We start from the raw sequence: 72,089 nt of genomic DNA on the forward strand, positions 1-72,089 counted from the left end.
TCCTAAATGGTAAAAAATATGGCGTCCTTCCGACCACAGAAAATTAGAGTAATAATGTAATTTAGTGAAGTGACACAAGAAGCAAATAAATGAACAATACTAATAACCCACAGATCAGAGAGAGAGAGTAAAATTCATTTTATATTCAAATATTATTGAAATTATTTCAAAACCTGATAGTAAATTGAATATTTTTGATAAGAATTAGCAGAGGTACAGAATTATGAAAAAAAAAATAAACAATCGAGCATCTTCATAAAAGGCAAAATTATTTTATATTAAATGGGATAGCGTTTAAAATTTTCAGGGTGAAATTGATATTCAGAAATATTAATAATATAAAATAAAACCTTTACAATAAACACTACTATAAAGGATTGACATTTGTAATATTTTGTAAACATTTTTTTTTTTCGCTTAACATAAAAAATCTAAACAATATTTAACAAGTCAATCTTATGGCCGATCAGTTTTTCAACAATAGGTAGGCTGTTGGTTTAGGGAATCAATTTTTTTAATTTTTTTTTTGCTTGTGTATTAAGTGTAGTCCTATAGTCTTGTGTTAACGCATTAGTGTACGCGTCTGTCCTATATTTAAGTTTACTTGTATACCTATATGTGGAGACTTTTAATTGGTCTTAATGTCTATTTGTATATTTAAATCCATGTTATTTAGCTGCAAGTTTTCCTGTAAAATAAATAAATAAATAAACTTAATAATAAATCGCTTTACGGTAACATTGTTTTATAACTTATTAACAAATTGTAGCCTATTTTATCGTTCATTTCGTTCATTCATTTATACTAATTCGCCTCTAAAAATATAATCACCACATCCCTATTTGCCTTATAAAAAAAAGATGTTGAAATGACATAATTGACAAATTAAAAAATTTTAATAAACAAGTAAACACGTTTGTTTTTGTATAGTTTTAAAATCTCAAACACGATATTAAATATAGTAAAAATGGCAAGTGGACTAACAAGTGACTTAAATGAAACTGACCACAATAAACAATTTGGAACGACATATCAGACGCAAGCACTTGGTCACGTTCAGAGTATAAGAAGGTAAAAAATCCTATCATGAATTAGAGGAAAGAATTATTAATATAACAAACACATACTTTGACGTCTAATACAACAGCAGTAACATAGAAGCTGTTAGAAGAGCAGGGAGAAAAGGTAAGAAATTAGACCCGTCATTATTACATTCAGTACAATCGGCCAAAACCTAAAAATTCTCAAAACCGGGAAATATTTACAAAACACAAATTATAATATAAAAGAAGATTTTAAACTGGAGTCGGGGTCACCAATTTGGGGGGTGAAAGGAACGGGATATTGAGTTCCTCGTCCGCCATAGCAAAGGGAGGATCCTCCAACCAAACTGGTGTTTTTTTTTTTTTTATCCCTACGCCTCCGAGTTTTATGTTTCGGAGTCCTTATTTACAATAGGTATAATTTACATCTAGGTCTCATTTATCATACTTCTATCAGTTTCTTCTTTTATCCATCCGCATTCATTCATAACCAAACGGGTGTTGTGTCTGGTGGGCTACTGCCCCGATGGTTGTTGTCGGATTCTTATATATATATACTTAATCGCTCTGATAACTTTGATATTGCGATGTAGGATACGTCAGTTTTCTCTAGTTTGTATGTCACGAGATAGATGCCGCAACAAGCTATAATCCCAACTGTAAGTAGAAAGAGAATGAGGAAAAACAGCTTTCATTAAATATAATAAACTGATCGTATTAGACAACAATAAGAACACTTCTCGCCGATATACAAATAAGAGACCCGTGTCAGAATTTCCAGACAAACAACCAAAAAAAAAACAACCATGAAAGAAAAATAAACCTAACAATATTAAGGAGTTATTCTTACAAAACCAAAATTTATTTTTCCACCGATAAACGACAACAAAGAACAAAACAACAAAATACAATATAGCCACCACAGACGGACCCTCTTCATCTCTATCTCCCAGTATAGCCGGTCACCGTGGTCTCGAAAGTTCGACCATGACCCTCCAAAGAAATACAGACGCAATAACAAATGTATACATATCTGCTCTTATAATGTTAGAACTTTATCTTTTACAGAAAAACTCTTTGAATTTAAAGCAGTGCTATATAGGACAAACATAAGATTTACATGGTGTGGAATTCCTAGTAAAAAATAACACAAAGAAAAAATTATAATTGTCACAGCCATATCAGAAAGAGTTTCGCTTGCTAGAGCTTAGAGCTTTTGTGTTCGATTCTCGTTCGGAGTGGATATTTATGTTTATACAAATATTTATTTCCGGTCTGGTTGTTAGTCCTTGTGGGTCTCCTCATCGTGCCTCGGAGAGCACGTTAAGCCGTCGGTCCCGGTTATTATCATGTACACCTGATAACAATCGTTACTCATACCAGGGAATATATCCGCCAACCCGCATTGGAGCAGCGTGGTGGATTAAGCTTTGATCCTTCTCCTACATGGGGAAAGAGGCCTATGCCCAGTAGTGGGATATTACAGGCTGAAGCGTAATATAATTATTACTGACAATAATATTGGTGTACTTGGGCATCTTCCCAATAGCGATAGATTTTTCCAAAAAAAAATTAAAGTGCAATAATTATTTCTAATGGTCTAAAATAATTAGGATTCGACAATTTGTATCAACAATACATGCACTATTTACCTCGATTCGCATAAGATATGTTGACCAAAAAGAATATCTTATAATAATAACCAACATTCTCATATAAGTATTTTAACGTAGTTTCCAACGATTAACCTTATGTTATCACGTTGTGATTGTGACTGGGTTATTAAACACATTAAATCAATATCTACTCGAATGTTGTAAATACAAATGTAATTCTATACGTCTGTTTACTTTTTTAATGAAGAAGACTTTTAAAGAAAAAAAAAGATGTTAAGATGAAATCTTTGATCACTATTTTTAAAGCAGTCGAATTTTATTCTAGTTTTCTGCAAGGATAGTAGATAACTATTTGATCTATACAGTAGACGACATCTTATATGATGATGTGCTTTAGGTGCAATGAGAACCAAATAAATAGTTGAAGTTTTGGGACACTCGATGTACTTAAGTGATAATAGTTGCACATTTGGAGAGAGAAAAGAGAAAATTAACTCGACCTAAAGGACAATAAACAAATATTCGTTCACATACAAGAAACATACTTCGAGCATAATTTAATTCGTGTAATTGTATAGACGTAAATATATGGTATATCTTCTATAATATAAAAATGAGTCGCTGAATGTGTTGCTAAGCGCAAAACTCGCGAACGGTTGGACCGATTTCGCTAATTCTTTTTTAAAAATATTCCTTGAAGTACGAGGATGGTTCTTACGGAGAGAAAAATTCTAAAAAAAATTTAAATTTCCTGAAAAAGTCTAAAAACAACACTTTTCTATACTCCCATACAAAAGATTTGTGATAATACTTAAAAGTCAATTTGAACTTTAATAATAAAAATAAAAAATAAAAAGAGCCTTTATTCAGACTTGGTTTACACAATAACTCTTAAATAATATACTATAACATAATAATAAACTTAAACCGTATTTCTACTGAACATATATAGATAACTTTAACACTTAATATTATAACATTTCTTGAGTTTTAATTTTCGTTAATTTTTGCCTCGACAACCTTGTCTGTTTGCCTATTTTAGGCAAAGGCCTCCTCGAATTGCCTCCACATCTGTCTGTCACGAGCTTATCTTGTCCATGTGTTACCTGCCACAGCTTTGATTTCATCGACCCATCTTTGGAAAGGTCTACCCCTCTTTCTTTTCATGTAACCTGTATACCAGTTCATTAGTGTTTTGCTCCATTTTTCATGGCCTCTGACAGTGTGCCCAGCCCACTTCCATTTGAGTTTCTTGGTGATGACAGTAACATTATTGGTTTTTGTATAATTCTTTATTGTTGTGGTTCTTATTTTGTCTGACAACTTTTTCCCCATCATGCTTCTATTCATGGCATTCTGGCAAGTTTCCAACTTTTTAGTTTGAGCTTTAGTCAGAGACCAAGTTTGGCAACCGTATGTAAGTATTGGTACAATGCAGGTGTTAAATAGTTTTCTCTTTATGGCCATGCTTATTTCTTCATTTTTAAATATTTCCCTTAGGCTCCAGAATCTCTTCCAAGCATTCCCTATGCGTTTTTCCACTTCTTTCGATGTCAGGTCTTTTAAGGAAATAATACCAACTACCAACTTTAATACCATACGATAAAGTTTGTGTTAGGCGATACGAAGTTCGCCGGGTAGGCTAGTATATTATATATATATATATATATATATATATATATATATATATATATATATATATATATATATATAGTAAATAAAGATTGAGAGATATATGTTTAAGTATAACTTTCGACACTAGACTGCCTGACTTTAAATAATATTTCTATAAATCATTTTGGTAGCGCCAGATATTAGCTGGTAAAATTAAATCTTTTTTATTTACCAAATTTAACCGAATATTTTTTATTTTGTGCTACATACAAAGTCTGGCCACAAACACTATTACAATTAAAAATAAACAAAATATTACATTTTAATTTGGAAACAATCATTTTTATATGGTTGTTCATTGTGTTTTCTCATTTTCACGTCAATACATTGTAAAATATTTCGTTATATTAAAATGAAGTGGGATGATAAAGAGAACCTAATCGCTGTTATTGCATTACACAAAGTAGGTATGAATACAAATACAATTTTTAAAAATAAATTTGGTATTAGTCAAATATTTGTGTACCGGGCTATTAATGGTGGTACATAGAAACCTCTCCTGTTTATGACAGAAAAAGATCTGGCCGTCCACGTAGTGCTCATACGAAAAAGGCTATCAAAGCAGTAAAGGAAATTCGAAGAAATCCAAAAAAAATATTATCTCGGGAGATGAAGATAGCACCTAGAACCATGTCGCGTATTTTAAAAGATGATTGAGGACTTACAACATATAAGAGACGCACTGGTCATTTTTAACCGACTTCCAAAAAAGGAGGAGGTTCTCAATTCGACTGTATTTTTTTTTTTTTTTTTTTTTTTTATGTATGTTACATCAGAACTTTTGACCGGGTAGACCGATTTCGACAAATTTTGTTTTAATCGAAAGGTTTTGTGTGCCAATTGGTCCCATTTAAATTTATTTGAGAACTAACAACTACTTTTCGAGTTATATCTAATAATCCGTTTTTACTTGACGCTTTTTTCGTCGACCTACGTTGTATTATACCGCATAACTTTCTACTGGATGTACCGATTTTGACAATTCTTTTTTTGTTGGAAAGGGGATATCCCTAGTTTGGTACCAAGATAAGGAAACCAGGATCTGATGATGGGATCCCAGAGAAATCGAGGGAAACTCTCGAAAATCCGCAATAACTTTTTACTGGGTATACTGATTTTGATAATTCTTTTTTTGTTGGAAAGGGGATATCCCTAGTTTGGTACCATGATAAGGAAACCAGGATCTGATGATGGGATCCCAGAGAAATCGAGGGAACTTCTTGAAAATCCGCAATAACTTTTTACTGGGTGTACCGATTTTAATAATTTTTAATTTAATTGAAAGCTGATGTTTGTCATGTGGTCACATATAAATTTTATTGAGATCTGAAAACTACTTTTTGAGTAATCTTTGATAACGCGCAGTTACTTGAGTATTTTTTCGTTGATCTACGTTGTATTACTCGTCGATGTAATTGAAGTCGGTTTTTTTTCGTTTGCGAGCAAACACAATTATTTAACTGATAATTTAAAACAGGTAAAATCAAAACAACTACTTAAGCGGTTCGCAAAGGGAGGTCACAGGAAAATTTTGTTTACGGATTAGAACATTTTTACAATTTAATATAATATTTTGACAAACAAAATGACCGTATTTATGCTCAAAGCTGTAAGAAGGCTTCCCAGTTAGTCAACAGAGTACAACGTGGGCATTATCCGACTTCATTGGTGGTTGGTGGGGTGTTAGCTATGAAAGAGTGACTGAGCCACATTTTTGTGATAAAGGTATCAAAAAATGTGTATCAAGATATTAAAAACATATGTATTAACAAACCATATTCAATAACCGACAATTGTCCTTTCAGCAAGACTCGGCGCCGCCCGGGTCATAAAGCTCGATCCAACCAGTCTTAGTTAGTAAACAACATTCTGGACTTCATCAGAGCTGATGACTGGCCGTCATCTGATCCCGATCCGCTGGATTATGATTTATGGTCAATTTTAAAGACTATCGCTGGCTATAAATGCCATGATAATTTGAAGTGCCTAAAACAATCCATACGGTTGAATGATCTCTTCGAAAAGGCTTTATATATTTTTAATGGCTTTATATTAATGCATTAAAATAACAACTGTAACCTAACTGTAAACTGTAGTATAAAATGTTACATGCAATAGAAAAAAAAAATTCTTAGTAACAATATTCAGGGCACGACTATGTATATTATTTTGGACTGCCTTTTAATTCGCTCTCAGTATGGTTACTGTACTTGTTGAAATCATCAACCATTTGTCTGGGCATAACATAATTACTAACTCAAGTTGTAGTACTGTATCTTTTGACATATTTATTGACCTTACTTTAACATCAACATCTTTGCATGGTTTCAAAGAGACTTACTTTAAGCGATAGGAGTACATATATTTCAGAATATCTCAGGATAGTTGTGTCACTGTATCACTGCGACAGTCTAGATTTTAGCTATCCCTTCTCTCCCCGTGGGTGTCGTAAAAGTTCTGCTACCACCTTGGAACTATTACTACTACCTACTTGTTAAGAATTAATTAGGTTTTTAAAATATAATAAGGTTACGGGGGCTGCTACCCAACTTACTACTACTAAAGATCTGTCAGTCCAGTAGTGGACTGCAATAGACTGAAATGACTAACTGAAAAAATCTCTTTTGATCATTTTATGTTAGGTCTAAATCTCAATAATTATATTTAAACTATTCACATTTACGGCAAAGCCACTACACACTAATATTAACGTCATTGTTTTAATCTATATTATAAAGTATGTAATAAATAATAAAATAGATACAGTCGTGGAAATTATAAACATATGCATAGACTAGACTAAAATAAAACCGTGGGGCACGTCAATTGTCTACAATCGTTGATTAAAATGTTTGTTTTGTAATGTTACACTATAATTAGGCAGTTGTTCAACCGACAACGATGGACGTGTGATAAGTAGGGCTAGAATGTGGAAACAAGCTAGCAAGCTCGATTATAAGCGAGTTTTAGGGTTTCATAGTGGTGAGCGAGTAGTACTTTTATCATACGTTTTGTCGATTAAAGACAAACTACGAGCAGTGAAACGATTCCTCGCCAGCCAGCAGTGTGAATGTCCAACGATAAACTAGTTGAAACATCTCTTTTATTTACATGGAGTGTATAACTATTGGAATTTCCATGAGCAAGAAAATAGTAAGTAATTTCCTCACCGTCTGCGGGCCAACTGCCTATTTTAACGACGAATTAAACGATTCTTCTATTGCACATTAAGTCGATAATTTGTAGACAATTGACGTGCCCCACGGTTTTATTTTAGTCTAGTCTATGCATATGTTTATAATTCCCACGACTGTATCTATTTTATTATTTTTTGGTTTTTAGTACATTTATCTTAAACATTGCAATGTATGTTTAACATAAAACCGTTTAACTTAAAAAGTTTTTTTACCTATTTTTATTTTCTAGTTTTTAGTTTTTATTTCGCATTCTGTTTAATTCATTTAGTGCTTCATTATTGCAAGGCCCATCTTAAATATTCAGGTTGTATAGTGCACTGTATTCTTCTTGTCAAGCCCTTTTATTTGATACCCATATTGGTGGGATTGATAAAAAAATGTTATCAGACATTTGGTAGCGGCGGCCAGCTTAGATTTCAATTTTGCATAGTAAATTGTATTCTACTTGTTGAGACCTTTCATTTGATACCCATGTTGATGGGATTGATAAAACCTAAGTTATCCGCCATTTTGTAGAGGCCGCCATCTTGGATTTTAATTTTATATAGTACATTGATTATACTGGTTGAGCACTTTCATTTGATACCCATATTGATGGGATCGATAAAACCTACGTTATCCGCCATTTTGTAGCGGCCGCCATCTTGTATTTCAATTTTTTATAGTATATTGTATTCTGCTTGTTGAGCCCTTTCATTTGATACCCATATTGATGGGATTAATAAAACATAAATTATCCGCCATTTTGTAGCGGCGGCCATCTTGAATTTATAATGATAATGAATAAACATAATTGTATTGTCACCAAAATTCAAAGTGTATACAAAATTTCAGATTAATCGGTTGACAGGAAGAGGGTGAAATTTGAATTACTAAATTTGACCCAAGAATAAATAATAAAAAATAATAAAACAAACGGGGTGAGCTAAATAAAACCGTTTAAAAATAAGAATAAAATTTATCAAAATGTATCTATAATAATATGACCTTTTGCGATAAAGTACGTAAAATACGCATCTCATAAAGATAAAGACGGAAAATTGTTGTTTATATGAACTCGAGTCACAAATCTATTACATTACAGTTACATTTAGACTGGATACCGCCCGTATTTGATTTATTTTATTTATTTATTATATTTACATAAATCTTACAAAGTATTTGTGAATAGTTTAATTATTCTTTTACATTAAGGTAGGTCATTTTTTTTTTTGCATTATTTCATTAAAATGTTATTCAGACACACCTGAATCAATTTGTATCAGCGTCATCATCATTGTCAACCGATTAACTCGTCCACATCTGCAGGCCTAGCATGCACGCCACGACAAAATTTTGTCTACCCCTTTTCTCGTATTATCTCTCTATGTCTACAGTAGCTAACATGCGTGCATGTGATACTCTTCTCGTTACGTCAATAGAAGAGATAATCATTAAATTTTAGTGATCTGTGATATTTATCTCTACGGAAGCTAACATGACATCATAATTTTGTCGAATTTTGCCGTTTTAGGAAGAGAAACTTCTCGTCTTCAATATTATCGACGAGAAAGACGATAAATAGAAAATAAATAAAACCGGGTGCCTATTTTTTGTATACCATGGCGTTTCCCTATTATAATTATATAATTTCGGTAATTTCTTCTTATTCTAAATAATAATAATAATAATACTTTATTTCAGACCAAAGTATAAGTCCATATTGGGTTAGTACAACAAGACAAGACAACATTCAGAATAAAAAACAAAACAAAATTATATTTAAAAAATCAATAAGTAAAAATAAAATTAAATAGAATAAAAGTAAAATCAATAATAAAAAAAAAATTCAAAAATTCAAAAAATTAAAAAAAAAAAAAACACTGCGTGATAGAATTACAATTATCTAATGTGCGACAAGATATAAAGCACAACACGAGCATATTGTTTTACATATATAATTAAATTCATTTACTTACGCCGTTTTATTTTCCATATTAGATTTTTTAAATTAGATATACACTTTTTATCTTAGCCAAAAGGCCGAGAACATTGTTAAATAAAACATGTGTCACTCGTTTGAAATTATACAAACGTTGGCTCATCCCGGTTTGGCACGATTGGTCAATAACCTTGTAAATTCAACTTTACGACATAAGAAATAAGAATGATATTCAGTTGTGATTATGGTTGATAATGTTTCTCTACTCGACAAGGCGAAGTCTTCGGAAGAGAATTTTGTCTCTCGTAGTGCGCATGTTAGGGTAATCGAGAAAATACTCGATGTAGACATTATCTCTCTCTCTCGTCAAGAGATATCTCGTTGTATGCATGCTAGGCCGGCTGGATATAGGTTTTCTGCAAGGTGCTGCCAGCGACCCATTTGATGTCAACTGTCCAGCTAGTGGGCTGTCTTTCAACGCTGTGCTTACCGGTGCGAGGCCGCCATTCTAACACCTCGGCACCTCAATTAACGTTTATAAAGTTATTTAAAATACACAGTTGTCTTTTTGATTACTTTTTTTAACTGATCTAAATGTGATGCTAAATTAAAATTTATTTTATTAATCTGAAATACTTTTCATTATTTTCAGGTAAAATACAAATAAGATGGTAAAAACAATCGTACTTTTGTTCATCTGTTTCGTCTTTGCAGTTGTTGCCAATGCAAAACCCTTAAGGTTTGTAAATAATTTAAGGTTTGTAATAAATACCTAAACCCTTAAGTAATTAAAAATCTTTATCTTTGTTTTAAGTTTATATTGATGCAATACACTCAACAACACTTTGTACGTTTTTGTTATATTGTAAATCATTTAACCTTAGGACAGAAGTTTGCGTGCCATACAACTTACATGCTCTGTTATAATTTTGATTGTTGGGCTATTTTCGGTTACATAGTCTAGCGGTTATTTCACCAATATAAAAAAAGAAGGAGGTTATCAATACGATTTTTTGTGCTAATATAAAGTTTGATTTTTTTTTCGTCTACCTACATTGTCTTACTTGTCGATGTCAATTGAAGTCAGTGTTTTTTTCATTAGCAAGAAAACACATTTTAATATTATATTTAATTAATTTCAGTGATCACGAGTCGTCACAGCCAGTGAAAAACAATGTCATTGTTGAGGTACGTATTGTGATAACTTGTTGAGTTAAATTCACCCGTTTATACATCTTGTAGTTGCTTGTAGCAGCAATATTTGTGTTCAATAGAATAACGTCTAATCGCAGCATGGAAATTATACTTTCTTTAATACCGCGTATATTAAAATTAATTGTTAGATTTATTATAATATGGCATTCATAAAGTCCTCTTTTTTATTTAGTCCTACTTTGTAAATTGGTTCTTACCTATACCATTAAAATCTATATTATGCTGCCTCAGTTTACGCTTAGTCTAATTAATCTTTCTGATTTTAATACTTTACAAGTGAAAGAAAAGGAAAAAATACTCATATAATGATAAAACATATTTTTAAATAAAATTGTCAGCAGAATACTTAAAGTTTTACTAGCATAAATCCTTCAGTATCGTCCAGAGAAAATATCGTATGTTATAAGAATACTTGTTTATGTCTTACAGGACAAACCACGACTTAAAAGGCATCTGGAAGGACTATTTAAATCAATAGGAAGCATGGTCACAGGCATTATAGTAAGAAGCTTTTTTTCTTTATTTTTTAATAGATTAGTAAGCATTACGATAAATCATCATAATACATATTGATAGTCCATTTATTGGTAAAAAAACATTAATCATATATTTCTCGTAGACTGCATAGCGCCTACTTCAACTAACTACGTAACTGAAGTAACACCTCGTGTGAAGTAGGACCTCCCGTGACCATGATTGCTGTAAAGTATCCGAAACGTCGCTGCTGCCGTGCTGTGTGGCTACGGCACTAAAGAATTTAGCCACCCCCTCTCTTCCCGTGGGTGTCGTAAGAGGCGACTAAGGGATAACAAGGTTCCATAACCATCTTGGAAATTAAGAAGCCGACCGATGGCGGGGTAACCATCCAACTGCTGGCTTTGAAATACACAGGCCGAAGACGGGCAGCAGCGTCTTTGGTGCGACAAAGCCAGTACTGCGGTCACCAACCCGCCTGCCCAGCGTGGTGACTATGGGCAAAACACATGAGTTCACGTTATTTTTGACGTAAACTTGTGGAGGCCTATGTCCAGCAGTGGACTGTATAGGCTGTAATGATGATCCGAAACGTCGGTCATTTAAAAAACTTAATAAACCGCGATATAAGCCGAAAAAGTTGTTTCATTATAATGAATGAAATTTGCGGAAACGTTAGAAATCAATAAGTGACAAATGGTTAATTTTCTTTAAATTGCAATCGGGATCATTAATGGAGTAATTACTGAGAGTGCTCGGCTATTATTCATACCTGTACAATTACTGATTAACTAGCCTTTACTGATTTGCATCACATCAGCCTGTCGCAGTCCACTACTGGACATAGGCCTCCACAAGTTCGAGCCAAAAATGGCGTGAACTCTTGTGTTTTGCCCATAGTCACCACGCTGGGCAGGCAGGCGGGTTGCTGACCGCAGGGTTGGCTTTGTCCCACCGAAGACGCTGCTGCCCATCTTTGGCCTGTGTATTTCAAAGCCAGCAGTTGGATGGTTATCCCGCCATCGGTCGGCTTTTTAAGTTCCAAGGTGGTAGTGGAACTGTGTTATCCCTTAGTCGCCTCTCACGACACCCACGGGAAGAGAGGGGGTGGCTATATTCTTTAATGCCGTAACCGCACAGCTTTACTGATTAATAGTACTGATTAATAAGCCTTTTAGTTAACTGTACTTTCTGCTTGGTTAGCTAATATTTCACATTTTCTACTGTTCTATAGTTGCTAGGTTATTTTTCGACCGATTACTTAATTAGATACTTAAAATTAAATTCTTTTTGGTATTTTTTACAATTTCAGCACGAAGCTGCCGTGCACAGGCGAGACAGACCACGACAACAAGTGAACATTATTGGCAACGGATACGGCAACAAAAACTATGTGACTTACAATTACACTTAAATCATATTTATAACTTTATATCGTATTTCATTAATCAATAGTATTACAGATAAATCGTATATTATGATGTAATTTATTATACTTAGTACATTTCTATTTTATTTTGTATGATAATAAATATTTATGACAAAACTTTGTTTAATTTTTAAAACGGAATAAAAAAATTAATTAGAAAATGGAATTACGAGTTCATTAATTTTTTTTAAGCTTAACTTCTTTAGGCGCATGAGGGTAAATTTTTTACGGGTTTAATGGCAACGTTTTGGTGAAACGGCAACGTTTTTGACGATGGCACTGGAATGGAAACCTAAAGCTTAAGATTTGTATAAATATAAACGAGACTTAGTTTTCCAAAAAAGTTTCACTACTGACATGTGTACTTTGTACGCACGCACTTTTTTACATAGATTGTATGCTTTAGCATCTACCTGTTACTTATTACATTTTACCAACTAAATTTTAAGTTGTTTAAAATAAATAATATAATACAAACTATCGTTAACGGTTGCAATACAACATACTGAAAAATATATAATTAGAATAATCTAGAAATCTTATTCCCGTCACTGGAGCCACTTCGTTCAACCATGAACTAAGAAGAGCGAGAGTAGGAAGTGTTTTTATTCACTTTTTAATATTTTTTACGATAAAAATACCACCGTGATTTCTGAATCGCTATTGAACGATGACGTCGCCTCTCCATGAATTTTTTCTCTCGCAATATCGCTATTCTATTTTCTTTATCTTGAGCGTATGTACGATAAAAACATACGTATAACAAAAAATAATAATGAACATACAATATCAGACTATTATTAGCATTGGAACCACTTTTACTAGCCGGTTCCCACACAAACACATTATATTTTATATTATTATATTTTATATTATACATTATATTTTATATATTTTATATTATTTATATTATTTACTTACTCGAAAACGGTAAAAGTTAAACAAAAAGCTCAAATTAAAATTTGTAGAGATAAACATTTTACATAAAAAAGGTTCTATGAATTTATTCTTCTCCGGTCAAAATTAACAAAGTTATCAAAGGTTTTAAGTTTCAGGGATAACATTAAATTTTAAAAAATCAAATGTAGTAGAAAAATAAGCTAATTATATTTTTTTAACTCGCGCCAAATGGTCCGCAACACAAAAAATTGCTGGACATATTATATAATTCGAATAGGGGGGCGCTGAAAGGGTATTGTTAAGCTTGCTACGTCACTAAGGAGGCACAAAATTATTTATCGATATTATTAACGTAAGCCCATATTTCCATGTTCAGGTATAAATATATGATTTACAATGTGTGGACGTTTACTTTTCGTTTAATACATATTTTTATCGAATGCTTGTCACCTATATACACGCCAGTGATACAAACTATCATCAGAGGTTGGGGATATCTTATATAATACATATTTTATTTTCTTTTCTGTAACACAAAAGTACAAGTATTGAACAATAAATAAAAATGTGTACGATGAGTACGTACGTGATATTTATAATATTTACATAGTCAATGATGCACTTAGAACAAATACAGAAAGAAAAGAATGAAAAATATGTTGCATATTTTGGTGTTATATCGAGTTTTAAATTATTATATATGTTTAGGTTTATATAAATTAAAAATACATATATTATAAGATAAAAGAAAATAGTTATAAACTATTAACTGGTAATGAGACAGGTGATTGTCATTAAATGACTCGTTAGATTTCTAAACATTTTTGAATATATCGTTAGATTTCGTTAAATTTAAAATTTGGAAAACCTTGGATTGAATCTTAGACCTTCTTATCTGTTACAATTTCAATATAGTTTACGAACCGTCCTCGTATTTTGAATGCTAACTGCCTCCTCATTAGTATTTTTTTTTTGCATTACTTCAGGCTTTTCTCGAAACTGTCTTCTATAAGTTCAATATGAAGCCTCAGCCGCTCCTCTACGCATTCGTTCGCGCGCTTTCGCACGGCGGGCGAGGGCTGCCCTCCCTCCGCGCCTCCGCGGTACAAAAAAAAACACTCTAGAGGTAGGACAGACCAAGACCACGTGGACAGTGGGGTGCTCCGATTCGGTTTTGGGTATTTTTCGAATTTCTAAACCTATATTCTAGCATGCAATGTTACTAATTTTATTAGAATATTATGTCTGACGCGTTATTTTGTTTAAAAGTGTCGATTTGTCACACAATGCAAACAGTACGAGCTCAAAGGTATTATAATAGCTTTAAATTCTTCTTCTAACCTCAAAACTTTAACCATGGATATCTCCATAACCATGGGGTTTTGAGGTGTGACAGTGTTACCTTGTATAGATTCCCCTACATCCTCCACCCTCCACACCCAAAAACCCATAATTCGGTTTTTCTAATTCGGTTTTACCTAGTCTAGATCTTAGCCAATACTTTTAAAATCCCATGTAGAAGACTCAACAACGAGTTTTTTCTATACGTTTCAAGTTCCGTTTCAACGAAGCAAAGTCGCGCAAACTGTATTTAGTATCTAATAAAAGTAAAGTGAGTAGCAGCTACAATAAATTATGCGATGTTTATACGAATTATATAAAGAAGTACATGTAGGAATATATGGCTTGTGGGATAAATAAAATATTCAACTCACTTGGTATCTCGTATATTAACTCCACCACAAGATATAAACAATAAAGAAGGAAGGAGAGAGAGCCACTAGCACAAATACAGTGTACAGTCTACTATAAATAAAAAAGGTGAAAACGAAACAATACAATTATCTTTCTTACGAATCTAAAACATTTTTTTCTAGTTGCTAAAAGAATGACATAAACATCTTGTTACCATGGTTACGTACGTTACGTATACACAGAATATATATAAGTAAAAATAAAGATATGTGCCCACATACATATATAAAAAAATTGCAAATGCAATCGTATATTTTAATTAAGCTAGCGACCCACACTAATATTGATAAGGAAATTCGAGTGATAAGTGTTTAGAGGGGCCGTTTAAGCCGGAGTTTGCGCGTTTTATTTCACACTAGCTGTGCCCGCGACTTCATTCGCGTGGATTTTAACAAAAAAGCTATTGTTCAGTTCGCCGAGTTATTAAGTAAATAAATTTATAAGATAAAAGTAGCCTAAGTTACTCCTTGCTACATCAGGTATCTTCCAGTGAATTTCCTGTCAAAATCGGTCCAGCCGTTTCAGAAATTAGCTGGAACAAACAAACAGACAGACATAGGCAAAAACTGTAAAAAATGTTATTTTGGTATATCTACCGTGTATACATCCATATGCATTTACTATTAAGAGGTTATTTTAATATTACAAACAGACACTCCAATTGTATTTATTCGTATAGATTAATTATGGTCTAAATGATGTAGTGTAAAAGACGAAGTTTAATAAAAGTGTTTATTTTGATATAAAACTCAGTTTGTTACTACCAAATATGCATTAGAAATGTATATAAAATAATATCAGTTTCAGCATAATGTACCAGTAAAATGTATATCAGTTTTTTTTTTGTATTTGTGGTTCACTGTTTTGTCGATAATGGTTTACTAATAAAAGATATATGCTGTCGCGGACTTTTTTGTAGGACTAATTAAGATAAACATTTCTCCCATACATTATATACATGGAAACTCCACAGTTTTTGCAGCGTACGCTAAAATAGCTCGCAGATAGCAAATTTTTTTCCGACTTACTTGACAATTACCGTTATATTTTGGAAAATTCACACACTATCTCAAAAAATTATAGCCTATATGTTATTTTAATGTATAAGCTATATTACTGTAAACTTTCATTAAAATCTACTTGGTAGTTCTTGTGTGAAAGAGGAACAAACATCCATACATCCATACATCTATAGATCCATACATACAAACTTTCGCGTTTGTAATATTAGTAGGATAATATTCGTAGGATAATAAAAGAAAAGAAAAGAAAAGAAAGGGCTGGAGGCACGCGGTCGGTCGTCGAGTATTTTTGTCGAAAGTAAATAAAAGTTACCCGCAAAATGGTATGAAAGACCACGGACCTTTTTACATTATAATGGTTTTGTTTAAATGTCATCTGACAGCAAAAATGACAAAATGCTAAATTTAAACTAGCATTGCTGAAATCCAAGCAGTTTGACAATAAAAGGTTCAAAGGTTTCTGTACTTTCCCTTTTTAAGTTATTTGAACTTGATACAAATTGTGATGTATGTTATTACGATGAAACCAAAAATATCAAAATATTATGAAACAAATCTTAAAAACTGATTAAGCGATAATGAATCGCCCAGTAAACATAGTGTGCTAAACGGAGTAAAAAGTGTCCAATATTTTGGCTTGTAGTATGAACTCAAATCATGCCTAGCTTCATTTTATTTAGTCATTTTAGCGTAACACAGCCTCAATTTTTGAACCAGACATACAAAACAATATATTTTGGTTTTCAGTGTAGATTACAAAGTATTCTCCAGAAAGACTAAATATGTAAAAATATTTGAATTGTTACAATTTTTTTTTTAATGTACATAAAAATCGCTGTCATATTTAAAATATGTCACGGTAACGGTGGGGCGGAGGGAGCTAAGAATCACCGGTTTACGGGAGGCTGCTATCCTACTTTACAAAGGTCTTTGTCCAGTATTGGACAACAATAGACTCAAATAACTGACTGAAAAAATCTTTAATACAGAAAAATTTAAATACAGAAAATGAACAAAGTTTGGCTGCTTCTTCTGAAGTTTGTTTGCAATTAGCCGAAGCTAAAAAACCATTCATGAAGTTTTTATAAAACAACGCGCAGTTCCCATTGCTCATCGCTTCGTGCAGCCGAAATATGCAGACAGATTTGAATCTATAGCATTATCTCGCCAAACAATTGCACGACGATTTGACTGATGATATGGGCAAATATGTTTCGAAAAAAATATGTGATTATATTATAAAATGTCAATATTATTCATTATATTTTGATGAAAGCAGCGACCAGACAGATATCGGTCAATTAATAATTTTTATTCGCTGCATTTCAAAAGATTTTTTGATTGAATTAACGATGAACCAATAAACGTATAAAGAAATGATTACCTTGTATATTTTTTTTTTACTAGAAAATTGAAAATATTTTTTTCTGCAGCCCTCCAGCTTTTCTAGTAACTTCAATTAGCCCGCGAAGATATGTTGTTTGGTCAGCCCTGTTATAAAGTATGAAATAAAAAATAAGAATAAAATTTATAAAAATGTATCTATAATAATATGACCTTTTGCGATAAAGTACGTAAAATACGCATCTCATAAAGATAAAGACGGAAAATTGTTGTTTATATGAACTCGAGTCACAATTTTATTACATTACCGTTACATTTAGTCTGAATACCGCCCGTATTTGATTTGTTTTATTTATTATATTTACATAAATATTACAAAGTATTTGTAAATAGTTAAATAATTCTTTTTCAACTGAGGTAAGTCTTTATTTTTGTTTTTTTTTTTTTGCATTATTTCCTTAAAATGTTATTCAGACACACCTGAATCAATTTGTATCAGCGTCATCATCATTGTCAACCGATGGTCCACTCGTCTACTTCTGGACATAGGTTTCTTGCAAGGTGAAACGACCTTTCGCGATCTAGCGCCGCTTACAACCAACAGCTGCCAGCGACCTGTTTGATGTCAACTGTCCGCCTAGTGGGCTGTCTTCCAACGCTGCGCTTACCGATGCGAGGCCACCATGTAATACCTCGGGACCCCAATAACGTGTATTTGGCTACATAAAATACATTGTCGTGTTTTTGATTCCTTTTTTAGCTGATACACTCTGTACTTTAAAAAGCGGGAAAAGTAAATCTCATCGAAATATAACAATTTGTAGTCTGTAAATATCCTTCATCCTGTTCATTTCGTAAAGGCTTTTGTATCGTATATAAAGAGAAGAATGTGAGCAAATCACTTCTCTTCTTTTGCCGCATTTTACTTAATAATGTACTAAGACTGACCGACTCTATCGGGTATTGGTAATGACAACTGGAACCGACGACTTTAGATGCCATTCGAATCACTGTGTGAAAACGATGGTCTTATTATCATGGAACTGTTGCGCTTACATGTAAGTTTTGACAGAATGTGACAAATATACAAAATATATTTGTTCTGACAATTTAAGTTTGCGTGTACTTTTTACATAAGGAAATATCCGCGGCTACAAAACATCGAACATTTTCCGACATTATATAACCATGAACTTTGATGTTGACAAACATATTTTTGTCAGTTATTGCCTTAAAAGATGTTCTTTATTCCTCTGGAAAGTTAAAAAGTTACTAACTCGTTGACCCACCCTCGTACTAAAATATGTTAAATGTGTCAAAATAATTTAGACATCGATATGTCTAAATTACAATTTATTTTATTAATCTGAAATACTTTTCATTATTTTCAGGTAAAATACAAATAAGATGGTAAAAACTACCGTACTTTTGTTCATCTGTTTCGTCTTTGCAGTTGTTGCCAATGCAAAACCCTTAAGGTTTGTAAATAATTTAAGGTTTGTAATAAATACCTAAACCCTTAAGTAATTAAAAATCTTTATTATTGAACTGGTGCTGAATCATACCCTATGTTTGCTAAATGTTTCTTATCTTTGTTTTAAGTTCATATTGTTGCAACACACTTAAGAAAACTTTGTACAGTTTGGTTATATTGTAAATCATTTAATCTTATGTCAGAAATTTGCGTGCCATACGACTTACATGTTCTGTTATGATTTTGATTGCTGGGCTATTTTCGGTTACATAGTCTGGCGCTTATTTAACCAATTTAAAAAAGGAGAAGTTATCAATTCGACTGTATTTTTGTGTTAATAATTTTTTATTTATTTCTGCCACCTACATTGTATTACTTGTCGGTGTCAATTGAAGTCGGTGTTTTCTTCGTTTGCAAGAAAACACATTTTAATATTATATTTTATTAATTTCAGTGATCACGAATCGTCACAGCCAGTGAAAAACAATGTCATTGTTGAGGTACGTATTGTGATAAGTTGTTGAGTTAAATCAACCCTTGTAGTATACATCTTGTAGTTGCTTGTAGCAGCAATATTTGTATTCAATAGAATAACATCTAATCGCAACATGGAAATTACAATTTCTTTATTAATACCGAGCCACAAAACCACGTATATTAAGATTAATTGTAGATTTATTATAGTATGGCATTCATAAAGTCCTCTTTTTTATTTATTCCTACTTTGTAAATTGGTTCTTACCTATACCATTGAAATATATATTATGCTGTCTCAGTTTACGCTTAGTCTAATTAATCTTTCTGATTTTAATACTTTACAAGTGAAAGAAAAGGAAAAAATACTCATATAATGATAAAACATATTTTTAAATAAAATTGTCAGCAGAATACTTGAAGTTTTACTAGCATAAATCCTTCATTATCGTCCAGAAAAAATATCGTATGTTATATGAATACTTGTTTATGTCTTACAGGACAAACCACGACTTAAAAGGCATCTGGAAGGACTATTTGAATCAATAGGAAGCATGGTCACAGGCATTATAGTAAGAAACTTCTTTTCTATATTTTTTATTAGAGTAAGCATGATGACAATACAGTGTTAGGCATATGAATATCCCATTTATAAGTAAAAAAACGTGATTTTTTTGTAGTCGTATAGCGCCTACTTCAAATAATTACGCAACGGAAGTAACGCTATTTATAAAAATAAACTTTTTCTTTACTTTTTTTCTTTATTAATCTTTTCTGAGCAAAACTTTCTTCTCCACTTTCATGAATAGATTAGTTGCTCGACTAGTCTCAGGACGAATACTTTTAATAGCTTTTTTAACTTAATTTATTACTGCTTAATATTCTGGATATATAATAGATTAAATTGTTTGTCTTATTGCTGAAATTGTGTCAACACTTTTTGTTACACTAATTGCTTGACTAGAGTCGATCTATTTTCTAGACTAGTTACTGACCTAGCGGTTTCATTAACTACTTGATACTGGACTTATTTTTAATGTAATCGCTGAACTAGTTTATAAATTAATTATAAGACTATACATTTAACTCATCAAGTGACAAATTGTTAATTTTCTTTAAATTACAGTCGAATCATTAATGGAGTAATTACTGAGAGTTATTGCTCGGCTATTATTAATAACCGTACAAATCGATTAATAAGGTTTTTAGGTAACTGTACTTTCTGCTTGGTTAGCTAAGTCCACATTTTCTACAGTTCTATAGTTAATAGATTATTTTTCGACCTATTACTTAATTACATACTTAATATTAAATTCTGTTTGGTATTTTTTAAAATTTCAGCACGAAGCCGCCGTACACAGGCGCGACAGACCACGACAACAACTGAACTTTATGGGCAACGGAAACGGCAACACAAACTATGTGACTTACAATATACCTCGTAAATAAATCATTTTTATAATTTTGTACAGTAGAGCATTAAACAATAATATTACTTATAAATCATGTATTATTATGTAATTAATTGTACTTAGTACATTTACATTTTATTTTGTATGATTATAAATATTTACTAGCTGCGCCCGCGGCTTCGCCCGCGTTGAAATGTGTGTGTCACAAAGTTTTACCGGCAAACTTCCAGTGAAAATCTCATCAAAATCGGCTTAGCCGTTCCGTAAACTTTCCTCTTGAACCGCATGAAAATCCGTTCAGTAGATTTTGAGGGAATCGATCACATACACTTTTGGGGACTTTGTTTTATAATACACTAACTGTTGCCCATGACTACGTCAGCGTGGTTATGAAGATATGCATTACTATTAAGATGTTTAACGCAAATTATTTTTTTATTTATGTCACTTGAAATGCTTATCACACTGAGTGACTTTTTAAAAGGCACAATCTAGTATAATTTAATAGTTGTATTTATAAAACCTCTCTATACACCACATTCTTAGTTTTACCTTCAGGTTGCAATATAAATAACCTATCAGGCAAACTAATAGCTGCTGTATATGTTTCATACAAACTATCAACCACAATTAAACCCCCTTAGCCGTGGAATATAGCAAAATCCGTTCTTAGCAGACGTTTTGAATATCATATCAAAAATTGAACGCTCCAGCGGGGTTCGAACCCGTCGAGACGTCTACTAACTATAATCTACCTCCCTGCCAAATTTCATCTTTGTCCATCCTGGATGGATGGACCCTCCAGCGGTTTTTGAGTTCTCGTGATGAGTGAGTCAGTGACCTTTCTCTTATATACATATATATATATATATATATATATATATATATATATATATTACGATGCATTATTTGGATACTTCCTTACCATCTATAGAGCATACATTTTAAATTTCAAGTCTCTTCTATGTCTACATCCTATAAGGAACCTACCAGCCAAATGTCAAGTTTATAGCTTTTATAGTTTCAGAGATTTCGTGATGAGTGAGTCAGCCTACCATCCCCCGTTTTAACTCCAAAAGGGTGTTGATTTCTAAAACTACATTATTTGGACACCTTCTCACCATGTATAAGCATACATTTTAAATTTCAAGTATCTTAATTCAAAAACCGTTAATAGTATTATTCGTAAAATCCGTTCCTAGCGGATGTCTACGTTTTAAAAGAAGCCTACCTGCCAAATTTCAAGTTTGTAGGTTACCTTTCGCTTTTATATATTATAAAGATAGATATAGATTACAATACATTTTTAATTTTTTAAACGAAATTAAAAAAGTTAATGAGAAAATAGAATAACAAGTTCTTAAAGATTTTTTTTTTAAATAAAGATAATTTGTGTTATATTATTTATTTAAGTTTTTTTTTTTAGTATTGCAGCGTTAAAGATAATTTGTGTTATATTATTTAACGCTGCAATACTACGTACTGAAAAATGTATAATTAGAAAAATCTAGAAATCTCATTCCCGCCTCACTGGAGCCACTTCGTTCAACCATGAACTAAGAGCTAGAATAAGCGAGTAAAAAGTGTTTTAATTCACTTTTTACTATTTTTTACGATGAAAATACCACCTTAACAGGAATCGCTATTGAACTATGACGTCGCCTCTTCATGAATTTTTTCTCTCGCAATATCACAATTCTATTTTATTTATCTTTGAGTATATAAAAAGATATGTATTACAAAAAAAAATAATGAACATACAATAGCCACCGCTCTAAAAAGTTCTATGATTAAAACTGTTATTTTCATTCCCAAAACGTACAATCATGATTAAACTTAGCTTAATTATTTTGAGCATAAACCTTCAAAAGATTTGCTCGTTATGGTTTTATAATTCTAGGTTAACTGTTGTCGAGCGTCACGCCATACGAAGGATCGAAATAAACAATACTACTAACAAGATTGACTTTTATGGCTTCGTTATGATATTATCGACATAGAAGTAAAATATTTTATAATACTTCTGCTGCATGGATTTTTACAGTCGCTGTTTGTTTATCGCTTATGTGATACAGGCATGTTGCTTGGAGCAATAATTATTTTATATGCCAGACTATATAGTCCAGTCCAATAAATTTTTAAATCACAATTTCGGCACTCAAATTTGCATTTTCCATATAATGTTGTTTGTAAAACAATGTGTAAAGGTTTTCGTGTGGTCAAACCCCGGCAAGGGTTCAAAAAAAAATTAAAAAGTGTTTTTTCGCCATTAATCGGAAACGGTTAAAGTGAAACAAAAAAGTTCAAATAAAAATTTGTAGAGCTAAACATTTTACATAGAAAGGTTCTATACATTTTTCTTCTCCGGTCAAAATTAACACAGCAATGAAAGGTTTTAAGTTTCAGGGATAACAGTTAATTTTAAAACATTTAAGGTAGTAGTAAAATAAACGAACTTTTTTAAATGCTTAAAAAGTTTATTTAAGTTATAAAAAAGCTTAATATCCTGCGCTGCATCACAATAATTTGATTGTTAATTTTACCACTAAAGCAATGATTGATTTTACATGATGCTCGTATTATAGTGGATAACATGTGCCCGGAGCGGAAATTTTACTTGTGATCATCAGCGTCAAAAGAACATTTATATATGTGCAATTTATATGGAAACTTGACTGTTACCTAAAACATAAATATAAAACCTTCTTTAGAAACAAACAATCATGTGTGGGAGTGTGTGTGTTTATGTTAAATATATGTATTTATCATTCGCACCACTACAATAATTATTGCCAACTGGTCTAATATAGTAACAAACAAATACATTCCTCTGCTTTATCGTCTGTACAAGTGTGAGATGATTTGCGCTATCCACAGTTGAACAACGGCTTTCATTGAGAGCTGAACACATGCGTAGTCAGCCGTTATCCCTCTGCATTATTAACCGTCCGCTATTGACGTGAACGAGTCTAAATAGAGATTCCAAAACAATTTTTTTTTTGTTGACTCTTTATGTTGATTTGTGTGATACATTGGAAAAGTTATAAAATGCATTGAGTTTTGATAGTTTAATAGATTTAAGACATTTTCTTAATTTGAATAAATCGTATAGTATGTAAATTAAAAAAAATGTTACAAATTATTTTATACATTTGCTTAGATTAAAATAAATTCAAGGCGCTATCTTTATGAAACTATGATTGGTGAAAGAACTCCCGTGTAACCTTTAATTTTTTGGTTTCAGTTTTCCAACGTCACAATTTGCAAGTGTTGATTCTTAATAAATCTTTCTTTAAGCTCTACTCCTAAATTTATAATATCATAAAAAAATTCTCGACGCAGAGACTGAGATATTAATATTTAATACAACCATAATCAATATTTATTTCATTTTATTGAACCTTGTGCTTAACATTTAGAGGAGATAATTATAAGTAAATCTTAAAGGCATGAACTTTAAAATACCGTAACTACAATGAGAGTCATTAAAAATTTTCTTTGTATAAATAAAGTGCGGTGCTTTGATACAAAGTTGTATTATTGTTATTATAGAGTATTTAATTCTTTTTTATATTTTATTTAATAAATTTACTAATGAGTATTATGTTATGATATGGTAATGTTATATTATATTATTTGTTTTATTTATTTATTTATTTTTTGTACACCTACACACTAAACTTTCTTGCACATACCAAGGTTGGCTAGTATAAAATGTATTAACGTTAAACCCGCCTTTTGTACACACTTGTATTAGTGTATTTATTGTACAATGAAGAATTTAAATAAATAAATAAATAAATAAATTATCTATTTAGCCGACTTCCAAAAAAGGAGAAGGTTCTCAATCCGATTGTAATTTTTTTATTGTATATTACCTCAGCACTTATGACTGGGTGGACCGATTTGATGATTTTTGTTTTAATCGAAAGGTCATGTAGTTCTATCTAAAATTAATTTAGATCTAATAAGCATTTTTCGAGTTATATCTAATAATGCGTAATTTACTTGACTTTTTTTCGTTGCCTGCGTTGTATTATACCTCATAACTTTTTACTAGTTTAGCTGATTTTGATGATTCTTATTTTTAACAAAAGTTGATGCTTGTCGTGTAGTCCCATTTAATTGATTTTTGAGTAATCTTTGATAACGCGCATTTACTTTATTACTTTTTCGTATACTTACGTTGTATTACTCGTCGATGTAATTGAAGTCAGTTTTTTTCTCGTTTGCGAGCAAACAAGAAAAAAAAATTACAAAAAAAATATTATGGATAAATAAATAAAATTTAAAATTTTGAAATTGTGCTTTAATTAATGAGGTGAAACAAATAATAAAATATATGAAATTATATGAATAAGTTACGAGCATTTATTAAAATCTGTAAATAACTTTTATGATTTTTAACATCACACATTTTCTTTTTGTTATAAAATGACTCATAAGCTCGCTAAATAGAGTTCTATCAACTGTTTATGGAACTCAATATTCATAGTACATAAACAGTTCTAATGTCAACGCGAGACATTTCAAATAAGGAATATGTTCGACAGCGCTGTCACGTTCAGGTGGCGTGCACGAGCGCAATTTGCTTCGTCGCACCGCCTACTGTAATAACGACTTCCGTACCCCGGTGTGGCGCCTCCTCAAATTGGTCGCTTATCACCGATCTTCGCTACAGAGCTGCATACTTAAATGTCGCCTTGACTCTGCTATATGTTTATAAAAAAAAATTCTGTGCCTACTGTGGCAAGTGATACAAATCGAAAATCATCATTGTATTCGTAAACTAAAATTGTTAGATTCAATTATAGTATGTTCTTTTTGTAGAGTAAAACATTCTTCTTCAATATTCAATTAAGTTTTTTAGTAAATATTTAATTTTAAATATAAATTACGAAAAAAAAAATTCAGAAAGTCTTTTGGTCAGACAAATATCTATATTCAGAATTTTTTCAACAGAGCAATATCAATTTGTAAAAAAAAATATTTCCGTAACTACAGCAAATAGACGAACGTGAATAAGACCAAATAATTCGTTTACGTGTTTACATCACAAAAAGGGCTATAACTCGACTTATATCACTCTATCTATTATTTATCGATATTTATTAACGTAAATTTTACACATTCAACGGCCATTTTCTCCAGTGCTGAGGTTCCGGAAACACACACGATACAAAAGCACAAACCCCCAGAAACGACAAACATCTATATGGCCAATACAAATGTCTGTCGTGAGCTGGCATCGAACCCGCGACCGCCAGCGCTACAACTAGTGCTGTGACCGCTGCGCCAACGCGTCGTCAAAACTTTTTTTTACATATATATTTTGATTTACAATGTGTGGACGTTTGCTTTTCGTTTAGTACATATTTTGTAATACAAACTATGAGTATTATCAGAGGTTGGGGATATCTTATATAATACATATGTTATGCTCTTTTCTGGAACACAAAGGCACAAGAATCGAACAATAAATAAAAATTTGTACGTGATTTATTAATATTTACATAGTTAATGATGCACTTAGAACAAATACAGAAAGCACAGGTTTCTATAAATTAAAAAAAATATATATAAACTATACCATTAAAGAAAATAGTTATAAAACATTAACTGGTATACTTGTGGTATGATGATGATGACGATGATGATGAGACTTGTGGCTGTCAGTAAATAATCAGCAAGATACTTTTATCTTCTAAATTTTTAAAACAAAGCTTCTATAACGTACTGTGTATAAACTAACTAAAAGTAAATAAACTAAAATCAAATAAGTTTACAGCTAAACATTTTTCGAAAGAAAACTATCCCAATTTCAATACACATAAAACAGAATCACTAATATATGAATATGCTTAACTACTTAATTAAATTAAAAATATGGTTTAACCTAATCTACACGTAACAATGTGGTAGTTATTAAATTGAGAAACTTTATTGCACTAAAAAAAATATACAGAAAATTACACGTAAAGTTGATGGCAAAGGTGGACTTATTCCTAGAAGAGATCTCTTCCAGTCAACCAATGGTCATGAGAGAGAGTGTCATATAGCGGGGAACACAGTGCAAGAATTAATAACGTAATAGCTAAAGAACTGTAATATATTATATACTTACAAGTATAAATATATACACTTACATAGACACATATAACTATACATATCATACATATACATATAAACAGATTTCAAATACAAAACTAAATAAAGTTTTTATGGATGTAATTAATATGTAGAAAAAAACTTTGCCATATGTATTGTTACGGGTAATGCGGCTCGCATGGCTCTATACAACATTTTTCTATACAGTACGCAACTTTGAACACAACACAAGTGCATTCATTATGTACGCTTCTGTGTATTTTTTGTATCTGTACACACCTGTCTGTCAACCCTTTACGGTTCTCTGATAAAGTTAAAAAAACATCTCATTTAAAAAATAAAACCTTTTTGTGGACAAAAATTTTCGCGAAATTCGAAAAAGTACGCATAAATGTCACCAATAACATTATTCACATTTCAGAGAGCCGATTATAACCCTCTTTGTTTTTTATGTTTTACTCTCTTTATTTTTCAAAAAATTATAATTATGTAATACATTTTCTTATAGACCTAGAATGTATCTATGTACCAAGTAACAACTGTTTTTTTCCTGATTCCTTTCTGGGAAATATTCATTCCAATACGATTCAGTTCGTAAAATCTCACTGCGGCATAGGCGTCTTTCTCCATGTAAGGGAAGGATTGGATTTTTTTTTTGTATCGCAGGGGAACCCATTCACGTTTGATATCCAGAATGCCCGGGTAGGCATTCCTAGACCGTATGTCGGCTTCAGCACTTGGGGGTGCAATACCGACCAAAACCCCTGCGGGAGCCATCAGCCGCTTTAATTGGAGGGTCGCGGATCTGCAGGCAACAGGATCCCTCCAGCGACAGGCTGGCCTCGGCGAAAAGGCCAGATTTCTCCTCCAAATTATCCTGTCTGGCTCACCTCTGAACAATCCCGACGACGCCGTGTCTAGCAGGACCGGGTTCCCATCCCGGCCCGACTCGGGCACAGGGGCGTTACTGAAGGCGCATTAAGTAGCGCCTCCTACACACCACTACACAAGATCACTTGTTTACATAAAAAATCATTGAATAATCAAAGTCAAACCTACTTACAATCTATATAAAAACAATCCAAAAGTGGTTTTAAGCCTACTTGAGTAAATAAATTTTAGATGTTTGACCTTAATTTACTAGAACGTCATTCATATAATAATTATGTTTGCAGGCAAACGAATAAAAACCGACTTCAATTATATCGACAAGTAATACAACGTAGGTAGACGAAAAATTAGTCAAGTAAATAGGCATTATCAATGATTACTCGAAAAGTTGCAATCAGATCTCGATGAAATTTAAATGTGACCACATGATAAACATCGGCTTTTGATTAAATTAAAAATCATCAAAATCGGTAAAAACCCAGTAAAAAGTTATGCGGATTTTCGAGTTTCTCTCGATTTCTCTGAGATCCCATCATCAAATCCTAGTTTCCTTATTAAGGTACAACACCAGGAATATCTCCTTTCCAACAAAAAAAGAATTATCAAAATCGGTTCATAAACGACGAAGTTATCCCCAAACATACATAATATATATATATATATATATATATATATATATATATACGGTCGAATTGAGTAACCTCCTCCTTTTTTGAAGTCGGTTAAAAAATACAAAAAAAATGTTTATTAATGTTATGCTTAATTAGTTTTGTAGCCAATCAAAGAAGAATATTTTAAAGCTTAATGAAACTAAACATCACTTAAATATCCTATATCCTATTAGTCAGTACAAATATGTTAAAAAGATATTTACTAACCATCCAGCGGAGTATGTTTGAACTGAGTAGCAAATAAGAACCTCAGGGATTACTTTTCTCGCGAAAGCGAGAAATAAATTCCGGATCCACTGAAATAATACCACAGAAAGCAATAAACCAGTAAGTTAGAATATACTCCAACGTAATAGAGATGTTCCAAAGTTTGCACTCGATGCTATAAACCGCTTGCGTTCCTAAATATTTCAAACCCATATCGAAGAAATGTATTAAAATTGATACAACCTTTGCCGTACTTACTGTTACCGTTATAAATACAGCACTACGTATTATATGGCTGTATGAAAATTTAATTGCAAAATTTACACACATTTTATTCTGAATATTTATTGTTAATATTTACAGAAGTACACTATTTATACTAATTACATCATAGAAGAGGAAGGGATTTTTTTTAAAACGCTACTTTTCTTCTGGTTTGAAACCGTATTTTCGGAACACACATAAGTTTCAAAGCATTTAGGTTTTATAAGGGTTATCCTCGCCATCGTAGGTGGCAAATAAACCTTATTAATATATGTCTAATACCTATTACACAAAATAAAAAAATAGAACTAAAAATGGCTACAACAACTCTACTACTTTTCACAACTGATTTTTGGATTTAAAATTATATGTTAGCGAATAAAGTATCCAATAGATATAATTTTATCTTAAATTTTTACTAAAATTTCATACGAAGTGATTTTTAATTTGACATTATACATAGTACAACGCGATACGACAACCAACAACTTTGAGTATTTTACATAAACCGGGTCAGCGATAAAATGTTTTAAAATTTTCATAGCTACATTTTTTTCAAGTTTAGCTTTGAAAAATGGAGAAGCTATCTTTCTGGTACAGTTTGTGTACTTTGTGTAATAATTGTGCCTAAATATGTATTACAATCGCCAATGATTTTACTACAAAATAATATTGACTACCCCTTGGCGCAGCTTGTAGTAACCATGATTTCTACGGGGGGGTCTGGTTACAATATTTATAGTATGTATTATTTGTATCTATGTTTATCAAATACTTTCGTTCTCAGGCGGATAGTCTCATTTCTAGTCCTATCTTTGAGAGAAACCCCAACCATAGCCCGTTCCATTGCACGTTGAGCGACTTTAAGCTTGTGGACCAGTCCCTTCGTTAGTGTCCACGTCTCGGCTCCGTCCGTATGTTAACACAGGCAGGACGCATTGCTCGCAGACTTTAGTCTACAAGCATTGCGGAATCTTCGAAGTGAAGACTCGACGAAGCCTGCCAAACGCCGCCCAGCCCAACCGAATCCTCCTGTCGGCCTCCTTCTCGAAGTTGTTGCGGCCTAGTTGGATAGTATGGCCTAGGTAAATATAATCCTGAACAACTTTGAGAAGGGTATACCATCGACCGATACCGGTCTCGGTATGACTTGATTGTTGAACATAACTTTTGTTTTGTCCAAGTTCATACAGAGACCGACACGTTGGTAGGACTCGTTTAGGCCAGCCAGCACGTGGCTTAACTCATCCAACGTCTCCGCAAAGATGACATAGCCCACAGAATTAGCAAGTTGAAGTGGCAGTGGGCTGGTCATCTGTGTCGCAGGACTGATGGCCGTTGGAGTAGAAGGGTCCTGGAGTGGAGACCGCGTCTTGGCAAACAAAGTGTGGGACGTCTTCCGGCCCGTTGGACCGACGATCTACGTAAGATTGTCGGTGTAGCCTGGATGAGGATTGCGGAAAACCGGGATATCTGGCGCGAACTTGGGGAGGCCTATGTCCAGCAGTGGACTGCCATAGGCTGAAGTGATGATGAAATGATTATCAAAAACAAAAGTAACTCTAGATCAAGCGGCTGCTACCTACAACACAGCATTAACTTACTTCAGGAATAGACGGCCATGTGTGAATATTATAAATATTTATTTATTATTATTATTTATATTGAAATTAACATATAAGTAGACGGTATTTAGCTAGTATGAGAAATGTGAGCTGCACTGATCGTACTTTTGACCAAATGCGTGCACTCCATAATATAGGAGAATCATTAAAGTCCACAACGGTGCTTTACTCCAGGTCCGTAAATAAATTTCTAAATTAACAAGTGCTTTGAGGTGTCTATAATAATAACAAGAATCAACTTATTACGAAAATATGAAATCCGACGTCACACTTACCTCAATTGCGAGGTAACGTGACTTAAACCTTCAATTAACAAGTTGGTGAAGTATTAGTCGCATATCTAGCTACTGTAACAGCCACGGCTCACGTCACATCACGGCAGATGGTTATTGTAGTGTAGTCGTTTGTGGTTGTGTTGTGTATTTTTTCAGTCTCTCAAAACATGATTTTTAGTCAATTGGTGGCTGTTGAAAGAGTATAATTTCATATATTAATTTGCACAGTATTTTCAAAACTATGTCACGGAATAACTTTTGGATTTACATAGCCAAGTTATAAAATGAGAATTCAAATATGCATTATTAGGAAAACTCAAAAAATACTCGTTCATCACTCATCATTATCATCACTTCAGCCATTCGCAATCCAAATCCACTGCTGGACAAGGGTCTCCCCAAGTTCGCGTCAAACATCTCGGTTTCCCGCAATCCTCATCCAGCCACCACTAGATAGATATATATGGGTACTACTCGTAGATCTCTTTAAATTTAAATCTACATGACAAGCACTTCCTCATATATTTGTTATACTAAATTACGGACGGACTTACTAAGATCGCTTCTATAAGTAAAAGCATGATAGTTCAGACAAATAGACAAAATCAACAGCTATGTTAGTTAAAAACATAAAATTTATACTTTTAGTCGAATAATCTTTTCTTAGTTAATGTAATCAAAAACAACCATATTAAAACGTTTAATGATTATCATAAATATACAATTCAGTTAAAACTAATAATCAGAGAATAAGCAGACTTGACAGTTTTTAACTTAAAATCAAGTAACTAATTTTTGTAATAATTAACTAATTGATTTGAGTTTATTATTAAGAAGTATTTGTGACTTATTAGCGTCAAATAATACTTGGTATATCATAGTAAATGATAAGAAACTATTAGTTCTTAATTCCTAATCAACAAATTACACCCATGTAATAAAAAGTCTTTATAAATATTTTAACATGAATTGTTAAACGTTTGATTGAATCTTAGACCTCCTATCTGTTACAATAGACTTGCTAAATTGCGAAGCAAAATTTGAATATAGTTTCCGAACCCTTCTCATATTTGAATGCTAACGCTTCGTAACGTAAGCCGTCATCAGTATTTTTCTTGCATTATTTTAGGAATTTCTCGAAACTATCGTCTGTAAGCTATATTAAGATAGCCATATTAAATACTAGCTGTGCCGGCGAATTCGTCCGCGCGGAATTGTGAACAGCATTTTTTTGATATGTCTTTTGGTTTATATTGGATTATAAACACACATAGACAACGTCGTTTGGGTATTTACATCTTCAACGTGATTCTGTAAATTAGCATAACTTTTTTATTTATGAAACGTTTTACCTGAAACAAACACTAAATGTTATGAGAAGCTTACTACAACATATTAGTGAAAACCACATCTAAATCGGATAAGCCGTTACTGACAATGAGATTAGTGTGTGTACAAACGCACATAAAAACAAACAAAAATTCTAACAATCATTGTTTTGGGTGCTATTTGCGTTGATAAAAGTCCAAATAATATTTTTTCTCATATATCTTCCATATACATACATTTTTATTATATATGTATTAATTTATGATGATAAAGTAAACATTGTAAGTAATATTTTAAAAATCCCATGTAGAAGACCCAACAACGAGTTTTTTCTATACGTTTCAGATTCCATTTTAATGAAGCAAAGTCGCGCAAACTGTATTTAGTATCTAATAAAAGCAAAGTGAGTAGCAGCTACAATAAATGATGCGATGTTTATACGAGTTGAAAGAAGTATATAAAGAAATTTCAAATAGCAATCGTATATTTTAATTAAGCTAGCGACCCACGCTAATATTGATAAGGTAATTCGAGCGATAAGTGTATAAAGGGGCCGGTTAAGCCGGAGTTTGCGCGTTTTATTTCACATAATAACATATTAGGAAAGGGCTGGAGGCACGCGGTCGGTCGTCGAGTATTTTTGTCGAAAGTAAATAAAAGTTACCCGCAAAATGGTATGAAAGACCACGAAACTTTTTACATTATAATGGTTTTGTTTAAATGCCATCTGACAGCAAAAATGACAAAATACTAAATTTAAACTAGCATCGCTGAAATCCAAGCAAAGTTTGATAATAAAAGGTTCAAAGGTTTCTGTACTTTCCTTTTTTAAGTTATTTGAACTTGATACAAGTTGTGTCTGCTATTACGCTTAAAACAAAAATACCAAAATATTATAAAACAAATCTAAAAAAAACTGATTACGCGATAATGAATCGCAGCCAAGTACACGTACTCGTTCTAGCTTTCGTGGTTGTTTAATTAAACGAATCGTTTAATTCCCATTGAACAGATAGTGAGATTTTCCCTCGAGAAATACCCCAAATGAAAACTAAATATCTAAAAATAAGTAGCTCAAACATTGTTTTATCTGTTAATTACGTAATATTCATATTCGCACACAAATTAATTGTTCACTTTCTAACCACAGTTTCTATCTCCTGCTCGTGTCCTATACCCAAACTTGTCTAGAAGAAATCGCTATGTAATTTTGAGGTTGTTTCTTTTAATGTGCACAATAAAGAGTATTATTATTATGTAGTATATACAATAATATTCATGAATCGTATGGTGCAATCTGGTACAAAAAAAATATTTATAAAATAAACCTTTGTTAATTATAGTTAAAAATGAATAAACAAAATTAAAACAAAGATAATTATTATTCATTTATCTGTGAGGCGTTTACGAATTTCTCGAATGTGAGTTAAATTTTTACTCTATGTACCTATGGGTTTAAAATTGTAACACTCAAGTCAATATTGAACTGCGTAGCAAACTTTTCTCAGTAACGACTACGCCTACAATCCGAACGTTTCGCTTGGTATCTTTTTTTCTTAAACAAACAAACATCCCAACTGGAGTTCCGGAGATGAGCCCGCTTCAGTGTTATTTAAACGAGAAGTTAACATTAATACCCCAAACATCTGAAACAACTTAATTTGCATGTCGGTAAATACCACGAAAATAAACACAAGTAATTGTTTCATAAACAATTCACAAACAACACAGGGATTTATGATATCAAATTATTATGGCAATCTGAACTGGTAATTTAAATCAATCTGAAAGTATTCATCAATAAAGATTCGATGACCAATAAATAATAATTTTAAAATACCGCACACAATTATAAAGCGACAGTAATGAAAATGAAAAATTCGAACCAGAAATCCGTTCACGATACATAGCTTCATTAAATAAACATTTCTGCGATGCAATATCGTAAAAGAATCTGATACCGTAATAATGGAGCACTAATATTGTCCGCAATAAACCCAGTGTAACATGCTAAGTCGTCCAATAATAATAGGACGATTGCATGTGAAGGGGGAACGGTTGCGCTCAGGTATTGAGCACTCGATGCTCACAGGGAAGTCTGTGGGCAGAACCCTTGTATCATCCACGGCTGGACGGCCCCGGTAATGAGGGCGAGTTGCGTAATTTATGCGCAGGCTATGAATCTGCGCCCTACAGTAAGTGTTTGAACTTTTTACGCGTGTTAAACTTACCTACGTACACCTTACTAAGCTCGTATTCACTGTAGATATGAATACATACAAAAAAGAAAGAACGCTTAAAAAGTTTTTATGGTACAGTAATACGTATGATTTATTTTTGGTGATATTATACGTGCGTTATAATACAAAATTATTACGTGTCAAGTTTTAGTGTAACTCGTCTTCGTTTAAGTTTTAGTATTTAGTTTTGTAGATCAAGCGGATTCCCTCGGGAAGACAATAATATCGTTATAAAACATGTAATTTTAATAATTAAATGATTTATAGGATTCTTTTAATTTAATTTTTTTATTACATAGGAGCTTAAGACTTTTAGTCCTTAAGTTTTTGTAAATATGTACAATATATTAAAATTATGAAAAAAATATGATTAAGGAAATAAAAATATTTTGTTTAAAAATTTTCAATCACAGTTATAAAATATTTTTTTTTTTAATAAAAGTAGCTAAGTAGTTACTTCTTACTACATCAGCTATCAGCCAGTGAAAGTCCCGTCAAACCCGGTCCAGCCATTTCAGAGATTAGCCGGAACAAACAGACACAGACAGACCGACAAAAATTGTAAAAACGTCTCTGATATTTTTCTACTAATGTAGCTAACAATTATCACTATCAAACCGTCAAAAGCTCAGTCATTAAGATATATGCGAAACTTACAAAGCTTTAATGATTCCGACCCGCAACCCGACACCTGCGGCGAGATGTTATCTCTGTGAACTATGAGCCATGGCGAACGTTAGCATATCATTTCTGACCCTAACTATTCCGGCATATGAGTAGACATACTTTTATTTGTTTTCCTAAGTTAACTTGGAAAAAATAAATAGAATTCAAAATCAAAATTAAAAACAGCTTTATTCAAATAGGCTCCAAGAGCACTTTCGAAACGTCATTTTACAAATTAAAACTTTAAAAATAAATTATTATATTTGTAGAAGTAAATCTACCACCGATTTGGAATGTAGATTCTGCAGAGAAGAATCGGTAAGAAATTCCACAGTTACTCTTTTGAAAAATAATATATAAACTGTGTTTTAGTACAAAATTAGTAACATGTTGCACAAAATACAGCGTCACTTCTTCCACACATCTTTACCAACTATGTAATCCTGCACCGAATAATAAGCTTTTATATTTTATCTATTATTATTTTTTAATAAAAACTTTGAATTTATGTTGAGACCATTCCAAAATTGTTTGTGGGATTTTATTATACCTACATGCGAATACCATAACCCAGAAAGGAGACGTTTACTTCACGCAGTCGGAAACTTGGAGTTGCAATTCCTTCTCGTGTTTAAAATGCAATTATTAGTAGTATTGGATGGAGTATAATGGAATATATATATATATATATATATATATATATATATATTCTATAATTAAACAAAAAACTTTCAATTCCAGTCGTTTAATCTATTTTCAGTTATTTTTAGCATATATGTATGGACCACCCCAAGCTCGGGCCAGACATCCCGGTTTTCCACAGTCCTCATCCAGCTTACACAGAAGCTGATAAGATAATTCGATTGGGCGGCGTTCGGAAGGCGTCGACAGGTCTGCACTTTGAAGATTCTGAAATGCTTGCAAACACAATCCTTTGTGGAATGCGTCGTACCATTTTTAACATGCAGGGCCGAGACGTGGACACTGACGAAGGGACTGGTGCAAAAGTTTAATGTCGCTCAACGTGCAATGAAACGGGCTATGCTTGGGATCTCTCTCAAAGATATGATTAGAAATGAGACTATGCGCGAGAAAACAAAAGTAACCGACATAAATAAGACATTTTAATTTTTAATTTTTATTTTTTGAAATTATTGTTGGCTTAAACATTTAAAAAAGTATTAACTGTAACGAAAGAATTTCTAACTTGCGGACGTAAGCCTTAGCAGTGGATATTTATAAATACTGTTTAACCTTACAACTTTCATATTAAATTAATTAAAGAAAGTTACTGGAATAACTACGCAAGTAGAAAATGCCTATAATAAAAGTTCAAATAACTGTCTATTGTCCGTGAACATGTCTTCAAAGAGAATATAATTACGCTTTCATATTTTAAAGATAACTTTTATGTAGTTTCCCTGAAGTTCTCTTCGAAATAACAATAGCACGTAAAAAAGGAAATACAATAGCAAATTTCCCTGTTATGTCCTGAAATGTTTATAAAAGAGATATTTAAGATAGAGTAATATTAGGTTTCTTCATGAAAACAATAAAAAATTTAAGTACTTTTTTTTTTTGTTACGTTATTAGGATATCCAACTTAAAATTGCACGAATATTTTCCTTTATTTATCAAGAAGTAATAAGAAAGCATTAAAGTATTATTTACATTAGTAATTTAGTAAATAGTCATTAGAAAAGCTACTAAGTAAACAAACGCTTAAAAAATAAAACTATTCAATAATTGAAAAAAAAATACCAAACTGACATGAATCAGCCTGTAAGCATGCGATTGCTGAGCAAGTATTATTCATCTTGTAGATAACCTTAATCTAACATGCTGCACTACATCGGGTTGTTGAAAATTTCTCTATTTCGGGAACAATCGCTACCAGGTCATCGCGGTCAGGCTTATGTTAACAAATGCGAAGGACTTTACATGCTTTCTGATGTGGATTCAGATGATCCACAAAGACATGCAGTTAGACCAACAACAAATATACAAACATAAATGTGATCAGGAATTTAACCCGCAAATACTCGCACCACTACCATAGAACTATTGTCTATATTTTACATAAAGATAATATAATACCGAACAAAGACACTTGAAATATAATACTGAATACAAATACGAACAGTTCCTCATATTAAATTAATTTTATTTTAAAACTACGAAAATGAGAAACTCTCTTTGACCAAATTAAGGGTTTTATTAGATAATTCACTTCTATGAAAACATAAAGCAACTAACGAGTAGTTCTTTAAAATACTTTAATATTATATAAAATAAAAAATACAGTTTTGTTTTGTTTAATACTTTTACTTAAATTGAAGTCGTAACTATTTAAATAATTAAATTAATATTGAATTTTAACTTTTTCAAAAATTGTTGTTTCTAGTTAAATTTAGTAAAACAAATGGTTTAATAAAGAGAATCGTATAGAAATAATTTGATTTCATTTAATGATTAAAAGTGGACACCGATATGTATATATCGACCTATACCTTACTTGTTTGGATCAGTTCAAACATACTATATTTTGATGGAACGTCAAGTTTATCTCCCAAGTAAAATATATCTGAAAGTATTATGCTATTGACACCTGATGTTCCGTCTAAGATATACCCTACTCATTTGTCAAATCAACAGAATATATGCGTGAGAACTCACAGATTGATGGGTCGGCCTAGATTGAATTACTCGCCACGTCTGACGAGGGTCCAACATCCATGCGGGCCTCGGACTGGGACGTACACTAACCAAAATCCACGTTTTTCTAACTCAGAACCATTGAAGAATGACAATTTTTAGTTGTAATAAGAATAATCAATAGTGAAAATACTGTGAGAGACGCAAGACTACTAGCGGTTTATTTTAGGAAGCTATTCGTTAGAAGGCGAAACAAGGAAGTTATACGAAAGCTCATCGTTTTCGGAGAGCAAACATGAAACTATATTTTAAGAATTAGAAATGAGTAGGCGTGTAATTTAGCGTTTTTGAATAATGCAACAGTTAAAAGGAAGAGGAAGAATGTGAATATGGAAAGTAAAAGCTTAAACTAACTTTATTTCACAGTCCAAATTGGATATAAATTTATATGCATATATTTCATTTAATTATTTATTTTTTATACTATATTGTAAATACAAACAAAACATAAAGATTTGAGTGAACATTTAATGTTGATGAATAATTTTTTTAACAAAAGAAAAGGTGTCTCGACATATACATAGATTTAATCAAATTATGGATATTAAATATTTTTTCCTGCTTTAAAATATTTGAAGCCAACAGTATCTCTTTTCACCGACTTCAAAAAAGTTTTAGGTACTATATTTTTAAGTGTCATAAACTTTTTATTAGAGTACCCATTTTTATGGTTCTTTTTTTAATCGAAAGCTGGTACCTTTTATTTTGTTATATTTAAATTTCATCAAGATCTGACGAGTATTTTTTGATTTACCTCTAATAATACATATTTACTTGAATATTGTTTCATTTCGCTAGGTTGTATTACTTGTCGATGTGATTGAAGTCGGTTTATTTTTCGTTTGCAAGCAAACACAATTATTAATTATTTATAAATATAACTACATAAAAGAAAATAAAAAAGATAAAAGTAGACTTTTCCCAGAACAAACATATCGATATCGTAACGAAAATCACAAATTATATTTCGCAGCAAAATATTTCCGAAACAATTGGATTTAAGCGCTTTAAATTCTCAAAGCTGAATCGCAATTGCAATCAATTTTCGAGGACAATTAACAGAGATACAAGTTTATCGGTTAATTCTTTAATTAACGAACAGAGGTTGCAGAGCGAGTTGTTTAATACGACGATAATCTGGCTAATTGGATACATTTACCACTATCCTCCCGAAAACCAAACAAGCCTCATCTGAAACTACACTCAAAGTGGATGTTGTACTTGAACACGTTTGTAGAGGCAGATGAAGTTACTTCGACTCGCAGTTGCCAGGATATTAATTTTGTTTCTACACCGAAAATACTCATATCCCAGTCTTATATAGACGAAGTAAAATATGAGTGACAAAAGCTGAAATTTAGTTAAAGTTTAACAGAGCACAGAGATGTGATGCATAAAAATGTTTTTCAATTTACTCTAATAAAAGTGTCTGAATCAAAATCGGAAGAATGTCAGTATTATTTTTAGGCTAAAATTAAAATGTAGCGTTCATGAATATTTTATGTGGGAAGATAAAAATATCAATATCTAAAATAAATTCTGTGACGGTGGAATTATTTTCAAGTATATAAACATATTTCTGTGCGCCGCGCCGTTTCAATTTTCTCAAAAAAAATAGCTACCTGCGATACATATATACATCATATATATTTTTATTGCTAAAAACTTAAAAATAACAGATTTCTTGACATTTTTTAAACTCCCATTTTATATTTATATATTATTAAACGTACACAACTAAGTCTAATGATTGTAGTAACAAACAATATGACTCCACTCTGGTTTAGTGGTGCATATGCGTACGCGACGCCTGAGAACCGGCGGTTGTTTGTTCAATTCGATATTTGTACAAATATTTTTAGTGGGGTTTTACTAGTAATACAACGTCGGTAGACGAAAAAAGAGTCAAGTAAATACGCATTATTAAATATAACTCAAAAAGTACTTATCAGATCTTAATTAAAGTTAAAAGGGACCACATGACACGCACCATCTTTCTATTTAAAAAAATTATCGAAATCGAACCTCACAGTCAAAAGTTCTGAGTACCTCCTCCTTTTTTGGAAGTCAGTTAAAATCTGTTCTGATATCGCATTTAAATGGATAGACGCCACTTTAATAACACTTTGTATACATATTTGACTAGATAGAATGAACCCCTAGACCGTGGGCGATAAGAGGCGAACAACGACTGTTATGTTCTTCGTACTTTTGTTATTTATTTATTGATACTTCATTGTGCAATACGTTAAAGAATTGTACAAAAGGCGGACTTAGTGTTATATAAATTATGAAAAAGAAACAAATGTTGTAAATTATGAAAAAAGAAACAATTTGTTTTGTTGTCAATAAAAAATATATTTATTTATTTACACTTTCGCACTCCAATACAAGGTTTTAACAGTATTACAAATGACGTATAAAGATAGAATTTGCATCAGTTGCAACAGGCGGCCTTATCGCTAATACAGCGATCTCTCCAGGCAACCTTTGACCAGAGGACTAAATAAGGAGTGTGGGATGGGGCGCAAAAATGTTATATAACATACACATGAACATATTGCACTCATATACGTACATGTTTATTAATATATATAATTTGTGAATTTATTTATAAATATTAATATGATACACAGGTAGGTCACAGCAGGATATATCTCGCTCAAATCTGGAGCAGCCCATCTGGGGAAGTACCTCAACCTTACAGTAGATCACAGCTAAATAACACTGCTCTTTAGTAGTGTTCTGTTTCTATGGTGAGTGAGGTGGCCAGAGCTCCTATCGGGGATTGGGGGTGTGATCGGCAATGCGCTTACAATACTTCTGGTGTTGTAGGCGTCTTTGTATGATATATGTGTGTATATATATCGTCTTTGTATGATATAATTATGTATTTATATATGTTTATTATTATATATTATCTTGTTAGTATGTACTTTATTAAAATATTCTAATTCGCACACCAATTATTTGTTTACTTCCCAACCGCAGTTTCTGTTTCGTGTCCTATACCCAAAGATCCCAAGAGATCGCTCTTTGAGCAATAAGACCGCCTTGGTACATCTTTCATTTTGTGTTATTATTTTGTTGTTTCTTTTAATGGTATACAATAAAGAGTATTATTATTATTTCCTTATTAGTTTTGTCTTATTTAATACAAATGCTTCGTATAATATTGTTCTATTGTATGTTTGTAAAAAAAATATTATTATATGGTATTATTTTTATAGAAATTATTATAAATTAATATTGATGATCACTATAGTTAACCATAAAAATATATTATATATAAGACATTAATTATTGGCACTACTTTATCATTACCTTAGGTATTATCGAATAACGTCTCAACTCGAATGTCAGAAATGTAGGTACTATTGTCCATTGTAACCAAACAACATAATTAATTATAACTCACGGACCATTGATAGACAGAGCCCAGCTATTAGTTATTGCGTATTTGAGTACATGCGCCGGATAATTAGATCATTTGGGACCGTCGTCCTAAATCATTTAAGCAGCGATTAATTTGGCTAATTATTTTGACAGATATGCCGAGTATAGATAAGGATAGCTGCAGCTCAATATATAGATAATTCTCATTACTCAAATTGATTATTATTTTCATTACAAATATTTGTAATAAATTCATATAATCATACTAAGTAAATACAAAATAATATTTACTACATTTACATTTATTACTACTCGTGTAACTTGATTTTATGATCAGAGTTCTAAAAACATAGTAAAAACGGTCTTAACTCCTAACAAGCTCTCTTAGAGAAAAGAGAAATCAGTTACATACAGTACGTCGCGTCGTACTAAATTTGATTTTTTTTCAGTTTGAATGATTACGTTATAGTTATAAACTATTACACACCTTATTTATGCATATTATATAAATAAATTTTGGAGATGACAACGTCTAATAAATCGATGAACCCCGGCTGCATGTACGAAAAAGGATGACTCATTGCCCCGTAACGCTCGTTCGGTCTATGCCTCAGAGATGTTTCGTAGTCATGTTAAACTATTGTCCGTAAACCAACTTTACAGACAACCAATTTTTAAATTAATAATTTTATAGTCTGTGATTTGATGTGTACCACCTACTTAAAATACTGCGGAAAATACTCAAGAATTTCTTCGTAACTTTAAAAAAAAAGTCGTAAACAATAAGGTCCGCTGCACATTGTAAGACATTATCTTGATTAAACGTAGATTTTTTCATGAGTAGACAAATTTGTCTCTTGTCTTCTGTACATCATTTAATCCAATGAACAAAGACAATAGAGTACCTGAGCCTGCACCAAAGATTATTTAATGTTTTGGCTTTCCTTAATCACAGAAGTACAGGTCGTCACTATCATAGTAGAGAAAGATTGAATTACTTTTAAGCCAACTTTAAAAAAGTAGAAGATTCTCAATTCGACTGTATTTTTTATGCGTTACCTCATAACTTTTTACTGGGTGTACTGATTTTGATGATTCTTTTTTTAATCGAAAGCTATTGATTGTCATATGGACCCATTTAAATTGTACGAAACCTGACAAGTAATTTTTGAGTTATCCCCAGTAATGCGTATTAAATTGATAATTTTTTCGACTTCTTACGCTTTATTAGTTGTTGATATAAGTGGAAGTCGTTTTTTTCGTTTGCGAGCAAACACCATTATTGTCTCATCACTTCAGCCTATCGCAGTCCGCAGGTGGACATAGCCTTGAAACCTAAAAATGAGACCACACAATAAGCAACAGCTTTCAGTAAAAAAAACTTATAGTCTAATTGAGGACCTCCTCCTTTTTTAAGACGCTTAAAAAATAAGTAATAATATAAGATCTTTATAGAAATTTCGGATTTCGAATTTTTATAGAAAATTCAATAGAAAGCTATAATGTCGACCTAACTTGTTGCAAATGTATAATGCAAACCTAGCTTGAAGATAAGACTAATGTACAAACATTCACATTTACGTCGACAATAAAGACTTCTATGTGGCAGTATTATTGGATTTTAAATTTAAAGTGAAAATTGACACTAACGATAGATAGCATAAAACTTAGTTCGACAAATTACCTTCTAAAAAACAAATGATCTTTAAAGAATCGTAATGTTGCACGATCCTAGATACTTGAATATATTGGTTCCCTGGGAAAGGGGACGGGCGCTTTTGTGGGACGCAACCTGCGTTGACACACTTGCTCCGTCTCATGTCAGGGAAACAGCCTTAAAAGCGGGAGCCGCAGCGGAAAAAGCTGAAACGACTAAACGGCACAAATATTCGTCACTAATTCCAAATTACATCTTTGTGCCGTTTGCAGTCGAAACACTTGGACCTTGGAGTAGCAGTGCTAAAAAATTTTTAAATGAGATAACACTTCGCCTTATTGCCTCCACTGGTGACAAGAGGGCTGGTGCATTTTTTGCCCAGAGAATCGGCATAGCGATTCAACGGGGAAATGCTGCCAGCATTCTTGGCACAATTCCACGCGGACATGATTTATACCAAAACTATCTGTAAATATTTAGTTCTTAAGTTGTGAATTGTAAATATGTATAATATTTTGTATAAATAAAGTCATTTTTTCTTGAATATAAGTGAATGACATCATCATCATGATAATCATCATCACTTCAGCCTGATACCGTCCACTGCTAGACATAGGCCTCTATAAGTTCGTGCCAAAAATGGCGTGAACTCATGTGTTTTGCCCATAGTCACCATGCTGGGCAGGCAGATTGGTGACCGAAGGGCTGGCTTTGTCGCACCGAAGACGCTACTGTCCTTCTTCGGCCTATTTCAAAGCCAGCAGTTGGATAGTTATCTCGCCACCGGTCGGCTTTATGAGTTCCAAGGCGCTAGTGGAACTTTGTTATCCCTTAGTCGCCTCTTACGACACCCACGGGAAGAGAGGGTGACTATACTCTTTATTTATTTACGTTATATTACTTATCTCTATTAATTAAAGTAGGATTTGTTTTCGTTAAGCACATTTTTTAATACAGCTTTTATAAAGACGATTTTATTATTTATTATTATTTATTACTTCTTGCATACATAATTATAATCAAACACTGTTACGTAGTAAAAAAAAGAAGAAAAAAAAACAACAGAACAGAAATGAAATTACACAAAAGGTAGTTACAATGACAGCATGCAAAGGCGGTCTTATTGCTTTAAGCAATCTCTTCCAGACAACCCCAGGTAAAAGGAGATTATTAGTAACAAAGTGCGGGATTGTGCAAAAGTAGATAAGTATAAATAGAATTATAAATACATAAAAACATATACACTTACAGAAGGATAAGATAAACATACAAAATCGTGAGAATAAATAAATTTACGTAAACCATACGTAAGAATATAGGTACACGTATTAAATACTTACAACATACACAAAATACATACATACACACACATACATACATACATACATACATACACTTACATAAATACATACACACACATACATACATACATACATACATACATACACTTACATACATACATACATACACTTACATAAATACATACACACTTTTTGATTTTAATTTGAAATAAGTACCAAACACCTTTTTTCAACTACTTATGTAGTAGATCTGTACATACATAACTTGGCGCAAGTACTGTCTTGTGATGTGAAGCAAACTTTACAATGAAATCGTAGAAAGCTGCAAACATAAAACAGTAGGTTTAAAATTAAATGAAATAAAATGCACGATTAATTTCTCATCTTATATTTTAGACGCCTTTTATTAAAAGCTGGAAGTATGAAGTCGTTATGTATTTACTAGCTAAACCTGCAACTTCGTTCGCGTTAGCTATCTTTCCATTAAGACTGTTACATAAAGTATGTTCAAAGTTACATTACAAGCTTTAAACCAAAAATTTATTTTGTAACAGAAGAAATATTAATATCCGCCAACCCGCATCGAAGCAGCGTGGTATATGAAGCTCCGAGTCTTTTCCTAGATGGAGAAAGAGGCCTATGCCCAGCCGTGGGATGTAAGGGACTGAATCGTGATCACATTATCTGATCGTGATACATAAGAAAAGCATTAGAGCTTAATCTGCCACGCTGCCTAAATGCGGGCTGTCAGATAATCGGCATCAACGGTCCTTTCGTTATTACTAAAACCTTTGTCAAAGACTACATCCGAACTTAATGCAGATTTTATTCAAGTTTTTAATTATAACATTAGTTATTTTAAAAGCAAATGTAATAATTTAAAAGCCAAAAATATAACGTTGGTAGTCGCGCGAGGTCGTCCGTCACTCCAAAATAATGGAGTAAAACTCATCAATTTTACAACAATCAACTTTAGAAAAATTATCTGCTATTTTCATGTCTTGCTCTGCTAGCTACACTTATCTTAACTCAAGAGATCCTTTTAGATGATTAAGCTGACATCACCCTGGTCGCCGTTCGCCATTGACTAACAAGAATATCTGAACTTACCCACATGAAAGCCAGAACGATACGTCCTATATATTAAGCCACGGGCATTGGATGAGATAATTTATTTTATTAGATCCTTATTTGGGCAACAGTATCAAGCGTAACAGTATAAATTTAATGAAAAAAAATATCAACACAAATAATGAAACAGGTGAAATCTTTTTATGAATCTGTAGTATGGCATTACACTGAATCAATTATAACTCAACTTTTTTATATTTAAATAGCCTTAAAAATGGATTAAAAATACTTTAAAATGGATGACATCAAAAACAAACTTGATTAAGTACATAATCATGTTTCAACGCACACACGTACTCGAAGACGCTTATGATCATAAGAGATTAGATAAATTGTGATCGAGAAGGATGAAGCGAATTGTTTAAAGTCGTGACGTAGAAAATTAATAGTCTAAGCACATGCTTGAGCTCCTAAACTAGATCTTGCATATTCAACGAGTGATTTGCGTAGGTAAGCAATCGCTAATATACATAATGGAATCTATGTATGTTCAATTAGGTTGTGTATCTTACTTACTTGGGATCTAAACTTAAGATAAATTTCTGGCAGCTTTGATAGTATAAATAATTTATAAAATTAATACGAAACTTTAAAGAACACGGTTTAAATGGGTTTTTTTTATAATAATATTAATTATTGTGTTTACTTATGCACGCACATAAGCAAACCCTTAGTTAACAACATATAGTAAACGATTTTACGAGAATTACTTGGAACATTCAATTAAAAAGTGTAAATTTATTCTTCCTTATCATTTCAGCGCTATATTATACTCGGTCTATGAAAAATCAACGACACACTATACTCAAGAGCTAAGGGGCATAGTACGTATATCCGGAATCAGGTCTTTGTAGCGGGAATTACTAAAAAGTTTTTTGACGTTTTCTTTTTAACAAAATTGGCTTTGTTAGAAAGTTTCGTTAGAAAGCTAGTCTGCCTACATGGAGAAGTACAGGCAAACTTGTTTTTAAAATTAAACACATAATTTTAATTACAAGTACTAAGCTAATACTAGTAGTAAATTAAGATGTGTTTTATACACAAGATTGTATGCATAAAATTGTATGTATTACTAAATGTGCGCCGCGGTTTCACCCACGTTAATTAAAGAAAAAATAGGAACTAAAATATTATATACCCTATAGCCTTAATCAATAAATGGGCTATCTAACACTGAAAGAAGTTTTTCAAATCGAACTAGTAGTTTCTGAGATTAGCGCGTACAAGCAAAAAAAAAAACAAACAAACAAATTCTTAAGCTTTATAATATTAGTATAGATGTGTATGTTTATATCGTCAGTGTTCCCAGACATAAGTTATTTTAATGATGAATAACAAATCAAAATTAATATGAACTGTAAAGAGTAATATGAAACAATAAAATATTCGCATGAAGCATTTAATCTGACATTAATTAAATAGTAGTCAGTCAAACAAAAACTATTTAACGCGACTTTGCGGGGATCTTTTCAGTTCATATTAATTTTAGCTACTTTAAAACTTTCTACAAATCATATTAACTTAAAATAAATTCTTAGCTATTACTTAATGTCTAAACAAAATATGACAAAATGTATGTATAAAACAGTGAACTATGTAATATTACGCATAACAATAAATATTAAAATCTATGAAACATCATATCTGGGTTTTCGTTATTCCAGAAAAACTATACTAGTTTTAAAAATTGTTACACTTTTTTAAAGCTACCCTCTAGGTAAACTCATTCTAAAATGTGACGTAAATAAGCAATTGTTGAAATTTTATGCCACCCACTCTACCAAGAACGTTTAGTATAAAATGAATTGATTAATATCGAAGAGTAATTATAGACACAAATCAATTAATTTTTCTTACTTGATTAATTGTCCCTCGTGAAAACAAAGCAATTACGACACTTGGACGTAAAATGGCAATTAATTTATTTTCGCGTGAACGAGCACGCGCTTCTAGGCGCCACATCGACTTTTACATTCTGTTTCAATAAAATAACTGTGAAGCCGAACAAATTCTTTGATTCTACGTAACCCTGACTCTGAATGTTGGTTGCTTATTGGGAATTTACGTCATTGTTTAAATACATAGGTCTCTCTAACTAGAATATATAAATATGTAATTTTATTCCTTACTAAGTGCAAAGTCATACTTTTTTATTCAATAATATAATACATTCAACGAGACGTAGGTACAACGTGAATTTTCAATACTCGCAAGATAGGTTAACATTTATATATTACTTCATTCTTATGATTCGTATGGTTATGGTAAATAGACTTTATCCTTGCTTAATAAAAAGCTAATATAAAAAGAAGTCAACCTAATGAAGTTAATTATCACATTCAAATAAGCAGAACACGTAATCTATAATATATATAAAAGCGAAAGGTCATTGACTCATCACGAAATCTCCGAAACTATAACAGCTACAATCTTGAAATTTGGCAGGTAGGCTCCTTATAAGACGTAGACATCCGCTAAGAACGGATTTTACGAAATTCGACCCCTAAAGGGGTAAAACGGGCATTGGAAGTTTGTATAAAAGTCCTATGTTTTTGAAGTAAGAGACTTGAAATTTAAAATATATGCTCTATAGATGGTAAGAAGGTGTCCAAATAATGTATCTTTAGAAAGCAACTCCCTTTTGGGGTTAAAACGGTGGATGATAGGTTGACTCACTCATCACGAAATCTCAGAAACTATAACACCTACAAACTTGAAATTTAGCAGGTAAGTTCGTTAAAGGGCGTAGACATCCGCTAAGAACTGATTTTATAAAACTTGACCCCTTAAAACGGGGGGGGGGGGTTGGAAGTTGCATGAAAGTCCTATGTTTTTGAAGTAAGAGACTTCAAATTTAAAATGTACGCTCTTTAGATGGTGAGAAGGTGTCTAAACAATGTATCTTTAGAAATCAACTCCTTTTTGGGGTTAAAACGGGGAATGTTAGGTTGACTCCCTCATCACGAAATCTCCGAAACTATAACAGCTACAAACTTGAAACTTGGTAGGTAGGTTTCTTATAGGGCGTAGACATCCGCTAAGAACTGTTTTTTCGAAAATCGACCCCTAAGGGGATAAAACGGGAGTCGGAAGTTTGTATGAAAGTCTTATGTTTTGAAGTAAGAGACTTGAAATTTAAAATATATGCTCTATAAATGTTGAGGATGTGTCGTAAATAATGTATCATAATCTATATATATAATAGAGAAAGGTCACTAACTCACTCATCACGAGAACTCAAAAACCGCTGAATGGTCTATCCATCCAGGTTGCACAAAGATAAAATTTGTCAGAGAAGTAGATTATAGTTAGCAGACGTCCGCTAAGAACGAATTTTACGATATTCCACTGCTAACGGGATTTAATTGGGGTTGATAGTTTGTATGAAACATATACCGACAGCCTGGAAATAAAACTAAAAATGTGGTGTATAAAGAGGTTTTATAAAAATAACTATTAAATTATACTAAATTGTGCCTTTTAAAAAGTTACTCAGTTTGATAAGCATTTCAAGTGACTGAAATAAAAAATTAATTTGCGTTAAACATCTTAATAGTAATGCATATCTTATAACCACGCGGACGTAGTCGCGGGCAACAGTTTTTTTTTTTTTTATACATAGATAGGCTGGCTAGGCATTGTAGGCAGAACAAAAATAAAAAAAAAAAAAACAAAAAAAAAACAAAGTCCCCAAAAGTGTATGTGATCGATTCGCTCAAAATCTACTGAACGGATTTTCATGCGGTTTCACCATTGGAGAGAGGGCTCACCATTGGCAAAAGGAAGGTTTACGGAACGGCTAAGCCGATTTTGATGAGAGTTTCACTGGAAGTTTGCCGGGAAAACTTTGTGACACACTAATTTCAACGCGGGCGAAGCCGCGGGCATAGCTAGTTTTTTATATAGATAGGTCTGAAAACAAGCGTACGCCCCGACTGATGGTTAGCGATTACCGTAGCTTATAGACACCTGCAATACCAGAAGCATCGCAAACACGTTGCTGACCTTACGTTGGAGGTCAGGCTTGCCTGGCTTGGATGTAGGATGTTCCTGGACCCTCTGTCTTTATTTTACAGATGGTTGAGCGTCTCTTAAGTGGGGTGGCCGTCTGGGGGTCGGGGGACCTTCGGCTGGCTTGAGACCCTACACGTCAGAAGGGGTGGTCTTGTGAGTGCCACCCCTCTAGGTACCGGGGCCCGGATGTTTTTATTCGAGCCAACCGCCGGGGTGAGGTGGTTCATGCTAACGCGGTCCCATCTCCCACCACTCAGGCGGAGGTCTGCTCACACGTGATGGTTTTTGATCAGTAAGAGTCTGACATAACCTCTCCGGTGCCCCCGCGCCGGAGGGTACCCATGACGATTTTCCCCACGTAAAAAAAAGGATTGCAGAAAATCGGGATATCGTTCGCAAACTTGGGGAGGCCTTTGGGCCTGAATATATCCAGCAGTGGACTACAATAGGCTGAACTGAACTTAACTGTAACCCACCTGAGCGGGAATTGCACCTGCAAATCTCCGGTACTTAAACGCCTACACGGCACACGCACCACTACACCAGAGTGGTTGTTATAAGAAACGATATGTATATAAAATATTAAGGCAACATGTCTAAACTTTTTCCATTATTTCAGGTAAAATAGTGCAATATCCGACATCACACTAACGGTTATTTTCAACCTTTTTCAAAAAATAATATTCATAATAGTAATATTATATGAAGCGAGCGAATTTCAATATTCTCTCATTTTAAAACCTCTATTTACTTAACTATTTATCAAGCACGTCGCAAACATAATAAGAAAGCTATGAACAAAATCAAAAGCTTATAGTGTGTTTTTAATTAATTTCATTTCATTTATTTATAGTTAGATGATGAATCAGTATTGAAATTTGAATTATCCATGAGTTGTGGTCACCTTACTCACTACAGGAACTTAACACTGCTTGAAAACCGTATTATTCAGCTGTGATCATCTGTAAGGTCGAGATACTTCCCCAGTCGGGCTGCTCCAAATTTTGAACAGGATAAATCCTGGTTTGTTCTTTTTCAGTTAACTACTCGTAACATGGTTTCTGGGTACTAGATCTTGCAGGTATAGACAGCATAATGTTTAAATAAAATGCTAATTTCTTCACGGTTTTCTTGAATTTTCATTCCGTACAAAGAATTAGAAAACTTTTAAGAAAAGGCAGCTAAAATTGGTCCAGCCTTTCTTGAGATTAACGCACATTACAACACATTTAGCGATTCATTTTTATAAATTCATAGTTATTTATAGTTTATAAAATAACTGCATATAAAAGTATAAAAGATCTAATATTTACAGATAATTGTGGTATAAATCATGTCCGCGTGGAATGGCGCCGCGAATGCTGGCATTATTTCCCCGTAGAATCGCTTGCCGATTCTCTGGCCAAAAAATGCAGCAGCCCTCCTATCACCAGTGGCGTCAATAAGACGAGGAGTTGTCTCTTATACAATTTTTAGCACTGCCACTCCAAGGTACAAGTATTTTGACAAGATGGAAATGGCACAAAGATCTACATTGAAATTAGTGACGAATATTTGAATTATATTATATGTAATAAATTATAATTATTTCTTTATTTATTGTAAGTGATATTAAAATGTTATTTTTATAAAAAAGTAAGATTTAACTTTTATTTACGATTATCTTGTTAAGCTACACATATGAACGACGACTAATCTGCATGTTTTAGATATATACAGATACAAGGGATTCTGTGGGATAAAACCAGAATATTTAAAAGAGCCTTTATGTCTAAACAAAACGGATTTTCACTGAACCGAGAAAACATAAGGATTTCAATTGACTTTATCCTAAAAGTAAATAGACTTTTTCACTATAAAAAATTATAAATGAGTAACAAAAATGAGTTTTAGGATAATACAACTTTGAAATTATAAATATATGTTTTATTAAGCTAAAACCCACAACGATTTTTATTTCGTAATAATAATATAGAAGATAGAACGAGTTGCCTACATTATCACTGAACTAGAAAATTTGCGCAAAAACTTTTATACCTAAATATATATCCTGTGCTTGGTAGGATTTTTAGTACACAATTTTTTAAGAGACTTGCTGAAAAATATTACGTTATCTATAAAAAAATATTTTTATTTTTCGTTCATTAGAAGGACACAATTTTTTTAAACGCTGTTCATACTAAATACCAGATAGGAACATAAAATGTAGAAGCGGAACTAAATATCCTAAATAAAAGTTACACTTCCGCACGCAATTACATCCAATACATTTCAAAGCCTTTTTCTGTATAAAACATAACAATTTATTTATTTAACAAAATAAATGCTAAGCCAATTTTTACAAAGCAAAATAAAAATACGTCTAAAATTTCGCTTACAGCACAATACGATATAAACATACCACGTGCGTAGAACCGTAATGTTAAAATTATAACATTTAACAAGGCTCTTTGATATGAAAGGCTGTCGGGCACAACAGTTACACGGTCAATCGAACACGTATATTGGAACACCGGGTCACGAAGGGAGACGAACTCGCAATAAACCGGCTACGTGATATCTGATTTAGTCCATTTTGTCTTCTTGTTAAAAGGAATGTCCGTAATTGATGGTGTCCTTTCGGAAATGTTCGGAAAAAGTCCACGTCGTTGCATAATCTTGTACAAGTGATATATTTCTTGTCTTCGCCGATATAAAGAAAATAGATCAATTAAATTTTATCTGAAATCAAAAAGTATATATGTAATTATGTATTGTAAATGCGGGTGTAACTCTTATCACACTTTGTGAGATATTCATGGCCACCACACACAACATCCTTTGGAACAACATCTACACCAAGTGATTGATACTAGTCTTGAAAGCATGAAATCCTACTAATGCAAATCCACTAGTTTCACTGTTAGCTCGCAGATGCTAGCAGTTAAATGGTCTTCCTCCAATACAAATACGGCGAAAACCCGTTCTTGAACAGCGTTCTATAATGATAAAATAAGACGTTCCAAGATTTTGGTACCTGATATTTCCAGATGTATTTTATTAATTTTGAAATCTTTGGTATATTATACTTTGTAAATGAAATACCTGATGGTAAATAAAATGTCTACGAAGAAATAAAAATATCCAAATTCTAATCGAATCTTGTATTATAAATTAACATCTGATAGAACTAAGTTGGGTTTCGCTATCAACCTATGCTTTAATACTTATTAAGTACACTGAGTAGAAACTGATTTTAACTCGTAAGACATTTTCCGCAATGGTAAGGCTAAATAGCTGAAGAAACGAATATTTATTCGTTTCTTCAGCTATTTAGCTATTATTATTCTGCGCTGCGAGGCATATAAAAAGTTTACCTGTGTTAACCATAAAGTTCTATTGGAATCGAATTAGATTTACAACAAATTATAGGTTACATTTTATTTTTTAATTTTTTCTTAAAACTGCCTTTCAAAATTAAGTATGTATAAATAGTTAAAAAGTTTTATGAGATCTATAACTTTAAAATATGACTTTTTAATTGAATTTTCTGCTATCCATTCTCCTTCGCTATCGAAAATTATAAAACATTATATTTTTAAAATGTATGATTAAAAATTATAATATCTAAGAAGCAAATGATTTTTATTTAAACAAATGATTTGTATACTTTAATAACACTTACAATTACGACAATTTACATTTGAAACTCTTTCTCTGTAATAATATATTCTACACTATTTCCTTCTAATTGCAATTTGGCTTGTTTTATTTTTATTTCCTTTTACCCGAAATGAGAGGCTTCGTCGCTTTTATACTCGTACCTTTTGGAAACCTCAGGAACAGGGACCATTGCTTAGTGTGTATAATATTAATTATTTCCAGAACTAAATTTATGATTGATTTTCTGGGGTAGTGGAAAATTATTTAAAGATTGACAGTACTCCGATTTACCGCGATTTCTTTCTTTTTTGAGTACTTCCATGGAAACAAATCTAACTTGATTATACACAACAATTATACAGACGAAATACATCAAGAAAAGACAACAATACAGGACAAAATTTAGAATGATCATTTATAAAACGAACACGAATTGCGCCATAAAGTAGAATCATGAAAGTTTACAACCCGCTTTAGCTTAGGGTGTACCATTCAATCGTGACGTAAATAATTTACGATCACGCGTCAAGAGAAACACCAATGAGGCAATAAACAGTCTCCCCGATACTTAAGTACTTGTTAAGTTCATTAGCGATTACTAGCATTGCGACCAGACGACTGTTTTAATTTCGTTTACTCTCTAGTTTTATTATTATTATTCTAATTACTGCAATATTATTGTTGTCTTTGGTGCGTGAACTTAACCCTTAAATGTATGATTTTTTATTTTACTGAAAAATATTCAGGCTAAAGGATAGATACATTAATGGAAAAATGGTAAAAAATTCAGCCTATATTAATTAATATACACAGGTAACCTTGGAATGGTAACCTTGGAATTTAAAAAGCCGACCGATGGCGGGATAGCCATCCAACTGCTGGTTTTGAAATATACAGAGCGAAGACGGGCAGCAGCGTTTTCGGGTGGACTGCGATAAGCTGAAATGATGAGGCAACACAACACGCCAACACGCCATCACGCCAACTCGCCAACTCGCCAACACGCCAATATGCCAACACGCCACCCGCACGCCAACACGCTGACATGCCTACATGCAAACACGCCAATACGCCAAAACGTCAACCTCACGCCAATACGCCAACACGCCAACACGCCACCCTCAAGCCAACACGCCAACAAGCCAACACGCCAACCTCACGCCAACACGCCAATACGCCAACACGCCAACACTCCAACATGCCAACACTCCAACATGCCAACACGCCAACCTCACGCCAACACGCCAATCTCACGCCAACACGCCAACACGCCAACACGCCAACACGCCAACACGCCAGCACGCCAACACTCCAACACGCCAACACTCCAACACGCCAACACGCCAACACGCCAACACGCCAACACGCCAACACGCCAACACGCCAACACGCCAACACTCCAACATTCCAACACGCCGACACTCCAACACGCCAACACGCCAACACGCCAACACTCCAACACACCGACACTCCAACATGCCAACACGCCAACCTCACGCTAACACGCCAATCTCACGCCAACACGCCAACACGCCAACACGCCAACACGCCAACACGCCAACACGCCAATCTCACGCCAACACGCCAACACGCCAACACGCCAACACGCCAACACGCCAACACGCCAACACGCCAACACGCCAACACGCCAACACGCCAACACGCCAACACGCCAACACGCCAACACGCCACTCTCACACCAACACACACATTTTTTAATTTTTCAACTAATATTTAATACTCAAAAAAAATATTTCGCGGGACGCACTCTGGCAGCGGCGCGCGTATGCCTTAGCGGCTGCGCGAAAACCTATTTTTACGGTTAAATTAAAATTATAAATAATTAATATAGATAAAACAACGTGAGTTTGGATTTTTTTTTTTGAAAATTTCCTCCTAAGAGTTTTTTTTTAATCCTTAAATTGTTAATAGATTCCGAGTTATTAAAATAAAACAAAATTCCTTTTTATGCAACTTAATTTCTTAATAACTTTTCATTGTTTTGCGTGCTAGAAAATCCTTGCGGCCCATTTTTCTAGACATCATTACCGATCGAATGAGCTATGGCTCATATAGGAGCTTCATCTCTATTTAACATGTTTTTGAACTTATTAATAAAAATTAAAGCGACTCGCTGTTAAAGCTTTTATTAAATAACTTGATTATTAATCGTAACTATTTGTTGAATTTTTAATTGCCACTATTTTTTTTTAAATGAGAATACATCATTTTTATTAGAGTTCCGTACCCATAGGGTAAAAACGGGACACTATTGCTAAGACTTCACTGTCTATCAGTCCGTCTGTCTGTCACCAGGCTGTATCTCAAGAACGGCGATTGCTAGACAGTTGAAATTTTCATAAATTATATATTTCTGTTGCCGCTATAACAAAAAATACTAAAAATAAAATAAAATAAATATTCAAGGGGGCTCCCATACAAAAAATTAAAAAAAAAATCCCTAGTTTTGCTCGATATTAATAAATGGTAACAGGGAGGCGCTTAGAATATTCACAAAATAATTAATTGTATATTTACTATAATAATAAATAATGAAATTAAAATATAAAAAAAATATTTAGGGGGCTCTCATACAACAAAGTTGATTTTTTTGCCGCTTTTTGCCCGATTTTAAAATCAATGTACGTACTCTTGTTTACCTAGTCAATGGTACGGAACCCTTCGTCCGCGAGTCCGACCCGCACTTGGCCAATTTTGTTCATAAATAAATAACAATAAAATAATATTGAATATAATATAAATATACTATCCACAAGAACTTACAAATAAAATAATTATTAAATAGGTATAATTCTTGTTAAACTATCTGCAGACTTAACTTTCTGCAGACACGTGAATAGTAAACTGCTCTAACATATTTACTACATAATTATATAGACTTTTTATTGACACATAACAACCATTTTTGTTTATCCACTTTACCTACTCGTTGTAACAAAAGAGTTCGAACTTCATTAATTTTATAACTCTTATTATTTGCTCCCACGTAGCTCTTCACTGGAGCCAAAACAAAGTCAACTGATTGAGTGAGAGAAAAAGGTTGAGCTCACAGTGATACGGTGGAAAAAGTATGACGCGATGGTTTTGGGACTTAGCCTCCAGATCTCGTCTACGTTTCAAAGCGATCTTTGTTTTGCTTAACTTAATCCAAAAGTTGCAACTTTTGCATTGATCGTCACAAGCAATATTTTTCGACTGTGGCCATTCAATAATGTCTTGTTTGCAAGATGAAGTTATAGGTGATTTGTCAAGCTTTCAATATTTTTTGTTTAAATATTTTCGTCGCCATAAAACTATATCTGACATTTCTACTAAAATACTGTTTGAAAAACATAAAATTTTTATTTTAAATTCAATAAAAATGTTTCCCTTATACAGCGTAAAGACACGAATTCCTATTAAGCTTGATATTATTTGGTTAATTTCGTTGTGTTATCTATACATATAATAAAATGGTAGGAAAGTCAAAACTGTACATTGAATTTTTTTTTAAAGAATACTTGGGGTGTGGTCTACAATCGAAACCGAAACCAAAAATATAGTTTTTAGAATTTTTGTCTGTTTGTCTGTATGTATGTCCGGGATAAACTCAAAAAGTATTGCATGGATTTACTTCAAATTTGAGAAGAATATTATTAAGAAGTCGGATCAACATATAGGCTACATATTATCACGCTATCACCTACGGGGAACGAGCAGTGAACCTTTATTTCTTCAAAGCATTCTGTAACAACGTGTAATCTTACGACGCATATTTGAATGTTGTTGTTATTTTGTTAATAACTATGTCATAAGCTAGCTTCACACTATAAATAAAGACATTCTGTAGTATATTAAGTATCAGCATTGCACCCGTGCGAAGCCGGAGCGGGTCGTTAGTCTATAATAATTACAAGCTTTAAATGACTTAAACAAATTGTATATAATTTGTTTTTCTATACGTACAAGTTCGCTTAGTATGCTTAACTACACGAAAAATGTCCGCTATGACTCGCGCATAAACAATATCGTCTGGTTCACTCACTAAAACACGTGCTACGCGCTGGTAGTCGCTGAGTCAACTGAGTGTAAATGTAATACATGTGACCACATGCTTTTGAATGAAACGGACTTTAAGCTGATTACGCGGGCCAATAACAACGCAGACAAAATTTTCGGTACTCGTTTGTTAAAAAAAACGAGTGTGCCTTAGACCACACGACTGAAGTAAAACTTCTTTAGCTACATCTAACTTATATCTCCTGTCAACTTCCGTTCGCCTCGAACGATCACACTATTTGTCAAGCTCTCGTCACGCATTCACCAGCTACAGTAAGCGTACTCCCCAAGTAAAGCGTGCGTAAAGAAGTATTACTTCAAAACATTCTAACTTTTAGCTATTAATTGAGTGAAGTCGATCAACTTGTCAATTATGTCATATTCGAAATGTAAGGGACAATGTATGGACGACTTGTTTAGAACTATCTAATAAAATTTTAGTGATTTTATCCATAGTGCGACCTAGTTAACTTTTTCAAGTTTTACGGTACAACGATAAGGTGTGGTAAAAACTTACGGGAAGTTCTTTCAATGTGTGCTACACTTACGATAGCCTGGCTTGACTTCTATTGCACAAACGTAACATGTTGAATCTAAGTTGGATCTTATTTGACAATGTACTTGAAATTTAAAATTTCAAACGTGATCTGTTTTCATTCTAATAGAATTATTTAATATTAAGTTATGATAGCAATTAAATACTCCAAAGGTTTTGAAAAAGATTGTCTTAAAATGTAACTAGTTTCAAGCGGTAAAAGTAATTCTCATGAAAAAAATACATTTCGCAAGAAGCTCTGGGACATGTTTAGTAACCAAACTGTAGTGGACCAGCGTTCTTTTTTGTTTTTAAACAAAAACACATATAATTTGATAAATTAGGACTTAAAGTATAATTGAAATAGCATACAATAGAAAGAAGATACCTAGGACCATACGTGGAAACATGTTCTTATAAATATACACTTAGAGTGAGCCCGCATGTAAAAATACCTGAGGTAGAGAGAAATAGTTTTTGGACCAAAAACTCGTTTAAAAACGGATATTGCATTCGAGAGCGCTCCAGTTAGATCGATGTAACATATACTATTTACCTGAAGCGTATTATATGGACCCAGTAATCGGTGCGCAGTAGAACATCAGAACAACATATCAGTATTTAAAGATGACTGTCAAAACATCGTTGAAAGATTTCATTTTGTACGTTGACTGTGCGTTTGCTTGTATTTGATTATTTATGATTATATAACTAGTAACCCGACTTCTCATTGATGTAAATTAAATTTATGTTTGTCGCGGCGTACGGTCGTCACCATTCTTCGTGATTAGGTTAACAAAATAATTGTTATATCTACCAAAACTTAACAACTAGAGTCAGAGGTAAAAATAAATACAAGCTTAAACATAATTAATCGTATACTCAAAGTGGTCTCAAAATGTATATAATTATACAGCGTGCTTAAACATTTATATTAATATTGCTGTATGCAAATCACTATATGACTTTAAAGGAGTAAATAATGGTCTTTAACCGCAATCAAAACAAATACATATAAAGGAATATATTCCTTTGGGTTTGTATATTTGTATAGTACCTTTTTTATAGCAGTAGTGATATGTATTGTTTTTATAAAGAGATTTTGACATTTCCTAATAGTCACATATAAAAGAAATATTTAATTTTAATTTTATGTATAGGAATTGGTAAATAGCTTTAAATGTCGTTTCTTTGTTTTTTCAGGTAGGTTAAGGGTTTTTATAATTAATTTTGTATCATAATGTATAAAAAAAATTGTATAATAAAATCTTTGTTTTTTCAGAGCAACACATTGTATAATTTTCCAATTCCAATTCTAAGAAAACAACTAATGTCTTAAAGAAATACTCACTTTTATATGTGACTATTACGAAATGTCAAAATCTCTTTATAAAAACAATACATATCACTACTGCTATAAAAAAGGTACTATACAAATATACAAACTCAAAGGAATATATTCCTTTATATACATTCTTTAATTGTTAAAAATTAAAATAAAATTTTCCCTAAATGGCAGTGAAAGCCATGTATGTCTAAGTGTGTTTTAGAAGAAAGCTGGAATCTATGAAAAAAATATATTTGTTTTTAGGAAAAATAATTATAATATTGACAAATAAATAAATAAATAAATTTAAAAACATGCATTAAGCTATCTGATACCATAGACTAAGGTGTTTTATACACAAAGATTTATACAAGTAATTTCTCCAAGTTATAACATAATTCCCTTTCAAACCCATACTTTATTGAGACTAAATGAAATGAAACAATGTAAAACAGTCTATCGATGTTTAACTATTCATCGTCCGGGATCGAAGAGTACCCGCCTGGAGCCAGTAAGACTTTAATACATTTACCTACTCTAAAACTGCTAACAGAATTTTAAGTTAGCCCCTGCTTGATCCGAAATTTTTATTCATTATATTCAGTGAACCAACCAGGTACGTGGGCTGCAGATGAGAGAGCATTATTAATTACCTTCTGGCCCAGCGTTTAATATTTCACCTAACTGGATCATGCACAACCACCCAGGATTTAATCCTCTTTTAATTTATCATATTTCGCTCGTTACAAACTTCATAAGGTACTGCTTTTTAGATTTTTTGTCCCTTTTTTGATCCATTTAAGATGTTAAAGCTATTTTTTGTTTGAAACCTAATTTGTGGGTAATTATTAGTAGTAAAATATATTTTAAAAGACTAAAAAATAAGAAGGTTGTCAATTCGAATACATTTTTATATATGTTACCTCATAACTTTTTACTGGGTGTACCGACTTTGTGTGTTTGTAAAAGTTGCTGCTTGTCACGTGTACAGTTAAGTATCATCAAGTTATCCCAAATAATGATTAGTTTTCAATTAAATACTTATTACGTTGACATTCGACTCACTACGTTATTATTACTTGTTGATGAAAATTGAAGCAGATTTTTTTCGTTTGCGAGTAAAAATTTATGTTTTATTTATTTTTTTAACTACAATTAAGATACGCGGGGCATATAAATGATATGATTTATAAATTTATTTTTATCTTACATTCATATCTCGGCACTTTTTCGTTTATGCTATGTTTGTATTTTTCCGCTCCGTTCTATTTAAATTCAAAGATTGGTTTTAGCGTCAAAATACAAACCAAATGAAAACAAATACATTCTGGGCTTTTGTACCGATTATAATGTAGCCTCCAAAATTTTTCATTGTATACAATTAGTCTATTGCAGTTTATAATTAGTCACACATAACATATTTTGTAACGAAATAAAATGTTATTTATAATACAATATGTACATGCCATATTCCAAATTAACTTGCTTAAAAATATGATGCATAATAAATTCCAACTGAATCAAACCAATAAACTAGGAATAAATTAACTTTGACAGACAGACTCACGAGTGGTCCTATCGGGGTTGTTTTACATTTGCAGGTTTGAATACCTAACAAAGCGACAGCAAAGTAAAGCGATCCGTTAAATTTAAATTTTTATTTGTTTTTTAATTAAAACACTTTATTGAATCAACAATTTAAAGTAAAACAGTTGGAACAAAAGGCGGTTTATATCTAGGTAAAGCTACTCTCTCCCAATCAATTTTAAAGTCAAACAGGAAAAATTAGACAGTAATATTAAAATGTACTTAAAAAAATATAAACGCAGATATACATGCACAAGATACTTACATATTAAAACAAAATGTAAAATTCACAAATCTATTTCTACCAAATTACAAAGAACATCGCAAAGATACGTTTGAAGACAATGATTCTTCTCCTTACTTCCTAAAAGAGAGCAATCAACAAATATTTTGTTATTGTAGTGTAATCCGTCGAGAATGTTCTCGCCCAAGTAAATAGTCGAGCTGAGATCGATTTAATAAGTCAATAAACCGGCGTCAATTGAACCAATCTCTTTTTACGACTCCCCCGACTACGGGATCAGACATTCGTGTTAGAAATACACGTTTTATAAATGTACTAAAACAATAAATTATTTGATAATCTGTAGACAATTACACTTTTAAGGATTTTTTTATAAATATCGTTCATCCATCTGTCGGTATTCCAGCCTATTCTACGTCTCTGAAATATAAAATTAATGGATTCTTTCGTTCTTTTTTAACCGACTTCCAAAAAAGGAGGAGGTTCTCAATTCGACTGTATTTTTTTTTATGTATGTTACATCAGAACTTTTGACCGGGTGGACCGATTTCGACATTTTTTTTTTAATGGAAAGGTGGGGTGTTTCAATTGGTCCCAGTCCCGGTTGTTATTTCAGATCTAACAACTACTTTTCGAGTTATATAAATTCTATACTAATAATGCGTTTTTACTTGACGCTTTTTTCGACGACCTACGTTGTATTATACCCCATAACTTTTTACTAGATGTACCGATTTTGATAATTCTTTTTTTGTTGGAAAGGAGATATCTCTAGTTTTGTATCATGATAAGGAAACCAGGATTTGATGATGGAATTCCAGAGAAATCGAGGGAAACTCTCGAAAATCCGCATAACTTTTTACTGGGTGTACCGATTTTGATAATTTTTAAATTAATCAAAAGCTCATGTTTATCATGTGGTCACATTTAAATTTTATCGAGATCTGATAACTACTTTTTGAGTAATCTTTGATAACGCGTAGTTACTTGACTATTTTTTCGTCGATCTACGTTGTATTACTTGTCGATGTAATTGAAGTCAGTTTTTTTTTCGTTTGCCTGCAAACACAATTATTTATATATAAAATTCAATTATAGACTATTATTAACTATATATTATCTTCAACGTCTTTTCACAAACCTTCAAATTATAAGTCTATTAAAATACAGATCTCCTGTAAAGGAAAATGGTAAAAAAGCAACATCAATATACGATATTTAAAAAACAAATAAACAGTAACAAAGACATAACCGACCGGAACTGCTGCCAAAGCGCGAGATCGCGTGAATTATTTCCCTGTGCCCTGAGGGCGACACAAATTTTTACTGCCTTTGCTACCAAACGCCACGCTCAAGGCATTAGCTATTTCGTAACGGTTAAGGTTTGAAACGTGATGTCGCACGCTGTATTTTGTAGAAAATCTAAAGCAGAAATTTTCTTCATTGCCAATAGGTACAAAAACATTATAGGATTTTTCTTTCTTAATTTTCATTTGTTGATTTCGCTCAATTTTAACCGAACACAAAATCCAGAACAAAGCAATTTTATGTATTTTTGTTTGCCTATTCACCGATAACTTTGTCAATTGACAATTTTTTATTTTAATTACAACAAATTCTAAAAGTAAATCAGTAAGAATTATACAAAATTATTGCTGGTTTTGCTTATTTATTTATTTATCTATTTTACACTTTATTGTACACCAAACAAATAAAATAAACAAGCACTATTAACAATAATTTGTAGAAAAAAATGTACAAAAGGCGGCCTTATTAATTAAAAGCAATCTCTTCCAGGCAACATCAGGGAAAAGGAGATGATATATTGACTGTGTAGGTGTACAGCTTAATTTTATAAACAATAATTAGGAAACAACTCAATAAATAGACATACATACCTACATAGATAGATTATTTACATACATACATCCACATACACACACACACACATACATACACACGCATACGCACATAAGTTCATACTACATAAATAAGAAGTTTTTAAACAAGATTAATAATGACAGAAGAAGATAACCATAAGACTGAAAACCTAAAACAAAGGATTAAATCCTATTCATTTTAAGAAATTGTTATTTAAAGGATTTCTTAAAAAATATATATTTTATTAAGAAAATATGATTAAATGAAACTTATTCATTATGAAATAAAAATGAATTCTTAAAAACCCGACTTTGAAAACATCTATAAAACATAATACACAGTTACACGTTCTTACACACTCACCTAGTGGTCTAGTGCACTCAGACCGACTTCAAAATACGTACATGAAACTTTATTCAAAAATAAGATATTACTTTGAAGCATTTTTACAGTATTTAAAAATTCATCTAGGAATATATTTATTTCATAATAGTTTTGTGCAAAAAATGGAGTCTCATTAAGTTGTAAATAAAAACGTTTCGATTTCGAAAAAAAAAAACACTATGTTTGACACATATCATAGAAAGTGTTGCAAGGATATTGTTTAATTCGTCGGTTGATATTCTGTGGCTTGATAATTATAAATCACAATAAATTATAAATCGAGTCATTGAATTACATAGTTTCACGAAAGTGAAAATGGGATACTTTACATATCATTTGATTAATAACAAACGAGTGCACTTTAGACGAAACGTAAACTCCATCTTCATTAGCTTATATCTCCCTCTCAACTTCCGTTCTCTTCGCCAGATCACACTTTTCGTAACGCTCCCGTCACGCTTTCACCAGCTTACCCCCAAGTCAAGCGTGCGTAAAGAAATTTTACTTCGAAAGTCCGCTTGCTTAAATCACACTTCTTGAAATAGATTTAAATATAATCATTGGCATTTTCTGCTAGATTTTTTTTATTACCCTGTATATTATTTATTTTCAAGTTTATCTTCGAGAACATTCTATATAACTTTTTTTTAAATCTTCATAAAATCCTACCCCATTTTAAGCTATTTGAAACCACTATAAAATGAAAGATAGTTTCCAAAAGAGTACGATAATTAAACTAAAAACAACGAAAAACTTGTTCTAAAGTTCTACTACGTTTGAAACTTATTTTTTTTCATTTCTTTAGTTAACTTAAAGAAAAATTTATGGATTATACACAGTATTTGTTATTCAGTTTAAAACATTTTCATCTGGACAAAAGACTTTCTATCCTCTCAGTCCGAAATGGTAAACCCGCTTTACACATCCATTAGACATTCTTTCACAATTTCTGGAAAATTCCCTTGATAAAGTCTTGCACTAAATTGCATAGTATTAAAATGTGCTCGTTAAAATAAAGAGGCTACTGCGAAGGAATTCCGCAAAAGACAATTTTCTTTCAACAGTGTTTTATTAATGAAAAGAGAACAAGAACTGAACGTACAGGATAGCAAACTCTATCGGAATTCCTAATTAGTTATCTTAAAGATACACACGTATATCTTTTTCTAAAACTATTTTTATCTCATAACAAGCATAACTCGTAGTTATTTCTGCGTTAAATTTTGGTATTAAAATGTTCTTTTAATATATATTTCTATACTAAATCATACTGTACTACTCCCGGGGGTGCGTAAGAGGTGCTACTTAATGCGCCTCCAGTAACACCCCTGTGCTCGTGTCGAGCCCGGATGGGAACCCGGTTCTGCTAGACATGGCGTCGTCGGGATTGTTCAGAGGTGAGCCGGACAGTCCGCATGGTGGAGAAGTCTGGCCTTTCGCCGAGGCCAGTCGGTCACTGGAGGGATCCTGTTGCCTGCAGATCCAATTAAAGCGGTTAAAGGCTCCCGCAGGGGTTTGGTCGGTATTGCACCCCCAAGTGCTGAAGCCGACATACGGCGGGACCGTATGCCCGCTCAATCAAACCCGCTCAATCAAAGAAAAAATATTATCAATCGCTGATAGAACTGAATAATCAAATATATTTTATAAAGTGGGTATTCTATGCAATTAATATCCACATTAGGTACTAAATTTAAATTAAACACAGGAACTCATGCATGCACATCGAATAATATTATGTTTAATAACCGTTTTGAATATGTACTAGCAATACCCGTGTGCATTATACGCACTAAATAAGTAAAAAATTTACCGACCGTCAATCATATTGACGTTGTTTAAAAATTAAAGCTGTCATATATATAATTTTAAATTGTCATATATATAATTTTAATTTCAAATAACAAATCTCCGGGAATAGACGATATCCAAGGCGAGCTTATAAAGTATGCCGGAACTGATTTCGAGAAGGAGTTTCACCACCTGGTTCTCCAGATTTGGAATGATGAAAAAATGCCTGATGATTGGAATACATCTGTTATCTGTCCCCTACATAAGAAAGGCGACATATTGGAGTGCGATAATTACCGAGGCATATCTCTCTTGAACACCGGTTATAAAGTTTTTGCCAATATGCTTTTTAATAAACTAAAGCCATATGTAGAATCCAGCTTGGGGGAGTATCAGTGTGGGTTCCGTCTAAACAGGTCCACAATAGACCAAATCTTCTCGCTTAGGCAGATCCTTGAGAAAACGTTTGAATACAACGTGAACACTCACCATCTTTTCGTAGACTTTAAGGCTGCCTATGACAATGTGCACAGAAGTTTCCTGTACCAGGCTATGATGGAGATCGGCATCCCAACAAAGCTCGTGCGCCTGACGGAGGTGACTCTTAGAAACTCTCAGAGCGTTGTCAGAGTTCAAACAAGTGTATCAGAACCGTTCAGAACCAATGACGGCTTAAGACAAGGGGATGCGCTCTCGTGCCTACTGTTCAACATCGCTCTCGACAAGTGTATTCGCGACTCAAAGATCGAGACCAAAGGCACTATCCGTTCAAATTCTAGGGTATGCGGATGACCTCGATGTGATAGGAAGATCTCTACCTGCAATGGAGAGTGCATACCTTGCTCTTGAAAAATCAGCTGTGGAGGCCGGTCTCCAAATTAACATGGCTAAGACTAAGTACCTGAAAGCGTCAAAAGACCAGCAAACCCTACTACAAGGAGTTAATATTGGCAATAACACCTTCGCTAGCGTCAATCATTTCGTATACCTGGGATCCTTAGTAACCGATAACAACGAAGTGTCTTCAGAAATAAGTAGAAGAATAATGGCGGCTAACAAGTGCTACTTCGGACTACTAAGATACTTACGTTTGAAACTCCTTTCAAGAAGCATAAAACTTCTCTTGTACAAAACCTTACTAAGGCCCATACTCGCCTACGGTTCCGAATGTTGGGTGCTGAGCAAAAAAGACGAAAATTCCTTGTTGGTATTTGAGCGGAAAATACTAAGACATTTTCGGAGCTGTGATGGAAAATGAGAGATGGCGAACGCGTTATAACCACGAGCTATACCAAATGTACGATGAGCCAAATATAATTAAGACCATAAAGATTGGGCGCCTGCGTTGGACAGGGCACGTGTTGCGAATGGACGAGGCCAGAGTACCCAAGCGCCTTTTAGAGGGCCGACCGGAGGGCCGCAGAAGTCGAGGCAGGCCCAAGCTCAGGTGGTTAGACGGCGTCGAACAAGACATCAAGACCTTGGGAATAACAAGTTGGAGAAGGAAAGCCTCTAACAGATCGGACTGGAGAGCTTTGCTGGACCAGGCTAAGGCCCACCCGCGGCTGTAATGCCTCAGATGATGATGATATATATAATTTTAATAATTAATTAATTTACAAAAACAAAAGCAATAATATTTTTTTCTTAATTATGGATGCCGGTATAGCAAGCAATTATCTATAAAATGATATATAATTTATGTGGTGTAATTGTGGGTTTTTTTTAAAGGAGGCAAACATACGTCATATACCTTAGCGTGTTTATATATATATATATATATATATATATATATATATATATATATATATATATATATATATATATATATATATATATGATTGAACACACAAACTTTCGTTTAAACTAAAATAAATGTTTAGGTATCAAAACATCGGGATGTTTTAATATTTTTTAGCATTTCGGTTCCTTGTTCATAAAAATTTCTTTCAACATGGTTGAAGTCTATGCTATGGTTTTCCAATCAATTATAGCAATCACTATAAATCACATAATATTATGCACCCGCAAACTCATGACCAGCTGATACCTCGTTATTTACTTGACATTAGTCAAGTACAGTTGATAGTCTTGTACGTAACGTTCTACTGATGCTCTTAAGAAGAACATTGTATATTTTGATCTTAATAGTATTAAATAATCAATCTTCACAAATATGTTCGATGGCAAGTCGTGCAGTCAAATGATTACTATAATGATAATCATCCGAAACCAGGAAGTTTTAAAATGTATAGAAAAAATGTCCACAAAAAAATTCATGTAATTAACTAACAACAACAATTTGTTATTAATTTTGCAGGCAAGTACATGCTATATGTATTTTCTAAAACAACGAATATTCTGTTACATCGAAAACTACACTTATTTGTACAGATAATATCTTCAGAACGTTGTTAAAAGCTTAATAACATGATATAAAAATCTAAAACTCATTTCGAAATTTGTTAAAATTTTCGTGAAAAACTAATAAATTTTGCTTTATATTTAATTTTTTACTCAAATTATAAATTTCTGCATTGATATATAATATTATCATCATAAAAGGCAGCCGAGTACTGCCACGTTAATTGAATTTAGCTTTTCCGAGTTTTAAACAGGGAAGTCAAAGTAAAGGGCTCACTTCCGAGGGTAACAGGCTCTCACGACGAGTGGACGTCTCGTGAACATCTCTTTGATCCCCGACGTTCAGTCTTGGCGCCTAATGATCCGACAGTCATTTGAGAAAAATCAGCCAGCTATACTTGTAAACAAATCGCTGAAGTGGTTGTCTGCGAGACAGTCAAAACGTTGAAGTACTCCTACTTACGAACTATAAGAAAATGCAAAAGCCTGAGAAATTGATTATAAAACGTTAAAAATTTTCTTTTACCTATAAATTTTTTAGAGATATGCCATAAAAATATCTTTAAAATGAAAAGAATAAAAACTAAATATAAATTTCCGATTACAAGCAAAGGCCTCTTTTTACATAAAAATAAAATTAAAGTTGAAGCTGAACGCGTCACACAGCTCCACAGTGAATTAGCAAATAATTTCTTTACAAAAAGTAGTTTTTATGTGTCAATGATACCGGGACCGACGGCAATACATTCTTTCCGAGGACCAGTAGGAAAAGCTATATGTATAAAATATTTCCACCACAACAAATAGGGAAAATCACAAATTCTTGAATCCCGGTAACCAAAAAGATCCTTATCCAGAGTTCACAACACATAATTAGCCGCTCAGTTGACACAACACTAATAATAATAAAAAATTTATTTGCTATATAATGTATCTGCGAGTATTGTGTGTAGTTTTATCAGGTTAATTTTATATTCAAATACTTGACGAGACTATATTTGTCATGTTAAATTGGTTCGTTGTAACTTTACATTAAATTTAATAAGTATGTATATTATTCTTTGAGTTATTTGATTTACTACTAGATACTCGTTGATATCTACGATTTCGTTTGCCACGATTCACTTCAGCCTGTAATATCCCACTGCTGCGTATAAGCCTCTTTCCCCATGTAGGAGAAGGATCGGAGCTTAATCTACCACGCTGCTCCAATGCGGGTTGGCGGATATATTCCCTATTATGAGTAACGATCGCTATCAGGTGTACATGATAACAACCGGGACCGACGGCTTAACGTGCTCTCCGAGGCACGGTGCCACACGGAGATTGCCACGATTATTATTTTGTATTTTACATGTAAGGGACCAACAATACATTACTGAATACGTAATGTATATAAAAACCATTGCTTTACAACCACTCACTATACACACCAGACCAGCCTCGCATCTAACAAAATGTATTAAAATAGCTCTTAAATTTCATGAAGAAAATAATGTATCAAACTGGGTTCGCTATGTAGAAGCATTAAACTTTTAATAAGGTTTAAATTGTTTAAAATTAACTTATTCATTAATTCTGACACCTGTCGTAATAGAAGTACAAATTTTGTACGCATAAAGACTTTTGAAATATTTTGTAAGGAACTTAAAATATATTCATTTCGTGTCTTGCAATAAATACTGCCGAAAAGTTGTCTAGCAGTATCAATTTCATATATTTTACAACATTTCCTACAACATACGTAAGAATCAGCTATTGAAACGTAAGTAAGGTGATTACAAATTTTACGTAAGTACTTTTAGTATCTGATACCTGAGAATTGAACGTCGATCTAAACTAGCACTTTTGTATACGTTTACTGTACACACAAATGCTACTTACTTTATTCTATATATTTTTGTAATCAGAAAATAATTGATCTTGGACTATTTTGGAAAATTTATAAATTTAAACATGCCTCGCATGAAACACAGTCCCACTAATTGTAAGCCCACACGTCTTTATCGATGATTTAATGTCGCACCGATTAATTTGTATACAAATAATATATACCTAATAATTTATGCTAAGCTATTACATTCTTTTTTTTATATAAGCTTTGAAGTTATTTTCTGGCAATCATCACAGCTATATCGAAATATGTCAAATAATATCATAACATAACGACAAACCCAAATACACAATAGATTATTTAGTCTTATTGTTTTTATGTTTCAGGTATTACTAAAAAGGTCACATTTACAAATGTTATTAAAATCAAAACATTTTTTCTCATGAAGGTAAATCCAAGTAAGTAACCAAAAATCTACCAACCTATAACATTTTATTTTTATAATAAAATATATACATCCCTATACAAAAAAGGTAAAAAGATTCAAATTTTTTACTCGCATTTTGTATGCCGTAAGCGTCTAAATGATCTCATAAAAACTCTCTCATTAAATGGAACTCGTTTCATGTCACTAATATACATTGTAACCAGCCACAGGACTTAACTTTACGATATTCGAATTTCGAACCTCAAAGTCTAAGAAAGAATTAATAGTAATTTGCAGTAAAGTTTAAAGCTACTTATAACATTAGGACAGAAATATATACTATTTTTCTACTTCCTACGTAAAGCTGTATAAAAATACTAATACCAAAACGTGAACATAAGACTAATTAAAAACTTTGTATCTATGACATTATAGTTTTCCATTACTTTAGTCAGTTAGGTAGTTCTTGTACAGTGCCCTTACCAACTTTTAATATACAGAGTAGATATTTTCGTTTTTTTTTTTCGCAATTGTGTTAAAATTTTTGTTGCTTATTTTTGGAACGAAGTTCCTTACGGCAGGCCTGACATTTGGCTGGGTGACCGAACTGAAAAAATGTGATACTAAAACCGTAAGAAAAATATATAACGGAAGTGACGTAATATCAGTCACACGACTGTCTAATATGACGTTTGTAAAACTAAAATATTACTAGTAAACTTTTTTTTAAATTATTTATGTAATTTTATACTGTCGACAAAAATAAATAGATAAAGACATATGTTTTTTTATTTCACTTAATAGTTTGAATTATTATTATTATTATTATTATTTTGTTTGATTTATTTTATTTTACGGTATTTGTTATTTTCTAAAATACTAAATTTTCTAAATACTTTTATGTACTTAATTAAAAAACCAATCAACAAACTAGGAATTCTAACATAAACATTTTTGAATATCATATCAAAAATTGACCGCTCCAGCGGGATTCGAACCCGCGTCTCCGACTGACCGTGTCGTGACCCGCTGGAGCGGTCAATTTTTGATATGATATTCAAAAATGTTTAGAATTCCTAATGTGTGGGTAACACAAAAATAAAATCGTACATACCAATCAACAAAATAAAAAAAAATCAAGAAGTAGAAAATATATATAAAATTCAAGATTTTTTTTTGAAATTGTGTTGCTTCTATACTATCCGAAGGAACCTCATTCCTACCTGGTGTCCCATGACACCACATAATTAATTTTTTATTTGTCTTTTCTTTTAATAAATATATTTTAATCATGCAAGTAAATCATTTTATCATGCAATTTAACAGTTGAAATGGACAAAGTTATAGTTTACAAACATATAATACATATAATATAGTGCATGTAAATATAATGTAGGTTTGAAATATATTTGTGTGTAAATAATAATTTACATTATATATATGTCGATAAATTAAAAAAAAAACATGTAATATTTGTATTCAATATCTATAACAGCAAAAAGCTGTCAAGTCTCACTTAAAAACTGATACACATAAATAACTAACTTGGACTTTTTAACTTAAACTTCTTTATCTATTTTATAATTTTTATTATTATTATTTAATTATAATAAATTATTTATTTAATTATATATATTATTATTTAATTTGATTTTATTTATCTATTTTTATTTGTAAATTCGTCTTAAAAACAAACAGACACAGAATATATGATTACATATTAATGTATTTTTCTGCGTAAAATTTCGATTGTGTTCCAAAACATTTTAGTTTGTATCCAAATTGTGATAAAATAATAGTTAATAAACAATTTGATTTTATATTTTAAATAATTTAACGTATTTTATCTTACAACGTATATATTTTGGTTTCTTGATTATCTTTCAATGATTTTAAATTGGACTTCTTATATTAATAGATTATATTATTTATTTAAGATAGGTGAATACAATCAGTAAACAAAACATTACACAATTACGTTTGCGACCAACATATTCAACGGTGTATTATTATTGTTATATTCTAAACGCCATTTACCGGAAAACTGTAATGGCGAAAGAGATCGTTAACATTTACATAGGGCAACAATTTTTTTGTTTAGTTAGTTAAATTCTTTCGTGTTCCTACTGCCAATAATGCTATTTCAAGAAATAATAAGCCGGTATTACATTAGGGGACTCATTTGGACTTTCTCATTTCGCATAATATTAGGTTGACGAGGTATATTTGGTCACGCTACGTCGGATTTTCCACTTCAGCGATTGCTATCAGAATGTTTGATTATATTCTGAATATAACTAGATTATTTAATAGCCCATTTTTTAATTTAATATTTCATATGTTATTTAGAGCTATTTAATAAACATTTCAAATGTTAGGATAAAAATTTTAAAGTATGGACTGTCCCGATTATGCATTTTTGAAAATATTAAAATGTTCACTTTTATTTATTCATCCTTTATGTTTCATTATTTAAAACATTTAATAGGTCGCTCGCCTTAACCTATCCCATCGATGGGCATAGGCCTCTTTCCCCGTGTAGGAGAAGGATCAGGACTGAATCCACCACACTGC

General features: G+C 32.5%; 1 long non-coding RNA gene across 1 annotated transcript; it reads left to right on the forward strand.

Annotated features, from left to right (window-relative positions):
* The first annotated feature begins 5,571 nt into the window (after positions 1-5,571).
* LOC123655008 lies at positions 5,572-26,214 on the forward strand. Its single transcript, XR_006743302.1, has 3 exons — positions 5,572-5,583; positions 21,664-21,667; positions 26,109-26,214. It is a non-coding gene; the product is annotated as an uncharacterized LOC123655008 (long non-coding RNA).
* The last annotated feature ends 45,875 nt before the right edge of the window (positions 26,215-72,089 follow it).

This window comes from Melitaea cinxia, chromosome 7 (genome assembly GCF_905220565.1).
Source record: "Melitaea cinxia chromosome 7, ilMelCinx1.1, whole genome shotgun sequence".
Lineage (NCBI taxonomy): Eukaryota > Metazoa > Arthropoda > Insecta > Lepidoptera > Nymphalidae > Melitaea > Melitaea cinxia.